Here is a 70,927-nt window from a genome sequence, read left to right as displayed (position 1 = left end):
CTCTTTGTAGTGCAGAGGACGCGCAGATAAGGCTCTGGGGGCTGGGCAGGGCTGCTCTGTTAACCCTTCCCGTTCCGGGGCACAGCCGGGCTCCGATGCCAGGCCTGTGTGGGGTCCGCAGGCAGGCGCCAGCCCAGGACCAGGGCAGAAGCAAGCCCCGGCCTGCCAGGGTAGAGCCTGTGGAGGCTCCGTCCGCTGCAGACGGGAGCAGTGAGTGCAGCTGTAGCTGCTGTTCGCTTAGGGCAAAGAAAGCTGGGGCTGGAGGGAGCAGGAGGTGAGCGCAGTGGTGGTTGACAGGTGATCGACAGGTCGGGGGGCGGGCGAGTGCCCCTGTGTTCCTAAATTACCACTGTGCTTTCTCCAAATGCGATTCTAGGTGATTTTTATTTCCATCTTTGGGGCTTGGCTCAGGCTTCCAGGGTCTCTGAAATTAACCTGCATTAAATTTCTAAGAACAAATGACTGGAGCAGTCCTGGGGCCAACATGGTTCCCTGCAGACTGAATCACCTCCCCCAGCTCCGCAGGGGAAGAAGCTCCTGTGCTATGGCCCCACAGGGCGACTGGAGATACTGGTAATGCACTGGCCATCTCAAAAAGCCAGGAAATACTCCAGGTGTGCTGGCACCCACCTATAATCTTAGCACTCAGGAAGCTGAGGCAGGAGGATCGCGACATAGTGAGTTCAAGGCCAGCCTGAACTGCACAGCGAGATCCTATGCAGAAAAAGCAGAAAAGCAAAGATGAGGCTGGGGATTTAGCTCAATGGCACTGTGCCTGCCTTGAAAACACAAGGTCCTGAGTTCACTCCCCGGTACCAAAAAAAAAAAAGAAAGAAAGAAAAGAAAAAATGAATGTTTGAGGAGATAGATAGGCTTACCCTGACTTAAACATTGCACGTTCACATATGAATGGAGATATCACATGGAACTCAGTATACAAAACTGTGTTTTCATGGGTCAGTAAAAATATAAATTTAATTGATTTTAAAAGATTCCACGTGCAGAATATGAAGAAGCCTGGGAGAGGCATGTGGAGGAGAAGCGTACATGGATCCTAGGAACCACGGCTGACCACAGGAAGGCAGGCCCGAGTGCTCCTCTTCCTCCCCCTCTGGTCTCCAGGGCAATGAGCAGGAGCTGGGGGACCCTGACTCCTGGGTGGTGGTGGCTGCCATGCTGACATAGGACCTGCTGAACTGAGAGGGAGGGATGGAAAGACACATGCTCCCCAGGGAGGCAGCAAGAGCACAGACTTGGTCATCAGACCTGCTGGGAAGGGTTGCAGCTTACAGGCCACATGGGTTCCTGGAGGCTGAACTCAGGCCCATCCTGTGGCACTAACGTATTCGGGTGTGGACGTGGAAGCCACAGGCAGGCCATGGCTGAGTGTAAAATACCTGATCCAGAAATAGCATGGGTCAGCACAGGACTCTCCTCTCCCAGCAAGAGCCCTCAGGGCACCAGGAATTTGAGATTTGGGGCAAGTACCAGGGCCCTGGGTCCTAGAAGCCAGAACACCCGACAAGGAGGTGTGCAGGGTGCCCCCTGGTGGTGCCTGGGATGCTCCTGCACCCACACCTGCGGCTTCAGAAAGGCAGGCCAAGTGGCAGGCACCCAGACGGGAAGACCAAACGCATCTGGGTTTGAGAGCCTGAGAATGCAGCTCTGCCCAGAAGTGTCTGCGAGTAGCTACACCGTCCTAGCCCAGAAATGACCCGTGTGACCATGGAGACCCACCTCAGGGACCAGTGGGGGGACCTCCGTAGGAAGCAGGTGGCCAAAGGAGTCCCCTCCCGACCCCACTTCCGTCCTAGCCAATAGACGCCTGGAATGCATTTGAAAATGAAAACTGTTTATTGCTCTCGTGGTTTCTCTCTCAGGTCGTCGTCTTACTGACGACACCAAGGAGCACACCTATGACTGTCGGGATGGGTGTGAGACACCAGAGAGCTTCAAGGGGTCGCTGTCCGCCAACTCACTGCACTTACAAGACAAATTTCTTCCTCCAGAAGCTGACAAAGAATTTTTTTAAGGGCTTCAACAAACAATAGCATTGCAGGCCTTCTTTTATGTTTACAATTCCTTTGGTCCAAAGTGTGTGTAACAGGAGAGGCCCTCTCAGGCCATTTCTAATTCACGTGTCTGGCTGATTCATTTGGCCTTGCTTAGTGAGCCCAGGGCTGCAGAATAAGGCCAGGTTTATGGCATTCTTCTCGCACAAGGTGAGCGAAGCAGGAGCTCACTTGGGTGTGTGATGACTGTGACGTTCATGTACAGAGGCAGCCCTGACCTCAGTTTCCCTATGAAAACCCCGGTGCAAACAATGAATCGAGAAGCAGTTATTCACCACGCTTGCTGGAATTACAAAGAACGTGTCCAAGGGGGCGCAGAGCCAGGCCTCCGGGGGCTGGGCCTGGGAGAGACCTGAGGGCAGCTGGGTGCCAGTGTGTGTGAACTCCAAGCCGATCTGCAGGTGGGGGCAGCCAGTCTCAAAACACTCACACATAACTGCAAAATCTAAGGAGAAAAGACTCATTTCTGGGGTGCGAGAGTAGCTGAGTTTAAAGTCATGGTGACAAACCCACCGCGAGGCTAATTCCACCACTGCTATCACCTTCTATCGTCTACTCTGCCAGACGCTGTGACGAGTGTCTTACGACCATTGCCTGCTGCTGCTAGGGCATCAAGCATCCGCCGAAGGCCGTGTGCAGGGGGCTCAGCACCATCTGGACGCTAGGGGAGGTGGCAGAAGCTTGCAGAGGTGCAGCCTGGCAGGAGGCCTCGTGTCACAGAGGGGATCACTGATCCTAGGCAAAGCCTCCAACCCGAGCACCGAGGTAAACGCCTGTGTCTGTAAGTTAGCTTCCTGAGTGTCTGTGACAGTGACAGACAGAAGATAACACGTCGCCCCATTGGACAGTCCCAAGCCCATAAATCCCATCCGATCCACATTTAAGGAAGCTGAGGCCAGAGAGCAGCTGTGCCGATCGCATGCACACAACCACTGAATGGCAGAACTGAGCAGAACGGGTCTGGAAGACACGGATGAAGCTCAAACCGGCTCCAAAAGGAGGCCCTTGGGAGATGCTTCATGGAAGCAAAGGAGCATGGCCTGCATGCAGAAGTGGGTCTGAGATCCATGGAAGCCACAGGTGGGCAAGGAGGTGCGATGTTAGGCAACATCGCTTCCCTTTCTCCTCCCAGAGAAGTCTACTGGAAAACAGTCTGCCTGCCGAAGCCATGGCCCAGGACGGTGGAAGTGGCACCCACAGCAGGGGCCACAGGGACCCCACCCAAGGGAAAGAGCTCCCACACAGGGGCCTTGGTATCCTGGGGAACTTGGCTGCATGTGTGACAAGTTGTGTACTGCCGATAGGGCAGACCTGTCATAAGCAAACTGCAGCTGTAAATCCTTCAGGCTCAAAGAGAGAATCCTAGACAGGAGTGCAAAGGTGACAGAGGAAACCAGGAACAGCAGTAGAGGGGAGAGAGAAATCGGGGTCGACTGTTTCCTAATGATTGCATCCCATGCAGTTCCAAACACATGTAAAACCAAAGCACGCTGGACAACAGCATGAAGGGAAGTGGTAAATGGAACTGAAGGGTCTGAGGTCCCTTCTTTCAGAAAGTGGTAACAAGGAGTTTGTGCTAAACCATAGCAAGGATATTGTAATTATAACTGTAACTGTAGGGAGGATATTGTAATTTCTATGATAACCATTAAAAGAACAGTAAAATACTGTATAACTTACAAATCAAGAGGGGAGAAGCATAATTTTTTTTAAAGATTAACCCAAAAAATCCACAAAGAAGAAAAAGAATAGAACATAGATAAGAGGTCAATTAGAAAAAAAATAGTAAAATGATAAACTTGAACCCAAATATATCAGTAATTACACTAAATGTGAATTCATATTTTAATTAAAAGAGAGATTGTAAGAGTGTAATGAAAAAAATCAAACTTAAGCGTAAACATAGAGTAAAGAAAGGTTGGAAAGGTGGAAAAGATATACCAGGAACTAAACAAGGCACAGATGGTGTAGCTCTATTAATGTTACACACTTCAAGATGAAAAACACTCCTACATATAAAAAAGGACATTTTCTAATGACTTGCGTCCTTGCCTGATGGCAAATAACAATTTCACCACTTCATTAGCAGCATTTCAGTGTGGAAGGAGTCCAGCCAGAGCAGAAGCTATCTGTCATTATCTCCCTGACAAAGGACTCACAAAACCAGAACATGGATAGAATTCCTACAGGGAAGTAAGGGAAAAGAGGATGGTATAATTTTTTTATATTGGCACTTCTCCAAAAAGGATATTTAAATGATCAGTAGACCTATAAAGAGCTGTTTAAGTTGAGTAGTTATAGGGGAAGCCTCAAATGAAACCACCCAGCATAATGGCTAAATTTAAGTACCAACAATACTGTTAGTCAGCTTCCTCTTACTGTAACAAAACATTGGAGCTACACAGCCGGAAGGAGGAAGATGTAGTTTTGGCTCATGGTTTCCAAAGCCTCAGTCCATAGTCCGCTGGCCACATTGCCTTGGGGCTTGTTGGTGCCTGTACAAGGCAGGTAGAGCATGGGGACCAAGACGCAGGAAAGAGAGGAAGCATTAGACCCCATTTCCCCTTCAAGGCTACACTCCCAGTGACCTACTTTCCACCCGTGAGGCCTGACCCCATTTTGAAGGTTCCATTATCTCCCAATAGGGACAGAGACTGGGGACTGAGCCTTTAGCACAGGGCTTCTGGGGACATTCCAGATGCAAACAATCACAAATACCAAGTGTCAGCAAGACCTGGAGCACATGGAGCTCCTCAGCTGCCAAGGGAGTGAGGTGCACATGGCTAGCAGTCTCCAATAGCGGGTTAACGATGGTACCAAGGATGGAGGCACACAGACACTCTGGCCAAGCCCCTCCCCACCTAGGTGGACTTGCGACAGGAACATGCACAGGTGTGCCTTAGTATAGCCCTGACACTACAGAAGAGAGGGCAGCCCACATCCCCGGTGATGATGGGAGGAACGAGAATGGGACTTACAGCACCTCACATGTGGAGCTGGGTTCATGAATGAAATGAACAGACAATGAACAAGCCTCCACCATGGGCAGCACCCATGAGCCTCAACCCCCCCCCCCAGACAGGGACCCACAACCATGACGCTAGCAGACAGGGAAACGCACGTCCTGCAGGGTTCTAGTTATATAAGGTCACAAAACAGATCAAACTCGTCTTTGATAGTAGAAAAGAAGTCACACTTATGGTGACCCTGGGAGCTGGAAGGGAACCTCATTCAGCTTCTAGAATATTCCATATCTTCCTCTGGGAGTTGGTCACATGGACTCTCCGAAAATCACCAGGGTGGACCCGCATCATCCTGCACTTTTCTGGATGGACATTTGTATTGGTTAGCTTTCTCATCAGTGGGACATAATATTCAACACCCATTACTTAAAAGGAGGAGAGGTTTGATTTGGCTCACGGTTTCAGGGGATTCAGTCCATGGTCAGCTGGTCTCAAGACAGAAACATCATGGTGGAATGGCATGGTGGAGCAAAGATGCTTAGTTCATGGCAGCCAGAAAACAGAGTAGAGAAACAGCACCAGAGAGGAAGGGATGAGGTACCAGATATAAACCCCATGGTCACCTCCACAACATATCCACACCCAGAAATGTTCTCTGTCAATCCTCAGCCAAACCCTAAGCTAACCAAATTAACCCTCCATCCTAACCACCACCAAGCACTTAGAAAAGGCAGAATCCCTGGAAGTCTGAGTCTCATAATCTGTGTGACCAACAGTGTGGGCGGGATTGAAATTTCTCCCCAGGGCAACAGATATCAAAACTCCAAGCAGCAGGGCTTTGGACACCACATTCCCTTTGCAGTTTGAGTTCACAACAGCCACTAGGCTGAGGCAGGGTCCTGGGGCAGCAAGCCAGCCGGGCTGAGGACAGAGCCACAGGCAGCAGCAAAGCCCCAGGGTGTTTCCGGGCAGCCCTACCCCACGAATGCTGCAACACTCATGGATCAGAAAATAATCAGAACAGTGGTGCCCGTGGGCACGGCAGACGTGGTGCCCGTGGGCACGGCAGACAGGGCACCCTTAGTCTGCTCTTGGTCTCATTGCCTGTGTGAACAGCAAGGGAGCTGCCTCAGTCCCTGCAGTGGGAGTCTCCTCATCACGGCCCCCACCCCTGAGCCTGGCTGTCCAGCCTGGTTAGGAGAAGCCGGGTTCCCTGAAACCCAGCTGGTCAGGACCAGGGCCCTGCTGCTTCCTCAGCTGCTCCAGGGTCTACTCTGGGGACCTGGTCTCAACAATGGAAGGGCGTTGCTCCAGGAAGCCATGGTGGAGGCCGGGGAAGCCAAGATGCCAGGGCACCAGAGGAGATGTGAGCCTTGCCATGTGGACCCAGGCCTGGTGCCTGGGAAGGGGCTGCTTACAGCAATGATGCTGCTCCATTGCCAGGGAGGAGGGGTGTCCATCACAGAGGCTAACGAAGGCAGCATGAGAGCGAGCTGAGGCCTGCACCGGAAGCCAGGCCTGGGGAGCAAGAGCACCAGGGAGCAGTCAGGAAGGCTGAGGGTCTGTGGGTGAGGTGGCGCGCATGTGTGATCCCAGCACTCTGGAGGCTAAAGCAGGAGGATGGCAAGTGTGAACCCAGCTTCGGCAGTTCAGAGATACTCTCTCAAAATAAAAAATAGAAAAAGAGCTAGTGATGTAGCTCAGTGTGAAGGCCCTGGGCTCAATCCCCAATTGCTAAAAAAAAAAAATCCAAGTGTTGTTAGGTAGAGCAAAGCTCTCTCAACTGGGTCAATATGGTTTTATACTTTTCAGGAATGTGGCTAGATACAAGTCCTGTTCCCTAGGTCAATTTTTTATTAGATTGAAGGTTACAGATGAAAGAGGTTGGCTAGTTTGTGTTGTAGCTTGCCAGGAAATCTGGGAAAACTATCTTCATTTCTGCTTGGAAGTGAAATATTTATGTCTTTAATAAGCAAGGTGCCTGAGACCTAGGTCTCATGAAGCTACAGCAGAAGTGTGCATGCTCTTGCAGCTCAGAGAGAAGGGATCTGAGGTCTCACGCAGCCTCTGCAGAGCCCTCCCATCCCGAGCCTGTGAGCGGCAGATCGCTGCAGCCAGAATCTCAGACCAATGCACCTCTCACAAAACCCGGCTGCTTCCAGAGCCCCTGTCCCTGCAAGATGGGGGGTGGCTGTTTCTGACAAGCTGGGCGGCATCGCACTTGAGCTGGGCCTGGCGGTCCTCTCCTGGGGTCGGGGGACCCTCAGCCTGAAGGTCACATGTGGAGCTGCCAGTGTGGCAGGACAGACCCTGGCTGCTATGCTGACCCCAAGTCAAGGACCCTGCAGGGCCCTCCTGAGCCCCACGCTGTGGGGAACACCATGCAAACACACATCCAGGACAGTGCCACCACAGGACACACAGCTGTCCTCTGGTCACTGGTCCCAGGGACCACGGAAACTGAGGAGCCTTCAGGACCCATCTACCTTTGTGACAGGACGGTTAACCCAACCAGGAAGCCAATGAGTGTTGGGCACAGCCAGGGTGACAGGAACGGCTTGGGGACAGGCAGTGCTGAGGCCACCAAGGGACTGCGAGAGGGACTGCCCCGCTGCAGTTGGCTGAAGAGTGCAGGGTGCCTGCAGGCCTCTGGGAGCCGACTGAGTTGCCAGCACGTGGCCAAGTGGTTCTGGCACTGGGCATCTACGTCATACGTCTGAGCATGTCGTCCCTCAGCGAGAGGTTGGCACAAATCTAACAAAGACCTGCTCCCCAGGTCGCAGAGCAGCAGCCTTTGAGTTGGCTTCCAGCCACAGCCAGAAATTGCCCCTGGGCTCCTCGCCCTGGGTGCAGCAAAAGGCCCATGGGAAACAAGCCCAAGCCAGACACACACGCACCAAGCTCCCGAGGGACACTTCCATGAGGGGACCTCTGCTGCCACAGACATGGCCCTCCAAAGTGCTGATGGGCGGCCCGAGCAAACTCTACATGGAAGCTTTAATTGAAAATGCCTAGTGAAAATGTCCAACATAGAAAACATTAGTGAAGTACCCTGGCATGTCCCATGTGTCCTGACCGGAACCTTGAGCGAGGGTTTAACTGTCTTGTGTTCTTTGCTCATTTTGTTTTTATCTTCTCTCATTTTTTCGTTTGTTTTTTTTTTATTAATCTTATTGGTACATTTTAGGTATACAATATAATGACATTCATCTTTGGAAATTTGTACCTTTACATAATCTCTCTTGGTTCTTTATCTTCTCTCTCTTTTTTTGTTGGTACCGGGGATCGAACTCGGGTCCTTACACTTGCGAGGCAGGTGGCGGAACCACTGAGCTAAATCCCCAGCCCTACCTTCTCTCATTTTTAACTGACACACAACTGTGTGTACGGACAGGGTATAACACAACTCCCCACAGGTGTCTACACTGGGGAATGACTAAGCAAAGACAACTAACATACCCACCAGCTCACATACTTCTTTGCAGTAACAGTTTAAGTTTGCTTTCAGCAGTGCTGACATGCATAAGGCACTGTTGTTAGCCGTGCAGTGGATCATTAGACCTCGTCTTGTCTAAGGGAAACTTTGTCTTCCTGTTCCCACCACCCCACCCCGCTCCCGGTGACCAGCTTTCTACTCTGCTTGCAGGAGTTCACTCTGTTTGCATTCCGCATTTAAGTGAGATGCTGCAGTATTTGTCTTTTTGTGCCTGGCTTATTTTACTCAGTAAGATGTCTTCCGGGTCCCACGGGACAGAATCTTCTCTTTAAAGGCTGAATGGGACTCCCTTGTGAGGGTCTTCATCTGTTCCTCCACCGGAAGGCACACGGGTGGTTCCCACATCTGGGCTGTTGTGAGCAGAGCCACAATGAAGGTGCCATGGCAGGTGTCTCTTCCACAGTAACTCATTCCTTCTGGCATGATACATACCCGCGGAGGGGGACAGCTGGGTCACTCTGGTTTTTTAGGAACCTCCATGCTGTTTTCCATAACAGCTGTCCAACTTACTTTCCCCTAAGTGCGCAGGGGATTCCTTTATTCTGCATCTCAATAGCGTGAGGTGATTCAGCTCTGAAATGCCAATTTGCATTTTCCTGAGGGTTTGTGACGTTCAGCATTTTGCTCAAGTTCCTGTTAGCCATTTTTACATCTTCTTTGAAAAATGTCTATTCAAGTTCTTTGCCTTTTTTTCCCCGATGTCACTAAGATTAGACCCAGGGTGTTTGCAGTGAGCTACACACCCAGCCCCTTTAAAATTTCTCATTTTGTGTGAGGGTCTGCTAAGTTTCCCAGCCTGGGCTCAAACTTGGGACCCTCCAGGCTCAGCCTCCCGGAGTGCTGGGATTCTAGGCGTGCGCCACCCAGCCTGGCTCTGCCCATTTTTAATCACATTATTTGTTTTCTTACCATGCAGTTGTTTGTACTCTTTATATATCTTGGATAGTAGCCACCTGTTTGCAATGTGTTGCTTCCTTTGCTGCACAAACCTTTTTGGTGTCATGTGGTCCCATTTGCCTAGTTTTGCTTTAGTTTCCTGTGCTTTGTGAGTCAAATCTAAGAAATTACTGCCCACACCAAGGTCTTGGCAGTTTTCCTGTATACTTTCTTCTAGTCAGATGCCAGTCTCCAGTCTTGTATTTAGGTCTTTTGTCCATTTTGAGTTTATTTTTGTATAGTGTGACAGAAAGGTGCAATTTTATTCTTCTGCAGTTTATAGACAACGGTGGCTACCCAGTTTCCCTAAGTATTTATTGAGACTACTGTCCTTCCCTTATGGTGTTTTCTTGACACCTTTATTGAAAGTCAATGGACTGTAAATGTGTGGGTTTATTTCTGGGTTCTCTGCCCTGTTCCATTTGTCAATGTACTTTTATGCCAGTATCGTGCAGTTTTGGTGACCATAGCTTTGTAATATATTTGAAATCATGTGGTGAGATGTCCCTACCTTTGTTCTTTTTGTTCAAGATTGCTTTGCCTTTTCAAGGGCTTTTGTGGTTTGTATGACTTTTAGGGCTTTTTTTCTATTTCTGCAAAAAATAGCATTGGAATTTTGATAGGGATTATGTTGTGTCTAGAGATCACTTTGAATAATGTGAACATTTTAACAATATTAGTTCTTGGGCCAGGGATTTAGCTCAGTGATTCCACCACCTGCCTCGCAAGCACAAAGGCCTGAGTTTGATCCCCGGTACCATAAAAATATATATATATATATATATATATGGCAAAGAAAAGCCCAACCTCATGCACTCCCTGTTTAATTCTACCAAATGTCTAAAACAGAACTGATACCAATCCTTCTAAATTAAAAAAATTAAAATTAAAAAATTAAATTAAAAAAATTTTTCAAAATTAAATTTCCATCATTAAAAAATTAATGATGGAAAACTTCCAAACTCATTTTATATGACCAATATTACCCTCATATCAAAGCCAAAGATAGTGCAAGAAAAAAATGATAGGTCAACATTCCTCATACACATAGACATAAAAATCATTGACAAAATACTGGCAAACCAGCCCCACGGTACATTAAAGGGATGGTTCCCCATATGTGGGGGGCGCGGATTATCCGTGGGATGCAAAGATTGCTCGACATAAGTAAATCAACAGATGTGACTCACCCTATTAACAGGATGAAGGCGAAGCATTATATGATCATCTCATAGATGCAGAAAAGGCATTTGACAAAATCCAACATCCTTCCTTCCAAACTCTCAACCAACTCAGTACGAACAAACGTTCCGCCTCTTGGACTTTAAACACTGTAAGAGATGATTTAATAATCCCTAAGGTACTTTTAGGGTCCTCCTGACACACCTGTGAAGCCACCGGGGAGGATTCTGGTGCTGCCCACGCACACAGTGGGACCGGCCAGGGCCCTGGTGACAGGAGGGCGGTCGAGTGGGGATGTGCTTTCCTCCAACACAGCAGACAGGAAGAAGGCACACACTCCGGCACTGCAGCACAACGCCTGATGCTCGGAAGGGGAGGCAGCCCTGTGCTGAGCCCACCCCAGCCAGAGAGCTCTGTCTGAGGAAGTGCTAACTCCTCCTCCTGTGGGGACTGAGACCTCCTGCCTGGCTCCTCTTGGTCCCCGGGGTGGCGGTGTCTCTCGGTAAAGGAAGAACCTAGAACTGAGCACAGCTGGATCCAGCCCAAACCCCGTCCCCTGACCCGGCCCCAGAAGGCACAAGGGGTTCAGGAGCCCCAGGGCTGTTGTTCGGGGCTCATCTGCCATTTGCTTAAATCCCTTTGAACAAATGAAGCCGACACCAATTCTTTCTTTGTGTGTGTGTGTATGTGTGTGCTATGTAGAATAATTTTTAATGTACATAAACTCTGCACTCTTTTTAAACATGCGCACCTACATATTTCCACTCAGAATAATTAAAATCTTTATTTCTAATGCAATCAGTAATCCCTTTCATTCCATCTTTATTGAAAACTACTTGCTGTTTTCTGTTGATATTAATAAATTAGATTCCTTTGAACAAAGTGGCTCTTGTGATTGAAAACATATTAAACTGCCCACTTGATTGGCTGCTGCACAGTCCTGTTACTCAAGCACATGATAAAGAATTCACCCTGACATGGCCACCTGGCCACGTGGGTATTCAAGCCGAGCGAGCCCCACGTGGCACAGCTCTCTCTGTGGCTGGCAGCGGGCGGGGTGGGATCCCGAGCGGATGTCAAGATCCCAGTTTCCCAAGCCCTAGCAAAGCCACGGAAATGAACACCGCCTGTAATGAAAGGGCTCGGCTGCCCCCCAGCACCTGCCAGCTCCAGCCCAGGCTGGCTGGGTGCCCGGAAGCCAACCTGTAATCAGGCTGCGGCAGGAGGCAAGGAGGGAAGCACACGAGGCACAGAAGCCCAGACAGCTGCTCTGCCAGATGTGGCTTACACTGGGCTGCTGCAGGGAGCCCGCCCCATCCTCTCTGCAGGGCCGAGCCGGCACAAATTCCCCTTGGCCAGGTTCATGGTCACCCCCCTCTTGGGCACTGTTGATTATGCACCTGGAGCACTGGGGCACTGCCACGCTTGGACAGAGTCACCAGGAGAAAAGAAAAATGCAGCCCCAAAATACACTGCTCTTCTGATCTCCAAACACTGACTTTTTCCTTGATTTTTACAGGGCTGGGGATGGAACCCAGGGCCTTTGTTTGCCAGCCAAGTGTCACCACTCAGCGACACCCCCAGTCCCCAAAACACTGATTTGTGTAGCACATTGATTAGAATAAAGAACACTTCGGCTTCCTGCTTGGAGTCGGAATTCTTCAGGGCTCCTCAGGATAAACGCATTGCTCGTGGCATGAGTTCCTGACAGCCTGGAAAAGCGCCTTTGATATTGCAGAGCCATCCTAATCATGGGGAAACAGACACTGACAGACCAGGCAGGGGGCCAAAGGTTGCCAGCAAGGTCAAGGATGAAATCGGATGGGCGCGTGAACGTTTCAACGTCATTAATCACCCTGTGCAGTTTGTTTCGTCTACACTGGAAGTGAACTTCCATCATTAGCAATTAGGAGAATCCAGTAAGCAGCATCACAGAACAAGCCATCCAGCGGGTTGTGGAGTGGAGACTGAGTGGCACTTTCTCTCCCCAGTGAAGTCGGGTGACTTCCTCCTGCCACTATGAGTGCCCAGCGCAGCCCTGATCCTGTAGCCCAGGGCGCGGCTGAGGCAGGAGCCTGACAGCCAGTGCCCACAAGCGCTGCACACCCGCCAGCGCGTTTCACTCAGGCCCCTTCAGTGAGTCCCCAGAGCCCTCCACACTCGCAGAACCCTTGGGAAAGCAGGAGGGCATCATGCAGGTGGGACTGCAGTGGGGTACCGCTTGGAGCAGCTTCAGCATCGCAGTTAGAGTGAGGCTTGGGTAGGCTGGGGACACGTGACCCTGGCTTCCACAGAGGAGACCAGCCACAGCCACCCACAGCCCAAGAACACCACAGACTCCTTGGGGCAGAGCTATCTTCCGGATGGGCCAGTCCAGAGCTACAGCAGTCCGAGGCTAGGCCATCTGTCTCCAACCCCAGCCCCCAGACACCAGGAGAGGCTTGCGGCAGGGCTCTGCTATCCAGGCCTTGGAGATCAAAGATCAGGATGGGGCAAAGGAAATTTTGAATCAGACCGGATTTTCTTGCACACATCGTAAACAGGAATTAGGTGTCAGCCAAGAGTACCAAGCTCTACTGCATGTAACTTCAAGGTCATGGGGCTGCTGCATGGTGCGGATGCCCAGGGTCCCAGGTGTGCCAGCCTAAAGAACACCCAGTCCTCAGAGCAGTCATGCAGTTTTTATCAAGAGTTAAAAGTAAAAAGAGGGAGGCTGCAGCCAGATTAGAATTAGCAGATGAACCTCCACGGTATCCTAAAGCATATGACGCTTTGATAGGAAGAATCTGCCTCAGTGCTTAAAGTGCCCACACACACACGGGGTCAAGCAGCAGAGGGTTCAAAGTGAGTAATTACCTGCGATTGATGCATTATATTCTGAAACCCTGGCTGAGGATTAAAGGCACTCTAGAGGCTGCTAAAAGCCCACAGTAAACAAGTCATATCAGAGGAGGGAGAGGAGGGAATTTCAGGGTTTCATCCGTCACTCTGGAATCCTGCACAGGTACAGCAGCCGTGTACGCGTCACCCAGAGGAACAGCCAGACGCCAGGAAAAACTGTTTAACACGAGGGGTTTTGTCTTGGCCCTGGGGTCTCCTCCCTGGGCTCGCTGTCTTTCAAAAGTTGTCTTTAATCACCATATTCCTGACAGCCAGGAGGTGCACAGCCAACTGGTGGGTTCACTAAGCCTAATTTCTTTCTTTTTTACAGTTCAATTAAAAAATAAAAGGGGTTGCCAGCAAAGTCACTGATGGCCCAGCAGGCCCAGCGCCTCTTCCCTGAGGCCAGACTCAGAGGGGCACCCTCTCTCCATCAGCAAGGCTCCAAAGCAATCAGGTGCCGCCCCATCTCCGGGGATGGGCCCGGTGATGCTCTCTGCTTCCCCTCCTGCGGTGTCGGCTTCTGTGATCTCTCAGCTGAGGACTATTATTCTAATGAAAAACACTGCCAGGAAGTCAGTCTAAGACAGACTTAATTTGATGTGGAAAAGAATTTCAAACGCACATGATGTCCATCGGAAATTATGATCAGCTTTAGCTTTCAAAACCCAGATCTGAAGATGCTACAGTGCTTTGAAGGAAATGGGGAGGGGTGTTTGCTTGTCTTTTTTTTTATGTCTTTTAAGGAAAAATGAAGAAGAAAAGGAAGCCTGTCCCTCCCCTGGCAGAAGGAGGTTCTCATAAATGTCACCACCGAAGGACCCAGCCTGACCTGAGCCCTTCTCCTGCCCCCACTAACGGCATCCAGCTTGCGGTGCCCCAGAAAGCGACAGACCCAGGATTTCTACAGCACAGGGTCCCAACCAGCTCTGCACTAGACCCCACACTCCGAAATCCCCACAGTGCCAGGCCTCTCTTGGTGGCTCCCCGAGACCCAGCCCCAACCTCCCTCGCCTGGCCTTTGGAGCTGGACCTCGGGGGTTCCTTCAAGTCAGGAGGCTTCCACGGCCATGGGGGTTCTGGCATCAAGAGCATCTTCATTATGCTGAAATCTACGCCCCCCAGCCAACCACTGTGACTGCGTCACAGGTACGTGCTGTGGCATTCATTATGACCCAGACCTGGGGAACCATTGCTGCTCTTTCCAAAACTCTTTGTCCCCTCCTTCAAATATGCACTCTGTAACCATGAAGCAGTGCCTTCTGCCTCCTCCCCAGCCCCTGTCACCACTCGTCTACTCTCCAGCTCTGCTCTGTGGGTTGACCTCTTCAGATGGTCACACAAGTGGACCACACAATTTCTGTCCTTCCTCTCAGTGAGCTGCCTTCAGGACTCACCCACATGGAGGCATGCATTGGATTTCCATGCCTGCTGACGGCCCAGTAAGGCCCAAGCCGAGTGCCTGCATGTTGAGGTTTCCATTCATCCTGGATGGACCTATGGGGTGCTCCTTCCTTTAGCTGTTGTGAACAATGCTGCGGGGAACCTTGCTGCATGTATCTGTTCCAGTCCCTGCTATGGATTGGGTCTATGCTGGGATTGGGTTTGCTGCATCTTCCCTCTGTATATGATGGATAAATGAATGAAGAAGCACTTAAAATGACACAGCGGATCTGCAAAGGCACCGAGGCAAAGAGCGGGCAGTGTAGCTCGGAGTCACCCACAGCCATTTGGAGTGGTGGCACCAGGTGACCCAGAGACCAGGCTGGGGGCTGGAACACAAGCACGTAGATGTCACCCACCTTCACCTCCTCCCAACACACCCTGTCCCGGAGACGCAGATGAAGAGGGGGCTGGGGGAATGGACAGAATGCTGTGTTTTTGTTCATTCTCAGGCTGCATGTGCATGGCACCCATCCTGCCTCCTCCAAACACACCCCTGCTCTATCAAATATTCGGTGCATTTGGAAAACGTCAATGAATCTGTGCAAACCCCTCCACTCACGGAAGGAATGAAGGAAGAGAGGAGTGTGCAGAGCAACCCAAAGAATTCCTCTCACATAGGGAGTCTGCCAAGAGGAGCAGGGTTCGGAGGCCCAGGTCAGGGATGCATAGCCAGCATCCTGAAGAAAGTCCCCAGCAAGGACAGAGCCCAGGGCTGAGCGGGGTGCTCTCTGCTGACCACACTGCTTTGTGCAGGGAGGGGCTGTTATAACGGCAGACGCTAGCAGCCTCATCAGGGACTTCTGCATAGCACCTTCTCATTTCCTGTAAGCGGCAGGACCGCCCCCTCTGTCAGGATGTCACTCTCAAGATACTAACTTGTGCTGCTAAGGCCATCCTGCCTTCAAAGAGGCAGGCTGCTGGCAAAGCAGAGGAACCCGGGCTCTTGTGCAGAGCAACTCCTTTCCAATCCAGAGCCAGGGAGAAGGACGTGGGTGGCTGTCTCTGACCAACACCCCCACCCGCTGTCTCTACAGCATTTGGCCCCAGCCAGGTGCCCTCTGGTATCCTTGAGGGAGGGACGGAAAAGTGTATTTGCTTTATGCCCTGGAGATGTCTCTGCCCTGGACTCTGTGATCTCAGATCCCGATCCTCTCATTTCAGAAGCTGCACCCACAGTTGCAAGAAATCCCAATTCTGGAGCGTCTTGCTGCTTGTGGCATTTTCCATTGACATCCGCCATAAAACTCAGATTCAGAGCTCAGTTTCCATCTTCGGGACCACTGTGCATTTTCATCAGCCTTTCTGTTTGGTTTCTTACACAGTGCTTTGTTTAAACAACAAATCTTTTTAACACACGCCATGTGCAAGGGTGAGGGATTGGAATGATGCTCCTAGTGCTCAGCCCCCTTCATCAACAACACCAAATGTCGCCCCGGAGCTTCTTAGGCATTGTTGAGCCATGTGTTTGCAATTGGCAGTTGCTCTTTGAGCCCGGCCAGCATATGTTTTTGGCTTTGGAATTCCATTTCAGCAAGCTTAAGGCTCAGCATAGGCTGGGAAGGAATTTGAACGGGATTAGCTAATTTGGGATCTGTAGAAGCCAGATGGCCGTCCACCCATCTTTCTGCTCCAGGATGTCCATTGCCCACATGCACAATCACTCGCTTTGTTCTGGGCCTCCGAGCCAAGTGTGTGAATTGGGAGGAGCCGAGTCCACTGTCCGTGTAACTGGAGGGTGTCGTGCAGGGTGCGTCCACAGGGCAAGACCTGGGCATGTCCAGATGCCAGACAGGATGAGTCCAGTGGGCTCTACTGAGTCTGCTTTTTAATTGACCCAAGAAGATTGATAAATTGTTCCCCACTTGAGCCATATTTTAGCATCCTCCAACATCTGAGCTGACACTGGAAGGACAACATCCTGCTCATCCCCTAGAAACAGACATGTGCCATCACACAGATGGAACGTCCAGATGCTGGGTGTCTCCACTGCACCCTCCAAGTGAGTTTTTCTTGAAGTAATTTCAAAAGTCAGACAAAGAACTGATGGAGGGTTACTAGGTGTAGTGAGAGCACAGCGCTGCTCGAAGTCCTGCAGAAGGGGTCAAGGTGTAAGTCAACAGCTGAGCTCCTTTCCCTGTGAGGCTCAGGAGTATCTTCCTGGTCATAATCTAGAGCAGTAGGCTTCGTGGAGATGCATATGTGTCTGCCTGATGGTGTGAATGTGTGTGAGAGCAGGGACTTCAAAATATGGCTACAAGCATTCTTATCTAATGAGCTGCCTAGAAACACAGGTCCCTGTTTGCAAACTGGGCCTCCTGAGCCAAAATCTCCACTTTGGGAGCCTAGGAACCAGCATTTCTAAAATGTGCCTGGGTAGTTCTGCCATTGGTGCAGAGTGGCATCGGGAAACATGGGCAGGGAGCGAGTCATACTGACAGGAAGGGTGGGCCCTCACTGAATCCCTGCCATGGGCCGGGCGTGGCTCTCGGCCCTGGACAGACATTTGAACTGGCCCCTGAGTGCCACAGCATTTCCACTTCACCGGGGAGGAACCGGCCCATCACAAAGCTGGGAAGTGGTAGAGAACACTCCAGATCCTGGCTCCTGAGAATCTGGATTCTCATCCAGTGACAAGCTCCTGCCACCATGCCGCCCTCAATGCCCAGCATCTCCCTGAGCCCCCGGTGATGAGGAGGCTGAATCAGGGCATTCACCACCTCCAATCTAGCCCAGCCTATATTTTTTACAAACGAGGAAATTTGGGCCCAAAGATACTAAGTGACCCTTCTAGGAGCACCCAGTCCAAATACAGAGACATGGATTTCATCACTGCTCCAAAAGCACCATGGTCCATAGATAGCAAATCTCTCACCAGAATTTAAACATTTAAAAGTCCCCTTACCACACAAAAATAAACACATTTAGTGGTGATTAATGAATTTTCTAAAAGTTCCAAGTTTAAGAATCTCTGGAAATAAGACCTTTTGGGCGCCCATAAGGTCTTGAGATTTCTGTTTTTGTTCTTCTGGCTGCTGTTTCTTAGTCCAGACAATAAATATTCCCAATTTACCAAAGATGTCTGCTTGTGTTATCCCAGCTCCATGAACATACGGTTTGGGGGTCAAAAGTCAAAACTAGGTGCCGCGTGGCCTTTGAAGACACAGACAGTTCCAACAGTCTCCAAGGTGCTTTCTGCTAACTACAGCACTGTGGCCTGAGCAGGCCCTGTAGTACATGTTAGAAGCTTCATGTCAGCAGGCCACACCCAAGAGTCATTGCTGGTGCCACTAGGTAACTTACACCTCCCACGATGGTCCATGGGGCTTGTGATGTCAGAAGGATCTATTTGGGCTAATACTTTGTCCTGTGCCTAACAGGGAACACCAAAGGCTCAGGTCACTGGTTGTAACGCTCATGGTCTGGCACCTCCCAGGAAGGCCGCAGCGCCGGCCTGCCAGCTGAGTAGTGAGAGAAGGAGGCCACACTGCTGCAATGCTGCCCATAGAGTGGCTTGATTTGTAGCACCTGCCTCAGGGACTGAGTCCGTGTCTCCTGCCCTGCCAGGCTCTGGGCATCATCCGCTGCTACTTGTCATAGAAATAAACTATGCAATGGGGCAGGAGTGGGTAAAGAAATAAGGGTCCTGAAGAGGGATCAGTAACTCAACTTCCTGCCACCTGCACAGTTGAGTGAGTCAGAGCCAGAGCTAGGGTTGCTAGGGAAGCAGACCTCCTGCCCACCGGGGCATCTTTCCCTGGATCCATGTAGCCCTCATTTCCTGCTGCACTTTTGATCTGAAATGTCCCACAAAGACCTGTGTGCTAAAGGCTTGCTCCCCAGAGTGGCACCATTGGTAGGTGGGGCCTCATGGGAGGTCTTTAGGTCTTTGGGTTCGTGCCCTCTAAGGATCCCAGCTCCTTCTTATTCTCTTCTGTGTCCTGGCCAAGGAGTGGGCAGTTTTTCTCCTGCCATGATGTGCCTCTACCAGCCCAAAGGAGCATGACCAACTGACGATGGACTGGACCCTTCAAGACTGTGAGCCAAAATAAACCTTTCTTCTTCTAAAGTAATTAGCTCAAATATTTGTATAGTGAGGGAAACTCCACTAGCACAACCATGACATGTGTCATATTTGGGGAATCTAAGTCTACACCTATCCAGCAAAAGAAGAGTGCCTAGACTCTGCCCCTCCAGTGGGAATGGCGACCCCTGATGAGGGCTGTTGACGAGAAATCTATTCGCATCTTAGAAAAGAGCCCCATAAGTCAGGTATTGTAAGTCACTTCTGTGTGGCACTCCCAGGTCTGCTGTCACAAATTCAACAAACTGGGTGACTTGAGACAGCAGAAATTTATGCTCACAATTCTGGAGGCAACAGTTTGGAATGAAGGTGTCAGCAGCCTCGCTCCTGCTGAGGACTCCGGGGAAGAACCCTTCCTGAGCTCTTTCAGCCCACTGTGCTGGACCTCAAGTCCTCCTTGGCTTATGGCTGCAAAGCTCCAGATTCTCCTTCCATTGTCACCTGGTCTTCTCCTTCCTGCATGTCTCTGGCCCCTGCTCTTCTTATGATGACACCAGCCACTGGACTCGTGGCTCACCCTACCTCCAGAGTAGACACACCTTCATCACATGTTCAAGAGTGCTGTCTCCAGATGAGGCAACATCCTCAGGTCCTAGGTGCAGGAGGACTTGGAGCGAGTGGGACCACCCATTCCCCTGAGCCTTCTCACAGCCTGCTTGTCATAGAAACAAACCCCTGTGCAATGAGGGAGGGAGCTCACCGCCTGCACAGGTGGGCAAGTCAGAACCAGAGCCAGGGTTGCTAGGGAAGCCGCCCCCGCCCACCTGCTGCTTTTAACCACTCAGGAGCTCCCTTTAGACTCACAGTGCTTGGGTGCTTCCATTTCTACCACATGAGGTTCTGAACTTTCTTCTTGCTGGGATGGAATCCAAGCATCAGTGGTTTTTCAAGCTCCTCAGATGATTGTTACAGCAGTGAACCAGTGGTTCGCAGGGTTGAGTGATGTTTCCTATGCAGCCATACCCACCTGCCTCGGGCCGCTGCTCAATGAGGACCCTCACCTGTCCAGTCCACGGGGATTTTGCAAAATAAACTATCACCATCCAAACTGGTTTGCTTTTAAAAATACAAGATTCTGCGGGAAGAGGTTGAGAAAACATTGGCCAAAGGAAACAAAATTTTGGTTAGACAGGAGGAATAAGTTCGAGAGATCTGTTCTACAACACGGTGACTATAGGTCATCAGGAGGTGTTGTAGTCTTGAAAATTGCGAAGAAACTAGATGCTAAGTGCTTCCCTGCAACAGAAAGATAAGTATGTGAGGAAAAGCATATGTTAATTGGCTCGATGTTGCTATTCCATAATATGTACATATTTCCAAAGAATATGTTATGCACAATAAATACATGCAATCATTATTTGTCGATAAGTAACATTATTTTGAAGGACACGGCACCCTCACCGTCACAGTTAAGCACTGCCAGGCTCTTGCTCAGCCTGGATCTGCCCCATCCAGCATTATTTTCCTTTGGGGATCTACTCTACAGCAGCCCCAAAATGCTCCCTGGGTTGTGTTAGGGAGCAGTGTCTGCGCTTCTTGGTTGGCTGACATCTTTCACCCTGTGTGACCCCATCTCCCAGACCCCAGGTAACCACAAAGCATACAGCCCCTCTTACACTTCCTGCTCCCCCAGAGGCCCGGGTGCACCCAGGAAGTGGGATAGACCCCACATAAATCCAGCCTAGAGCCCTTGCCCTCTTTCTTATGACATCTGCAGTGTGGTGTTGACCTCTCCTTTGGTGTCATCTGGCCCAGGAGTCCCACCTTCTGCCTACCTTAGTCACTTCCTCATGTCTGAGACAAAATATCCAACACCCACAACTTAAAGGAGAGGTTTATTGTAGTGAACAGTTTCAAAAGTTTCAGGCCATGGTCTGGAGGCTCAAACACAGAAACGACTGACTGGAAGGGCCTGGCAGGGGAAAGCTGCTCGCCTCATGGCAGCCAGGAAGCCAAGAGAGGAGCAGATAAACTCTTCTGGGTCACGGCCACTGTGATCTGCTTCTTCCTACAGCGCCTGACTGCCCAGCAACAAGTCAGCTCTATCACCTCGTGATTCACTCACTGTCCACAAGCCCTGCCTCTGAGTGCGTGAGAGTTTTGGGGTTCACTCTTGTTCTAAACCATAACACTGCCTCTCCCAGTGTTTGCCCAGCACCCCTACCAACCTCGTGGATCTAAACACACACAAATGCAGAAACGGGCCATGTGTCTGCCACTGGGGTTTACCACATTTCATTTAGGACATAATCCTGGACTGCTTCCAAAATCAGGAACACAATACTTTTATTTTGTAATTAAGCTTTCCAGATGGAACCAGTGGGTGTGTATTTCAACCCTGGACGCTCCCATTACCAAGGATTTCCCTCATAAGTTTGCCCCAGACTCCTTCCTGAAACAGCACTTCACTACACAGGACCATGAGGCGAACGGCGAGTGCAGGAGTGGGAAGGGGCTCCTGCCTTCACTGTGTGTCGAACTGGCAGCAGGGAGGGGCCAGGGTGTCCCCAGTGGCTGGCACACGGTGGCTGAGGATTCCCGGCTCTCTTCCGGGAATTATCAGCGAATGCCTTGTGGCCAGCAGGGAAAATTTGGTCCACAGGAGCTGATGCCAGCAAGGTGATCCCAGACCGCTCTCCTGGTGCTTCCTGCTTCCTGCCCCATGCGCTTTCTCTCTCTTCCCTCTCTCACCTAAATCCCTGGTCTATTCCCCTTCCAAGTGCATGGCTTGGGGCATTACTAGCTGTGGTGTTCCCAGAAGACTCTGTATAAAGCACAGGAAGCCATAGGTGCCAGGAAAGTCTGAAGCAGCCTTGCCTGGCATTGCCCAAGGCTGCTACTGAAAGCTTCCGGCTGCTTCCGCCTGTGCCCGAGGCAGGAAGGCAGGCAGGGATGGGATGGAGGACAGAGTTTTTGGCAGCCCTGGGGCAGGGTCAGCACCTCTGCTGATGGAGTGGTGCATCCCACACCATCACTTCCCTCTCCTCCAGCCATCAGAAGAGAGCCTGGTGTGGTCCAGCAAGAACCCTCCCGCATCCGTGGCAGCCCAAGGCCCCGGGTAAGATACAAGGGACAGAGGGAGGTTGCTGCTTGTTGCCTTCCACCTGCCTGCTCTGCGATGCCCCTCTGCCGAGCCACCCTGCCGTGGAGCCAGCCAACTATGAGCCGACATCTCTACGAACTGCGAGCCAAATAAACCTCTTTTCCTGTAACTCTGGGTGTCTGGTATTTTGTCTCAGCATCGAGAAAAGTGACTAAGACAGTTGCCTTGCAGGAGGTAAACCGGGAAGCAAACATCTAACGAACTTTGCTGGAGGCAGGAAGAGTCATCTGCTGTGGGGAAACTCCCAGGGCGGTGCTGCTTCCCCCACATCCCCCCTCCTCTCCCTGGAGCCCGGGCGCATGCCTGTGCATGGAGTACTGGTCCTCTCGGGCACCCTGGGTGTGGGCTCTCCTGCCCCGGCCCCTGTGCTGGCGTCTACATTGGGAGCCCCAGGGTCTGGCAGTCATCATGGGGAGGAGCCTCTCGGAGCAACACCTGACTGCCCTCGGTTGTACGAGAATAAGAAATGACCCGTCGACCACTGAGATGGCAGCCTTATCACTGCAGCAGCGCCTGCTCCATCCTGACTTCGTCCTCAGAGCACAGAGAAAGCACCCCGAGGACAACAGCTCCTGCTGCAGGCTCCACCGAGAGATTGCTCAGGCAGGCCAGAGGCTTCCGGGAGGCAGAAGGAGGAGGGCAGCCATGGGCAACTTTAATTTCCTGGAATCCCTGAGCCTTTAGTCCCCAGTGGCCCTGTTCCCCTTCTTGCAAAGCTGGTGCCTAGAGTAGCCTAGGGAATGGGAGATCAGAATTCTATCAGATCAGAAGACTTAAGTTAAAACATTCCTACGACTGTGTTTGTTTAGACATGGTAATGACACAGAAGCCACTTCTAGGGGAGATTTTCCTGCTCGTAGGCCAAGCTCATGGGCCAACTTGTTTAACCAACAACTAGCAGATGATTCATTCACTCACTTCTTCACTTATTCATTCAACAAACATTTGTTGAACACCTACTAGGGGTCCATTACATGATCAGAAGATGTAGCAGTGAAAACAGCAAAACACATAATATGCATGGTATTATTTTCTGGAGAATAGAAAACAGCTGATGAATAAAAAATAGATAAATTAATAACATATGAGCTGAGGATAAGTACTTGGTTGAAAAACAAAGTAAAGGAAAGGAGGAGACTGAGGCTTGTGCATGGGGACAGGGCTGTTGCCACTTCCTCTGAGCTATGGGAAGGGTTCTTGGTGAGATGACCATTGAGCAGGTTTCTAAGCAATGAAGGAGGTGACTGTGAGGATTTCCATGGAATGAGGATAGAGTGTGGCCCAGCAAAGGCACGGTGGCTGCAGGGACTTGGGGTAGAGCGAGCTCACCCAGCTACCACTGCTGCCTTAGTCTGCACCCTGAATGACCCAGAGCCCATGGTCACTGCCCCAGGTGCTCCTGGGAAATAATGGGACTTTCAGTAGGCGGGGCCTAGTGATCTTGAGTGGGCGGGGCCTAGTGACCTTTAGGAGGCAGGGCCTAGAGGAAGTTGGGTCACTGGGGTATGATCTACCATGTTTCCATGAAAATAAGACCTGGCCAAGAAATAGCTTTGAAAACCAAGGATCAAACATGCCAGGCCCATCAGCCTGTCCTTGCCTGTCCTGCCTTCCACAGTAGCCACTGACAGAACAGTGATGGCAGGTAGGTGAGAATAGGCTGATGGGGCTGGCATTTGTCCTCTCTAGTTTTCAAGGCTGATTATTTACCAGTTAGGTCTTATTTTCAGGGAAAGAGGGTAGGAGGACCCAGGGCTCTTCCCCGATATTTCTTTGCTTCTTGGCTGCCAGGATGGACTGTGCTGCCCCAGGCCAAAGCCCAAGGGCTAAGGGACCAGGGCCTGAAACCTCTGAAGCCATGAAACAGAAACGAACCTTTCCTCCTTCTCAGATGTTAGCTCAGGTGTTTGTCAGAAGAAAGCTGATGGACACAGCTACAGTAACAGGAAAGCAGAGGAGACAGGACACGGGATCAATGAGGAGCAGGTACTAGAGCCCATGGGGTCTTACTGATCAGGCAGGGAGTTTGGACAGAAAGAGAAGCTGTTAAGAGGTTTTGAGCATGGAGGTAGCACCATCCAACAGGTTTTTAAAGAAGAGATCTGGCTGCTGTATTGAGAAGAAACGGTGGAGGAGTAGAAGTAAGGACACCTGTCCGGAAGTTATTGCAGTAATCCAGGGGAGAGATGATGTGGTTTCTGTGATCTATGGCACAGTTCAGCAAATTCTCTTTGATGAGATCAGCTGTATCAGTCAGCTAGTGCTGCATAACAAACCCTCCCAGTGGCAATCAATAGGATACATTTGTTTGCACACTCAGAGACCTGCAGGTCCATAGAGAAGTGCTGCTCCAGGCTGCAGGGCTGCAGGAGGCTGGGAGGCTGTGCTCCACCAGGGTTCAGTCTGAAGCCCAGGAGGAGGAGAAGCAGTTAGCTGGCAGCACTTTTGTTTATTGTCCAGAAGTTGGAAGCTCCCAAAGAGGCAAACAGAAACATGCAATGCCTCTTAAGGCCTGGGCTCCAAACTCTGTTCCTCACACTTTCCACTGGCCAGGAGCTGGGCGAGCCCAGCGTCAGCCTGTGTGACAGCAATGCTTAGCTGTCAACCTGATTGGCTTGGGAGCCCCCAAGGGGATCGGTCAAGCACACCTCTGGGTGTGTCCAGATGTGTCCTGGAGGTGTGACCTTGGGGCTTCTGTCTGGTCCCTGGCCCCTTCCTCTCTGAGGCTCTTTCCAACCTGTTCTACTTCCCAGCCACCATGAAGTGAGCAGCTTTGCTCCACCATGCCCTTCCACCATGATGCTTGTACCTTGGACTCAGCCTACCTGAAACCATGGACTGAACCACCTGAAACCATGATCCAGATAATCCTCTCTTCCTTTACGGTGTAGGTGTCAGGAATTTGTTCCTAGGCATGGGAAAGCTGACTAATACATTCAGGATGAAAAATGTACTTCTCCTCCACTGGGAGAAGCTTCATAGGCCTGAGGCAAAGGATGTGAATTTGGGAAGTGAGGGAGGGGAATAGGGGTCCAACCTATCACTCAACCATCAGGAACTGACCCAGTGACCTTCAGCAGGCTGCTCAGACATTAGCAGGCACAAGAATTGCCTCAAGAGGCCGGAGACCTCTGCAGTAGGTTCCAGTCTCTTGCCCACTGTACGGACCACAGGGTTGAAGAAAAACCCAAAGACAGAATTAAAGAAAAAAGTGGGGATCCAGGATGGCCAGTGCTGAGCAACCAGCAAGGGCCCTGGTCAGTCCAAGCTACTGGTTTTTATTGGCAATCAGATTGGGGTAAAGGGAACTAGGTGCAAGAACACGCAGTTCTGCAGTTGCTATGAATACTAACACAGGCAAGGCTTGTAAAGGATAAGACCAAACATTCTCGAATCAAGAACAGAATAAACAAAATACATGGTTGTAATTAAATCCTTGTCTTTCTAGTCAAGAAGCTTTTAGTGGTGGGAATGGACTTTGGGTGCCAGTTGCTCTGCCTCGGCTGCTCTGTTATCATCTCATGTTGAGCCCACACTCCACAGGCCATTTCTCTCCCCTGTGGCTGTTAGCCAAAGGTCGTGCTAACCTGCATGCTACCCAGGTGCTCTTGAGGAGCTTCTATGAGTCGTGCAGCTTCAAGCAGACTCACTTCTTAAAATGAGCCAATTGCGGGGTTAACTCTTTACAGCCTACACTGCCCACAGCCTGCTCTGGGCATAACCAATAAGGCGGCTCCCCACACAAGAGTACATTGAGGACAGATTCCGGGCTCAGCAGACCTGATGAGATGTTTTCTGTGTCCCCAGATAACTGGCACTTCTGGCCCAGCAGCCACACCTGAGTGAGGTGGCTCGTCCCTTGCCCTGGAATTGAGCATCAGAGAGTGAGGGCCCCAGCTGGGACCACCCCAACTCTCTAGATGATGGTCAAACCTCTCAACGTTTTCCTAAACAGCATTCTATAGCTCGACCTGCAACACGCACCTGTGGAGCTAGCCCCCTCTGCCTGTGTTAAAAGGTGGAGTGTTAGAATAATCTGTTCAGCCAGACATGCCTGCCATCACTGCTCTCTGGGGGCCAAGCCAGGGAGATCACAACTTAGCAACAGTGAGAACCTGTCTCAAAATTAAAAATAAAAGTGGCAGAGGATGAGACTCATTATGAAGGCCCTGGGTTCAATCCCCAGGAATAGCAAAAAAAGATCTGCTTACAAATCTGCTTTTCCTCACTAGTCTGCAAGCTCTGTGTGGGCACCCGGTGTCTGCTCTGTGTCCCCAGTGCCTGACACTTACTGGGACCTCAATCTATGATTACTGAGTGAATAGGCAAGCAAGGCCACGGGATTTAAGCCAGTGGGGCAGCAAGGCTTGTGGGACCCCATTCAAGCATGCTCTGGGTGGGTGAGGAGTGTCCCAGGGCCGGGCCCTGTGGTGCTACTGGATGGGTGGGGCTGGACTAGAGGTTCGGGGCTGTGGGGCTGCACCCCAAAGTGACCGCGGGACACTCCAGCAGCCATGAGGTGAGCAGCTCCCAAACTATGAACCGAAATAACCCCTCCTCTCTCCACACTGATCCATTTCAGCTGTTACAGTAACGGAAAACTGACAAACCAGGGCCCTCAACCCGAGCTCCTGAGCTTCTTCTTGAGTGATGAAGTGAAATGTGTCTGGATGACTGAAAGAAACCAGGAAACCCAGTGAGCATCTGCACCTTAGCTCCAGAAATGAGCTGCGATCCACAGAGATGTCAGGGCGTGAAACTGCCCGTCGGCATGTCAGAGTAACAGCTCCCGTAGGCAAATACCTGCTAGGATGCAGTTCTGAGGGCAGCACCATTAGAGCCTGGCCAGATTTCAGGGTCTCTAGGGGGCTCCTTGGGGCTCAGACCACAGAGCATGGTGCTTCTGCTGGGACCAGGTCCCTGAAGCCATCAGCCCGCCTGGGTCCCCCTCTGGGCCCCTCACTGCTCTGCTCGGATGGAAGGGCAGCTGCTGTGCTCCGTGTGCCCCAAGGGTTGCTGGCCTCCACCCTGCCCTTCTGGAGCACCCACAGGACCTGGCCTGACTCCCTGCTGTCCAGAGCACGGGTGCCACCACCACACCCCGTGGCCCTCTCCCACTCCCAGCATCCTACAGACCAGCTCCCCGATGACAGTGGGATGGCACGTGGGGACACCGTCCTGCTCACAGTCAGAGACACAGCAATGCTCCTGCCCCAGACAGAAGCCTCTAAGAGCGATCGCAGTCCCCAAAACCACTCTACACTCCAGGGTGCCGAACTGGGGTCTCTGGGTTGCAGCTCTACCTGCTAATGTCAAACTTCCCAGAACACCTCTGAAATGAGGCACGCTTAGCCCCATCCAATGTGTTTAGGGATTAAATTCCCTCCAAACGGAAAGGCAATGAGATTGGGTCTTGGAGAAATACGCCCTGTGAGAAATATCCGCACAGCCCAGTGGAGCTGCACTTTAGATCTTTTAGCGATTTTAGATTAACAAACCCCCTTCCTCCTACGATGGCGCTGGGGACAGGCCACGAGAAGCCACCTCTGGATCTGGGATGAAGAGGTCTGTCCTCACACTAGGGCTTGTTTCTCCCAGAGGTTGGTGCCTCCGGACCCGCTATGCGCACCTAGCCAGCGTGACAGGTACTGCTTTCTTGAGGCTTTAGGAGCAGCTGGACTTGGAGTGCATTGATTTCTTTCCCTCTGCTTTTTGCTAGAAACAGGTTTGTGCAAATCTAGTGTTAGCCATTTAAAGGGACAAAGGAAGAAAGGCACACGAACACTTCCTGGATTGCATGGCATCGAAACAAAACTCATGTTGCTTAAGCGTCCAAACAGGGTGCATGGGAATTGCTATTTCCCCAGTGTTCTGAGCCCTCGCTGCCCAGGCCAGAGACAAAGTAGGTTGTCCAGGCCACAGTGCCAGGCTCCCCTGGGGATTCTGCTGGGTCGCCCGCTGCGCCTCAGGCACGGCCGATCCCACTAGGAGCCACTGAGAAGTGTTCTCACCCCTCTGCTTTGTGCAAAGAGGGGGGCCAGAGTCTCTGGAACTCCAAAGGAGACAGATGCACACAGACTTCCATGACCACAGTCTAGGGCCACGCCTGTCCCAGCACCCTGGAGGCTCCCCTGTGCCCTGCTGTTCAGGGTCCCTGGGAGCACGAGGGGCTTCTCCTTCCTCAGAGCCCTTCCTTCTCAAAGAACCACTCACAGCTGGGGCTCAGCAGGCAGGGGACCGGGCCGTGTTGTGTGGGACACGGGCCCATGACAGGAGCGGCCCTGCCCCAGGAGGGACTCGTGGTGTCCCCGGGAATCCCCTCCACACTCACAGGGTCCACATCCACCTGCCAGTCCAACCAACTGCAGATCAGAAGTTCTCAGAAAATCAAACTTCCATCTGTGCTGAGCATGGTGGGGTTCTCTTCCCACCATGTTCCCTAAATGGTGTCATTGTACACCAGCTATCTGCAGAGCACTTCCCTTGCATCAGGGTTTTGTTTTGTTCTATTTTGCAGTACTGAGGATCAAACACGGGCCCTTTGCACTGAGCTACATCCCAGTCCTTTTCTGAGAGAGGGTATTGGCAAGTTACTAAGTTGCCTGGATGGGGCTCGAACTTGAGATCCTCCTCCTCAGCCCCCAGAGTTCTGGAATTACAGGAGTGCACCACCACACCCAGCCTGTACCAGGTAATGTAAGTCACGTGGAGCTGATTTAAAGTGTATCGGAGGACGTGGGTGCAGGCAAACATGGTGCGTTTTCTATATGTGCATCTGCGGAGTTGGTGTCCAAGGGCCCTGGACCCAGCCCCTGGAGGGAGGGGACCACTGCTGCAGGGCTAACTGGAGCGGATCGGGTGCCCAGGGCTAAGCTGCTGCAGCCCTGACAGCCACCACCCAGCCCTGCCCACCTCTGCCCACCCCCACCCCCCAGTCCTCCCGTGGGACCAAACCTGAGGCCGTGGGTGCGCCACTGAGCCAAGCCACCTGGGCCACCCACCCAGCCACAGCGCCTCCAGCAGGCCATGCTGATCACAGCTGTCCCTGAGACCCACATTCCAAGGAGATGCACGAGCAAGGCCTGTCTAATGTGAACACCGAACCCAGGTTTGCAAGGTCTCTTATCATTGTGTGCCAAACCCTGCTTCACACCAGCTCTCAGGGAACGTGTTAGAGAGTGTGTATCTGAACAAAGTAGCACTTACCTCACCGATCAGCACTCCTAGTATCCACAAACTGAGACTCCTCCTTTGTCGCCCACTGTGGACATTTCATATTTGAAAGTGTGGCTTTAAATTATTAAATCAAAGACACCGCTGAGTGCTCCAGGGCCTGGGGGTGTTGCTTGCAGGGTTTGCTTGCCCGCCTCTACCCCCTCACTAACGCAGGCGCCATTCAAGCCCAGATCAAAGGCAGCAAACACCAGGCATCGCTCCTAAAAGAAAACAGGACCCTGCCTTTAACAATGCCAGGTGACGAAAACTGGCGGGTTTCTTCTGTGCACGTGTTCGACATACACTCACTCCGAAATGAATAAAATCTGTGCAGAGGGGCAAAAGCCTTGTGATCTCTGCTAGGAACAACAAAGGGGCCAGAAATCGAGAGTCAGCTGGCGGGGTGGCTGTGACTTCCACCAGGTGACTGTGGTGATCGAAGGAGCTGAGGCTCTGCCCTGAGAGAAGGGGGCACAAGGCTGAAGCAAACCTTTGGTGTGGGCTTAAGAGCTTCAAATGGATGACCCTAAAAGATGTCACCGTGGATCCCCTCAAAATCCCCTCTCACTTCAAACATGTTTATCCCAGCATGCTTGCCACTTCCTGAAGCAGGTCCAGAAGTCCTCTTTCACGTTTTTATGAAGCATGGTCAAAAACACGGTGAATGCTGCTGCTGAGAGCCGGCCACGAGAAAGGCAGACTGGTACAGCCATAGTGTGTCCTCGTCCACCTTACTCACAGGATCTAGAGTAGTGAGGCTGCTGGCTCCTCCCCAACGTCAACACGACCATGCACGGGAAATGTTTTGACTCTATTCAGGACATGGAGGCAGCCGTGACAGCACAACTAAAGACACTCAGGAAAGAGCTGCTGCAGAATGTGGCAAGAGTGATGCAACAAGCGTGTTTGAGGTGAAGGGAGCAATCTGAGGGGGTGGTAATGTGTCTTATTATAATCAATCAAACTGTCACTGTATTTTTCATCACACCACCTATGCCAGTGGAGTTCTATGGCTGCCTCACGGGATTTCTTACCAGCTGGAGTCATTCGAACAATCCTGCTGTCACTGATGAGAATCTCAGAAAAGCACATTGGTCCAGTTTCCCGCTTTGCTCTACAGCAAGGGTCCCCAGCCCCGAGGCCAGGGATTGGCACCAGTCTGTGGGCTGAGACTGGGCTGCACAGCAGGAGGGGAGTGCTGGGCAGGCTGTCTCCATTGCTCAGTCACCACCCAAGTTCCCTCCTGTCAGATCTGTCCCACATCTGATTCTTATCAGAGCATGGACCCTGCTGTGACCTGCATGGGTGGGATGGGGGTCCATACTCCTCTCCAGAATCTAGTGCCCCAGATCGGAGGTGGAGCTGAGGCAGTGATGCCAGCACTGGAGAATGTAGTCATTATGTGTCACAAACATAGAGCAATAAAAAGGGAAACTAAAGAATAATACTCCCTTTCCCTGGTCTGTGGAAAAATTGTCTTCTGCAAAATTGGTCCCTGAGGCCAAAAACGATGCAGACAGCTGCTCTACCACACAGCCCAGCAAAGGCCAAGCAGTGAGCAGTAACAATGAGTAACTCAAGTTTTTGTTGTTGATCCATCTTGAAAGGTTTCAGATTCACTTTGGATATAATCATTCCTCTCCAATACCATAAAAACAGAAGACAGGTATAAAATCATTGGCTGGAACCCTTAAAATATTGCTTCACAATGTTGCAGTAAATAAATCCCTACCATGAGTTTATCCTCTTTCAAATCTTGTTTGACAAAGGATTTCCTGGTAATATTTTGGTACACTGAGGAAATCCACTGACAGATTAATTTGATAAAGTTTTAATGCATGCTTTATTGTAGACTCTATGCTGGGCCCTGGGAAGACAGATACAAAATCCAGCCTCTGCCCTAAAAATAACTGTGACCTGAGAGACGGTGTTGAGGAGGTAACCAGGAGGAGCCCAGGTGTGGAGAGGATGTGTGGACACATCCACCCGCCGGGCAGGGATGCTGTACCTCGTCCTCGTGTGGACAGGTGACACAGGGAGCCGGCCAACAGGTTTGGGCATTGTTCTGAACTCACCCCCACACAGTGCACCAGTGGCCGACCTCACAGTTCCCAGGGCAGCCCTGTGCCAAGGTGAGGCAAGGCCCCGCCTCGGTGGGGGCTGTGGACACAGGTGAGACCGTGCTGTGATGATGGGGAACTCTGTGACACAGGGAACCTGGACGAGCAGGGGTCAGGCTGATGAGGCAGAAGGGGGCCAGAGGCCTTGGTGCTGCTGAGGGACTCGGGTGAAAACCTGACTGCATCTTGGGGTCTCTGTCCTCCTGTACCAAACCCTTCCCATTCTGACCACGTTCCAACACCTAGGGGCTCAGCGTGCTCAGCCATCTTTCTAACCTGGGCACCATGGATTTGGTTAAGCAGAGCCCTGCTGCCAGACTGTGGTTGAAATCCCTCTCTTGGGCTAAGATTGGAGGCATGTGGGCAGTGGAGAGAGAGGGACATGAACAGGAGGACAGGAGGGACATGAACAGCAGGACAGGAGGGACATGGGGACCGGGGCTCACGGACAAAGGAACCTTGGAGAGGAGACAGTGACTCGTCTTGGTCTGGTAATGGGGAGCAGAGACAGGAAGCCATGAGATTCCGAATCCAAGGGGATGCTGGGAGGGCAGGGAGCACTCGGCCGCCCCCCAGTGGCTGGCAGAAGAGAGGAACCCGGAAGGGGAAGATGCAGAAGCAGGGACCGAAGGACCCAGCGGCTTGCTCACCCCGTGTCAGAAGACCCCTGTCCCACAGAGAGGCTGAGCAAGGTCAGAAGCTGCAACCAGGCAGAGCCAAGGGGCCCTTCATCAAGGACGAAAGGACTGAGGACGGACAGGGGCTCCCGCACCCAGCCACTGCACAGCGAGGACAGGGAGACAGAAGTCCGGGGCCTGCAGCCCACCCCAGTGACGAAGATTCCGGATAAACAAGACCACACATGGTCTGGCAGCCACTGAAAAGAAAATCAAAACATGTGAAATCCATTTTAATAATACATCTTACTAGGTGGTGCGGAGGCCCAGAGAACAAAGGATCCCGGGAGGACTTCGTGTGAGTTGCGAGGGTATGGATATCGCAGGGTCCAGGACAGACAAGGCCCTGAGAGAGCCTGGGATACGGCGGACACTCACGCAAGTGCCCGGGCCTCTGCTTCTTGGCAATCCGTGCCACAACAGCAGGCAGCACAAAGCCTGCTGAGCGAGTGCGCGTGTAGGTGGTGTTCGCTGCAGTATTTCAGTGAATCATCACGGCATCGTGGAAGCACAGATTTTCCTTTTGGAAGAGGAGCAGAGGCTAGAAGGATGCTGGAGTCCCCACCAGGGTCACGCAGTGTCTGGGGCTCGGGCTGGTGGGACACAGATCCTGGCGGGGTCTGTGGCTCCCTGTGCGTGGCTTTGCTGGGGCCCGATGGCAGTGTGAGGGCGGGGCGGGGTGGGAGCAGATGGAAGAAGGACACAGTCCCGGGCAACGGCAGCCTGAGGCTCCAGCCTCACTGCAGCAGCATGTGAGGCCCACTGCTCGGGGTGAGAAGCCACCTCCAGAGTCCTTTGATTGTCCGGGGGGACCCCTGTGACAGACCCTGGTCAGCACCTGGAAGCAGTAAGGAAGAATCGTTTATCCCAACCAGCCCTGCGGAGGAGGAGAGAGCTGCGCACACACACAGAAAACGCTTCTCACCCACTTCAAATCCGCTGTGCATGTCTCAACCGCGAGAGGAAAGAATCCCGAGCCCAAAGCGGGAAGCACGGCTCAGGGAGGATGCGTCCCCCATTCTGACTGCCCTGGTGAAGGGCGGAGCTCTGTGCCCACTTCTTACCTCGCTTCCTTTTGCTGATCTGGAGCCAATAAAGCTGTGGACAGAACTGAGTACTAGAAATACGGTTTTAAAGTCTGTCCGTCTGGAGTAGCAACCCCGGTGCACGAGGGAGAGACAGCAGCTGTAACTACTTGGGAGAATTCCACTGCCGGCCACTTCCTCAAGGGAGAGAGCCTGGAAAAGCAGCTGGGCCACGGTGCCAGGCGCCCAAGGGGCCTCAAGGGGGCGGGCCCCGGTCACAACTCCCAGAGTCGTGTTGTGCTGGCTGTGCCTCAGACCCTTGGCTCAGGGACCCACAGCGCCTGCTCCAGGGCACAGGGCAAGGGCTCCCGGCAGTGTCGGATGCTTCTGCAATATGCTTGCCTTATACCACACAAAGCCCCCAGTGCTTTATACATTTCCCTGTTATGTTCCTTTAAACTTCATAGCAGCCCTGACAGATGAGGAAACTGAGGCACAGAAAGGTTAAGGAACGGGCCCAGGGTCACACAGCTAGTAAGGTGCAGAGCCAGAGCTTAAACCGGGGTCATTTGGCTCCCAACCTGCCCCGGAGTGTGAGGATGAAATGCAGCTTCCTTCTTTGCTGGACTAACTTCCTTCCCGAGGAAGGTTCTCATGCTTCCAGAAGAGCCAGGAACCCAGGTGTCTCTCGAGACATTGCAAGGCCAGTGGGCTCAGCAGATCCAGGCTGGTGGCAACAGGCCCTGTGGAGACTTCATGTGCTCTCCACCGCCAGAGTCAGACCTTGAAGGCTGACTCCTGCTGGGGGCCCGGGGTCGTCAAGAAATACAGGAGAACACAGACCCCCATGGAGCAGGAGGAGCCGAGGCCAAGCACCTCTCCCTGGCGCCGTCAGCCTGCCAAGCTCCCTATGGCAAGTCCCAGGGATCCCATCCGAGGCCAGAGTGACGCCCAGCTCCACCTCGATGCCAACCACAGCCGTGGTGCCAGAAGCCCAATACTCAGAAAGGAGAGCTGGCTCTGGTCCCCACCCTGGGGCTGGTGGCAAAGTGTCCCTCCCTGCCCACAGGTAGATGGAGGCCAGCAATGACAGTGCCCAAGATCTACGCATGGGCAGGGCACAGGGACTGTGTTCCCAGGAGGGGCAGCCGGAGCAGCTCTGCAGAGCTGACTCACTGGGACACCGTGCACCCTGAGGGCAGGGACTCCGGCAAGGAGGCCCTGAGAAGGCGAGCTGTGTGAACGCAAGGCCCGGCCAACATGCCCAGCCTAAGGGAGGAGGTGTGCGAGGGCTGAGGGCCAGGGAGAGCAGAGGAGGGGATGAGATAGCGGGATTCTGTGACTGTAGATTCTGCGACCTCACGGGCTCACTCTCCAGCCCCACTTACCTGGCAAATATTGCCGTGTGCATTGACTCCAAAGACAGAAAGATGGAGCCAGACCCCAAAAGTTCTCATCGCCAGAGGCCAGATTATGGTTTCCACTTATAGGTTTGCTCTGTTTATAAAACTGGGGACAAGAAAGAGGCAGATAGGGCTTTGCATTTGAATTCTTTTCCCAGCCCTACTGTAGCTTCTGGCACCCATGGGAGACCCAAATTTCACCAGCCCAGCTGGTTACACTGACTGCTCCCAGCAAAAACTTAGGCACACAGGGAGGAACTCACCATAAGAAAAGAAAAGCAGCAAGAGTCTCCCAAGTCAGGAACCAAAATACTTAGAAAGGCAGCCCGTCAAAGAGTGATCTAAGTGTATGCAACAAATGGAAAGTCCCCGTCCAAAGAACAAAGGCAGCAGGCAGGTGAGTCAGAGCCCGGGCCACAGGGAACAGGAGGGCCCTGCGCCCCTGAGCCGTGGGTGGCTGGGGGTGTGCCCTAACAACCAGAATCCAGGCCCCCGTGTGTTCTTGCAAGCACAGGCCGGCCCATGGTGCACACCTGGACAGGCACCCAGGGCGGAGGCGCCCCCGGGTCCCACAGACTTGCAGGTTACCTGCCCTGGCCCGTCACTTGATGAGGAGGACCTGAACCAGGGCAAAGGGAGTCAACAGCCCCAGGTCACAGCAGGAGGAGTGACACCACTGGGCCAGGACTCGGAACGCGGGGTCCTGGTCCAGTGAGGCGTGTGGCGCCCTAAGCCATCGGCGGAGAAGCCAGGGTTTCGCTTGAGCCTGCTCGGCCTCAAACCCGCCCCACCCTCTGCGTGGCCTCCTGGCTTCTGCTCTCTGCCTCCACGGCGGTGCAGATGCTGTGGCACCTGGAAGCCATGCTGGGCGCAGGAGCGGACCCGGGGGCAGGCGGGCACCCACAGAGGTGCAAAGTGTGATGGAAACATGATGACTGCGTCAGTCTTTAAAGACGTATTACAGTTGAAGACACATTGCCATGAATCCCCTCAGAATCCTCCCCCTCACTTTGAACACACTGATCCCGACATACTTGTCACCTTCTGATGCAGCTCTAGAAATCCTCTTTCCTGAGTGTCTTTATGAAGTGTGATCAAAAATATGGAGAATGCTGCTGTCGAGCACCAGCCAACGAAAGGCGGCTCAGAAAACACCACACTGCGTCCTCATCCACCTCATTCACCGGCTCTGGCACCCTGTGACTTTCGGCCCTTCCCCAAACTCAACATGACCATGGAAGGGAAATGTTTTGAATCGATTCAGGACATCAGAGCAACCATGACAGCTCAACTGAAGCCCTTCAGGAAAGAGGGCTCCAGAGCTGCTGTAGGAAGTGTGATAGGCTAAGTAAGAGGGAGTTTTTTGAGGCCGTCAATGTACTGTGTCTCTTACTGTGATACATTTTTTATTAAACATTCGCTGTATTTTTCAATCACCATCTTAAGTAGGAAGCTTTGAGGGAGAAGGGGCTAGGGCCCTTGGAGTCTGGTGGGTTCCAGGCATCTGATCAGCTACAGTCGGACAGGAGCTTCCATTCTTGGTCCCTCACCGCCCTGCCCACAGTGGGCTCCGTCCCTGCAAGGCCATGGCGCCCTGAACCTCTCCTGACACCCAGGCTGGGAAAGGGGCCACAGACCTGTGCACAGGGGGTCTGTGTCCCTGACCTGGGGACCTCAGGTGAGGGCTCTGCCTGGTCTGGAGCACAGCACTCAGGGTGCATGCTGGGGTACAGAGGAGGCAGAGAGCAGAGGCCAGGAGGCCACGCAGAGGATGGCTTTCCCCAAAATGAGCAGGGCCAACAGCCCACGGTCCTGGCCTCTCTGAGAGGCCGCTCCAGCATCTAGGGAAAGTGTGGCTACAGAAAATCCCGTAAGTGCCCCGCCACAGAGGGAGCCGGCACCTTCCTCCTGTCCCGACAGAACTCGGGGCTCAGAGGTGAGGAAGATTCACAGACAGCTAACGTGTTCACAGCCACTTTCAGGCAAGGCCTGCTTTTGTATTGTGTGCGTGCGTGTGTGCGTGTGTGTGTGATGTGTGTGTGTGATGTGTGTGCGTGTGTGTGTGCGCGTGTGTGTGTGTGTGCGTGTGTATGTGTGTATGTGTGTGCATGTGTGTATGTGTGTGCGTGTGTATGTGTGTGTGTGTATGTGTGTGTGCGTGTGTGTGCGTGCGTGTGTGCGTGTGTATGTGTGTGTGCGTGTGTATGTGTGTGTGTGCGTGTGTGTGTATGTGTGTGCGTGTGTTATACACACAAACTGGATCGAGACAACCCAAGCACCTGAGTGCCGAGGTCGGCCAGCCAGCCCCCTGGCAGGCGGTCAAGCGCCCGGCCCACGGGGAACCCCGCAGCTGCCCTGCACAGTGCCCAGCCCCTCATGCTGACCCACAGTGCCACCTGTGCAGTGCCCACACTAAAGAGGATGCCTTGCGGGTCCGGCTGTGTCGGGCAGGAGTGGAGTCTGAGTGCCTGCACTGGCACACCCGTCTGAGGCCACGAGCCCTGGGCTGGGCACTCTCGGTGCGATTTTCCCATTGGCCTCTCTGATTTTGTTCTCTTTTATGCTTGCAAAGCTGGAAGCGCTGGGAGGATGGGTTTGTCCCCACTGCTCTCTCTCCGTCTACCGTAGGCCTGGCCGAGCCCAGCCGCGCCCTGTGCTCTGCAAAAAGCAGCTTGGGTGTGGAGAGCTGCTTAGCGAGGGCCAGGACTGCAACATTATTTCACACTTGGAAGACAGTCCCGGAGTGTCAGAGCCTGAACCGAAATGAACTCACAACAGGCAAGTACTGCTGGTTGACGGGGTGAGTAGTCCTGCTGAGGTGGGTGCAGCTGCCCGCAGGGGAGCCCATGTCTCCCAGCCGACCTCCTCCAGCAAAGTGGACAGTCCCGCTGCGTGGGTTGTTTTAGTTAGACAGTGGCACCGGTCTCCATGACTACGTGCTTCCACACAGGCCAGGGCGTGCCTGCTGCTGCAGGGCGGCCACCTCGGGAAGGGTTGGTTTTTCCACTGACTCCGGGGATAAAAACAAAGGGACGGACAGGAGGAGTTTTGCGGATTCTTTGTCCTTCCCTCCATGTCACTGAATTTTTCCAGAGGTTTGGGGACAAAAACAGCCCTCAGCCCCTTTTCTCCCCAGTGCTAGACAGGAACCAGGGGCCTCACCCACTGGGCAGGCACTCAGCCCTCGCTGGGCCCAGCCCCGAGCAAGGTCACAGGTGGAGGCCCTCCCTGGTGGTGACTGCAGGGTGGACACAGGTCTTCAGCCTCCTGCAGGGCAGGAGGAGGAAAGAGCAGAGCCATGATGCTTTGGATCTGAGGAAGGCGTCATTCACGGACAAGCAGCACACATCTAACAAGTTTCTCCTTCCTCTTCAGAATCAACAAAATACTCTTTCAGAGGAAGAGGGGACACACAGAACCCCACATCCACACGATGGTCGGAAAGGTGTGTTGTCTCTTCTCCGGCAAAGCCTCTTTGCCTAGAAGTGGCCTTGCTTGGAGTCTGGCGCTGCTTAGGATGCGCACCCAGGGCTGGCTCCCTTGCTCCTCGGAGAAGGTGCCCACCCACCCAGTACACTTCCTGCTTACTCTCGACCCCAGATCAGCCTGGCTTTCTCTGCCCAAGGGACCGGAGCCCTGACACTCCTGTGCTTCTCCCGCTGTCGTCACTGAACAAAGCCACCCCTCCCGGTCTTTTCCCCTGAGAAGCCCCCAGCAAGCTAACAGCTGCCCCAAGGGACAGACCACCCTGGTGCAAGGACAGACAAAGCAGAACAGCAGAGACCAGTGACCCAGAAACCTGGGTCTGCCTCTTCCTGTGCAGAACACAGGCTACGGGCATCGTCACAGCAGCCTTGCCAAGACCAGGGGGACCCACCTGGCAGGAGGGTGACACGCTTTGTACAACACCGGAAGCCGAGCACTGTGTCTGCAGCGGGCAGCAGTACTGAGTGGTCCTGGCTTCCGTGTTCACTGTCTTCTCTCAACTAAGAGAATCTATGCAATCTCTCCCACCTCATCTCCCTGCCAAAAGAATTACAGCAAATTAGAACCCACGGAGAAGCAAAACCCAGACCTTGTTTCTCAGTGACATGCTCTCCAGGGCTTGCTTTGGCGGTGGGCATTTAATGTGTTAACATCAACACCACGTTTAAAAATCCACAGCCATCTCCCTTTATCTATGGATTTGTTTTTCAAGGTCTCAGTTGCCCATGGTCAAATGTGGTCCAAAAATATTAAATGGAAAAATTCCAGAAGCAATTCACAAATTCATACTTTTGGGGAATTTGGGTTTGTTTCTGTTTGTGTCTGTGCTTTTTGGTTCCAGGGATGACACCCAGGACCTCATGCATGCTAGGCAGGTGCCCACACTGAACAGCACCCCAGCCCAAAAAGTCCCTTAAGGTGTAAATTGTGCACTGTTCTTAGTAAAAGGGTAAAATCTTGGGCTGTCCTGCTCTGTCCAGCTGGGCTGGGAATCGTCCCTCTGCCCAGCAAATCCGTGCTACATACGCTGCCTTCTCAGGTAGCAGGTTTAGACTGGGAAACATAAAATTCCTGGAGAAGTTGTATTTGCTGATGAAGAAGCTGCTGTTAGATCTTGCTGATTCAGGAGACAGGAACCTTTCAGAACTAAGTCTTTGACCTAGGTGTGGTGACTCATGCCTGTCATGCCAGCACTTGGGAGGCTGAGGCAGGAGGATTGCAGAAAGTTTGAGGCTAGTCTGGGCTACACAGAGAGTTCAAGGCCAGCTTGAAGTGCATAGAGAAACCCTGTCTCAAAAAACAAAAGAATTGGGGCCAGGGATTTAGCTCAGTGGTTCCACCGCCTGCCTTGCAAGCGCAAGGTCCCAAGTTCAATCCCCAGTACCAAAAAAACCCAACAAAAAACAAAAGAATAATGTCAGGAGTAGTGCTACATAATTTTAGGAAAAAATCATTTGGTTAGCCTAGTTCTCCTGCCTACAGCCCAGCTATGGAATTCCGAGACATAACTCCATTTTGGCCTCCGGTCACAGCTGGGACCTCAGTGATCCGGTGATGCTGTGATTCTCCAGGACAAGAAACATCCTGGGAGCTGAGAACATCCTGGGAGGAGCAAACATCTACTCTGTTCCTCCTTGTTCTTGGACTGTTACATCTTATTTACGCGGATGCACTGAACTCTCTGCGAGTCATTTGTTACATCTGTTTCTCCCGATGTACTGAATAAAAGGTGCAGTAAGCTGGGGGCTTTCGTCTTTGCGGCCCAGAGCAGCACTGATCAGACCCAAAGCTCAGCTTCTTCTCAGTCTTTCCTGTAATTCTGTAATTTCCTGTAAACTTTCCTGTAATTCGCCGTGTACTGCTGTGGCTCACAGGAGTCTAGGACTTACTGCAGAGGTTCTGATAACGTCCCCTTTCCCTGTTCCCTACAGAATAAAATCTTCAGGTACAATGAAGACACCAAATAGAACCTACAGTCTTTGTGTGTAGGGTGATACTATCTGGGTTTCAGGTAACCTCTTAGGGTCTTGGAAAACACCCCTGATTGCTAAGAGAGGACTACTGTGCTCCTCAAAGTCATACTGGGTGGTATATGCAGCAGGGGAACAAACCACCCATTGGGGAAGGAGGAAGCTGGTACCATACGGCTGTCCTTGCAGGGACGGGGAGCCCAGGGATGCACATGGCAGCACTTTGCTTCCCACCAACCTTGACACCATCCTGGGGGCCTCAGCCATCTTCAGGGAAACATCTGGGGCTGGGGCGAGGGAGGCAAAGACAGCAACGAGAACCAGAGCTCTGAACTTCAAAGAAACCCTCCCGCTTGGGAATGAGGAAGTCTCCATCTTCCCCATGTGTCTCTGCCTTGCTAAATATAGATCCACCTCAGTTCTTATTATGCTGCCTCTAGCTGAGTCACAGTCTTCATTTGTTTAATTCAGAAACGATGAACATCCTGAGCCGTCCTAACCCTGGGAAGCTGGCGGCCACAGCTGGCCCATTTCCAGCTGTCCTCCTGTGGGGATGTGGCCTGGCACACCCCGAATCTCAGGCGCACTCTGCTCTTCACGCGGATGGTGTGATTTCAGGAATGCACTAGCAGAATTCACTAGGCGAAGACGTCAAAGAGAAACTGCCTGCTGAACACTCAATGGACGTGGAAGAGCATTGACCCTCCATCTCCACTTGACTGAGGAAATCCCCAGCAAAATAGCAGCACAGAGTCCTTGGCTGGCAGGATAAGATGCCTCCCTCAGATCAGGACATTAATTCTCCCTCAAAGGCAGAATTCTAGGAACTGCGCTAGAAGATCAGGAATAAGATAAAGACACCGCTGCCACTATCATGGAAGAAAATCATGCTGGAACATATAAACAGAGGAAGAAGGGAGAGGCAAAGCAAAATCACCACTCTTTGTAGGCGATAAGATTACGGACCAGAAAACCCAGCAGAAGCCATGGAAAGCTAACAGAACTCAGGCTCCTGAGCCAGTATCTGAGGACAGCACTAACGCAGTCTGTGTCTCTGGCGTGGCACCACTGTTCCCGCATTTGCGCGCAGGGAGGCCCTCTGTGTACAGGCTGCTGTTGGAGCTGAGGCCCAGCAGAGAGCAGGTCCCCGTGGCCCAAGGTGGGTGAGGGCAGCTGGCTCTGCAGGGAGCTCAGAAGTGCCCTCTCTGCAGAAGACCCAGGGGTCCCCTGAGGAAGTAGGGACCCCAGGGGATCCAGAAACGGAGGTGGGCGAGTGCAGAGGGCTGCCCTGCAGAGCCAGGGCTGAGGAAGAGCTGGGCTCCCCCACACAGCAGGCCGATAGCTGGCTCCCTCCAGCCCGAGACCACAGGGCTCCGCCGGGCCACCTCGCCGCCGCAAGGCTGCCATCACAGAGCTCAGCCAACGGCGGCCAGCAGCAAGGGAGCGGGGACACAGGAGCCCTGTCAGCAGGCGTGGCTCTCTGGGCCAAGAGGGCCACGGCAGCCGCTGTGGAAAGCAGCAAGGCGGTTCCTCGAAAGCTGACACAGCGCCATCGGAGGGTCAGCCAGGCCACCTGGAGACACTGCAGAACCGGAAGCAGGGACATGGGTGGACAGTCTCACCTCCGTCCCAGCAGCAGGATCTCAGGCAGTCAGGTGGAAGCTCCCCAAATGTCCCTCGGGGCATGAAGACATGGACACGAGGTGCTGTCCACTTCCCAGGCAGTGGCCAGCACTCAGCAGGGCCAGGAAGGGCTCTGACCTACATTACCACAGGGACGGGGTGCAGAGGTGACACGCCATCGAGAAAATACACACTTCTCGAGGGACCCAGAGCAGTCAAACTCTGTGACAGAAAGTGAGTGGAGTGGGGGGGCTTCTGGGGACAGGGAGAAGGCGTCTGTGTGCAGCGGGTGCAAGTGTCCGCTGGAGAAGAGGGAACCGCTCTGGAGACGGACTCCAGTGAGGACTGTGCAGCAGTGTGACGTGCTCAGTGGCACGGTAAAAGAGGTTAAGACAGCAGACTCGGTGGCATGTGCTTCACACAATCAGCCAGGCTGGAGGGGTCATCATGCAAACATTGGTCTAGGTATCGGGTGGCCCATGTGGCTTCAGCTGACAGTGGCGCCCAGCAAGGGCCACTTAAATCATTCCAGCAATCTTTGGGCACGTGAGAAAGGGGTCTCATGTGAGATCTCAGCTAAAGCACTTCCAGACCCTGGCCTTCCTCTCTCTCAGCACCGCCTCCCAGCATGGCCGCCCCAGCCCCCACCAGGCATCAGAGCACCCCCACGGCCCAGCCATCTCACCCGTGTCCGCTCTTCTCCTGGTTCAAGCGTCTGGACAATACACCCCCTACCCGGGCACAGAGCCACCGCAGGCGGAGAGCCAAGAACTGAGCAGGGACTGGTGAACGCCTTCCCTCTGGGCGGAGCAGGTAGGCTCCCAACAGGAAGCACTGTTGGTTACACTGTTTGCTTCTCCTCAAGGTGGCCAGAGTTTGGGAGGCTGCAAGCAAAATGTCGCAGCAATCTGACGGACCAGGTGGTGAAAAGGGACCGCGCGCAGGTCAGCACTAGTGAGCCCGGAGGGCTGCCTTACACCTCCACCACAGGAGCACACAGCTAGCTACAGAGGGTGATCAGAAACTCAGGGAATGCTGAAATCAAAGAAAATCGACTGCAGGGAAAGACATTAGCATGGACCCCCTCCCTTCACACACACTCCTCCCGGCATCCGGGCCCCTTCCTACAGCAGCTCTGGAGTCCTCTTTCCTGAGGGTCTTCAGCTGTGCTGTCCTGGCTGCCTCGATGTCCTGAATGGATTCAAAATGTTTCCCTTTCGTGATCATTTGACTTTGGGGAAGAGCGGGAAGTCTCGCTACACTAGACGTGGTGAATAAGGAGGATGAGGACGCAGCAGCATCTTTTTACAAGCCTGCCTTTCCACTGGATGGCACTCAGCATCAGCATTCACCGTACTTTTTTAATCATACTTTGTAAAGACATTCGTGAAAGAGGACTCCAGAGCTCCTTCAGAAAGTGGGAAGCACAAAGGGATAGATGTGTTCAAAGGGAGGGGGAGGACTTCAAGGGGAACTCACAGCAGTGTCTTTTACTGTAAATAAGTTTGTTTTAAATCTCCACATTCACTGTATATTTTGATCATGCTGCCTATGAACCAGAAGCCAAACCTGCCAGTGCTTTGGTCTTGGGTTTCTCAGCCTCCAGAGCTGTGGAAAAAGTGTTTCTATTGTTTGAAAGCCACCCCCATCCCATGGTGCCTTTGTTATAGCGGCTGGAGCTAAGAGCAACCCTACCAGGTTGGTGGGTAACAGCCCCAGGGCCCCTGCCTCTATCAGGCACAGCGAGACCTGACGCCACCCCAGGGCTCTGTGCTGAGCATGCTGCCAGCAGGAGCTCCCAGATGGCCTGTCTGCAGGCCTCGCACCCTGACCATTCACACCCGAGAGCCCCTGGAGCCCAGCAGGGAGCTGAGCCCTGGGGAACTGGATGGGATGCCAGTTGCCCAGAATGTGTGTCCCGATAAACACTGAACGAAGTCAGGTAACAGAAAACTGAGGATCCCACGGGAGATAGGAAAGGCCTCGAGGAAGGCAGTCCCTGAGGTACCCCTCACTCAGCGTGAGGGCCTGCCTGTGCCAGGCCAGCTGAGACCTCTCTCCGGCATCTGCACCCCCGGCTCCTGGAGGATGCTCAGGTGAGACTCAGCCCTGCCCGAGCCACCTGACCAGGTCAGGTCACCACAGTGTGTCCAGCTCTGGCCTGGCCCAGTTTCTGTGGCTCTGGGTTTTCCATGTGATGTGGTTTTTGGAAACAACTAATCCTGAAAGAGCATCTCAGATTTCAAACCACAGCTCCAGGCTATTTTCCAGGAAGGACAGCAGCTAGCAGGCCCAGAGCCTCCTCCTCCTTCTCTCCTAATGATCATTATCTAACTGCCGCCTGCCCTCCAGGAGCCTGGTGGCTGAGCAGAGGCGAGAGGACACACCGGGAAGACCCTCGCTGTGCGGTGGTGGCCGTGTCCCCCTGGTGTGAGCTCGGGTGCATCCAAGGCGATTCCAGGCCTCGCAGCACCTGCAGCTAAGTTTCTGCCCCTTCTTCTCTGGGCTTTTAAATTCCACTAGAGGGGGAGGGAGCTGTGTTTCCAACAAGGAGGGGATAGAAAGCAACACTGGCCAAGGCTGAGGAACCGTGGAAAGTGATTCCTCCTCCTTCAGATCTGTGTTATAAAGCACACATTTGCGCTGTAAGGGGCTCTGTGCCACCCCTCACAGTGGACACGGTGGTAACAGACATCCACCTTGTCTCGGTCACGGGTGGGGACTCACACCACTCAGCCTGGTCCCAAGTTCCCGCGGCCTTACTGAAGCCACACCCGGTTCCAGACCCCAGGAAGCTGCCAGGGCTCTGTGGTCCCGATTGGGTGAACCCTGAAAGGCGACAGGAGATGTGGTCGTGGGTGCTGCTCAAACCGGAGCCTGCACCCGTCACCCCCCGATGCTATGCCAGTAGCCGGGCCTGAAGCTGTGTGCCTGCCGTGTATTCAGCAGGCACCCGTGCGCTGCACTGTGCTCGGCCCTCAGCCTTGGCTGGCTCTCACCTCACGGCCACTGTCAGTCACATAATCCCCGATTCTGCACGGAGGTTGCTGATTCCAACACTGGGCCAGTGAGCTCTGCCTCAGTGCCCAGCATGTGTTATCCTGAGACCTGAGACCGGGGACAGGCTCCCGGGGCGGAGCCATCGGGGTCTGAGATGTGCAGGACATCGCAGGGACAGGCCAACACAGCGCCCAGCACTGCCACACGTGTCTGTGGGGTTGGCCATGGGGGCCCACACCGTGCCCTGCCAGCGGCCACACGTACTGGCACACCCAGGCCACCAGGCCCTGTCGGTGCAGATGCTGGTCCCAGACATCCACACCAGCCCAGGGAGCTCCCGGCAAGGAGAGACCCCGAGACCAGCAAGGGCTTGGGGCATGGGGATGTGCCATCTCCCTCCACTGCCCAAACGCTTTTCCCGCACTTTCTGGACCTCACCTCAGAGTTCCCCAAGGGCAGGAAGGCCGGCACTGAACCGCAAATGCCCAAGGGCATGCACAGGGTATGCTCCAGATGCTTCTGGACGGCTCCTCCATGGCCTGCTTCTGTTCACACTTTTCTTGCTCTCCCAAGAAACCTACCAGTCGCCCGAGCTTGCCTGTGAGGGACGAGGGACGCCGAACTTCCCCCAAGCTGATGGTGGTGTCCTTGCTGAGCCCGGTGGTCTGTGTGTGCTTTCAGTGTGATGAACCCATGCACACACCTCCGAGTGACACCTTCCAAGTTTCTCTCCAAAACGGCTTTGCTTACATCCAGCTGTAAAGAGAATGCCCGTGTCTGAAGAGTACCTTAGGGAAGGAAAGCACAGAAAGATCCCAAAGTCCTTCTGTGTGGCGCAGCACGTTCTGCAGCACAGAGCCAGTGATTCTGGTTTTGGCCACATCCATGAAACAGAGGCAGCAGAATCCGATTTGCCTGGCGCCAGCTTGCTGGCTCTTCTCCGCCGAGAAGGGCGCAGGGCTGAGCACCTGGCAGCCCCCAGATGGAGAGTCTGGGCCACTGGCTGGGCTGTGGGCACCACTAGGAGTGAGTTGAGACTGGGCCTTCTCCCTGCACGCGTGCTTCGCACACACTCTCCCCATCGACCTGACCCCTTCCTGCGGCAGCTCTGGAGTCCTCTCTCCTGGGGGTCTTCAGTTGCGCTGTCCTGGCTTCCTCAGTGTCCTGAATGGATTCAAAACGTTTCCCTTTTTGTGGTCATTTTGACTTTGGGGAAGAGTCAGAAGTCTCACGGTGCCAGATGCAGTGACTAAGGTGGAAGAGAACACAGAGTCAGTGTTCTGAACCCGCCTTTCCGTTGGATGGCGCTCAGCAGCAGCATTCTCTGTATTCTTTATCACACCTCATACAGATACTAACAAAAGAGGACTCCAGAGCTGCTTCAGAAAGTGGCAGGGACGGTGGGATGAGTGTGTTCAAAGAGCAGGGTATCATGAGGGGGATCGTTGGCAATGTGTCTTTCACTGTGATGTTTTCTTTGATTTAAGTGTCCGCCACGTGTTTTGATCACTCACGTGGGTGTGTGCATGAGCGTGTGTGTGCATGTGGGTGTACGATATATATGATCCCACTGACCCTGTAAAGCACCAGTGTCTCCCTCTTGGGCTGACACGCACCTTCAGCCTTGCACCGTGCCCTCACCAGTCTGCCCCTCCGCCTTGCTGCGCCTCTCCCTGGGGTGCACCCAGGGCTCCTGCCCAGGGCAGTGTCGCCTCCTACCCAGGCAGGTGTGGGCATCTCAGCTCCAGCCTCTCACCAGCTGCTCTCTCCCTTCTCTGAGACCATCCTCGGCCCGTTCCCCTCACTCCTCTCCATGCAGCAGGAAGACCATGGCTCAGGCTTTCCCTTGAGGAGCCACAGGCAGGGCCCTGGGTGTCAAGGGAGACTGAGCCAGCCAGCTGCGGCTGACACTGTGTTCACACACCACGCCCAGGCCCCACCTGGCTGCCATGGTTACACCAGGCTCCCAGGGGGAGAGGAACACCTGGGCCAGGTGCATCTAACAAGGAGCCAGGTGTGAAAGGCACTGGCCAATCTGTGCTCCCAGGTGTCTGTCCTGCCACCGAGGGTGCTCAGCCGAAAGTGACAGTGAGGGCTCTCTGCTCACACCGTCTCCACTCGTCACCCTCATCCCATCACAGCCATCGTGGCTGCCTGCAACACCCGCACTTCCCTCTCGACTCCATGGCAGAATTTGCAGACGGTGGCCATCTTTGCTGCCTTCCAGCCGGTGCTGCCAGGCAGAGGGACACCTGTTTGCTTTTGGCCCCAGGTGCAACATCTCCAACCCCTTCTGCTGTTTCAGCTCAGGAAACCGAGTCAGCAGATGAGGCTGAACTTTGGAGTGGAGTCTGTAGGAGGCTGAGACTCCAGCTGCGGACGCCAAAGCCAGCTCAGAGGGGGCCCCAGCCACGGCCAGGCCAGAGAACGCACCCGGCATTGTGGATTCCAAAGAGCTTTGGAGGGTCCCTAGGACTGCTCAACAATGCCCGTGGGTCTGTCCTCCCCAGTGGCGGGTGACACTAGTGCCATTGTCTGCAGAGCTGAGCTAATAACATCATCGCGAATCACTCAGGGCCAGTTAATCAGAAGGAAGAGGCGGTAACGGCATCTTTATGATACACAGTTATGTGATAAGATGCAGACGTAATGAGAACTCTTTTTCTTCTGGAAAAGATTAAAGACATAAAATCCTGGATTAGGAAAAAAAGGCTCTTTGTCCTGCTGAAACAGAGTGACCAGATGTCTTGATTTAGGCAGAACGCGGCCGGTGTTTTAGGATGGGCCCCCATCTGTGGGCTCGTGTTTGGCCTTTTTGTTTTCTTTGGGTTCGTTGCTATTTGCTTGTTTCCTGGACTTCTGAGGCACCACCTCAAAGAACCTACACTGCTCCTTCATCCCCCCACAAAGTAGTGGGGGGACGGGACCTGATCCATCCAAGTATGAAGGGGAGGTTCTGGGATGTGACCCCCACTTCTCACAAGGGGGCAGCAGGGTGGCCCGGCCCAGCTCCTGCCAGGCGCAGCATGGACACTGTGGACTCTTCCCACAAAGAACCACCCAGGGGTCGCCACCCACCACGTCACAGGGACAGGGGTGGGGCAGAGCTGTGGCACAGCCCTCTGGGAAGGAGGGCATTTGTCTTCCTGCACAGGGGCAGAGCCGCGTTAGCTGTCCCCTCCCTTCTAGACTGAGTGGCCATGTGCAGGCGGGAAGAGTGTGAATCTGCTACAAGTTGAGCGTCCCTAGTCCAAAACCTGAAATCTGAAAGCTTTCTATGACATGATGTCATAGGAAGAAAGTGCCACAGATTTTTCACGTACAAAATTATTTCAGATAGTCTGTAAAGTTAGCTTTAGGCCATGTGTCTAAGATGAAACGTAAATGAATTGTGGCTAGACAGGGGCCCAACCCCCAAGACAATCGCATTTGTGTATGCAAATACTCAAAAGTTCAAAAAAGTCTGAAATCCAAAACACTTCTAGTCCAAGCATTTCAGATAAGAGATATTCAGCCTGTACTAACTAACCAGCACTTTGGCCTAAAGCAAAGTAATGTCTGGTATTGCCAACTTCCCATCACTGGGGCACAATCCCCAATGCCCACAATTTAAAGAAGGAGAAGTTAATCTGGCTCACAATTTCAGGAGATTCAGTCTATGGTCAGCCACTCCAAGGCAGGAACTTCATGGTGGAAGGAGGTGGAGGAGCAAAGCAACTTAGTCCACGGTGGTCAGGAGCAGAGCGGGCTGGAAAGAGCACCAGAGAGGAAGGGCCAGGGACCAGACACAGTCCCCAAGTCACACCCAGAAGTGCCCTTCGCTAATCTACTCACCATCTCTTAATCAAGTCAAGTAGACCACACGATTCGAAGTCCCGTGTCCGTATCCCTTCTTCTTCCCCTGTGAATGGAGGACTGATAGAAGTCTGGCCCAGACCCTGCAGGAGGGACTGTGGGTCTCTAGCACCCTGCAAAGAGCCTGGCCTGCTACAGAGCCACAAGCAAAACTGCTGAAGGAAATGTCCTGTGCCTGCAGAAGTCAGCACTACCTAAGGCTGCTTTGAGTCTGGGCTCAACTGGCAAAACTGCCACGCAGCCCAGTCCCCAGTGACTTTGCTCACTGAGCCATGGGTCCACAAGATGTCTAAGACTTCTGTGGATTCCCACAGAAAACCAAGCAGAAAGAAAGTGAAGAAGGCAACACGGGTTCCCTGACACAACCTCTGATTTCTATACCCCACGTGACCATGGCACACTCTAGAGTCAGAGGTTATGGCCAGAAACTAAGTCATTGGTCTCTTACCTTTGCTTGATTCCTCTGAGACTCAGTTTACCCATATGTAAAGTTGGAGAATGATGTAGATGTAATAATTGCAAGCTCACACACACACACACACACACACACACACGGGGTTGCTTGATGATTAAATGAGAAAATATTTGTGTAGACATTTTATAGCAACACTGCCACAGTTCAGGCTGGTCTCTGCTGTCTTGCCGGCTGGCACTATCTCCAAGACCAGCGTGGGTGGAGGAAATGAGAAAAGACCTGGCACGGTGGATGCCTTGAGCAGCAGATGCTCTGAGGTGCCACCGCTGCAAAAAAGTGGACATCAGGCAAATCCTCAGGAGCGACATCGCGATGTTTGCCTTGCACACAGAGGGGAACGTGTGGATCCAACTTCATTGCACAACCAGGATGCTGGGAAACATTCTGGGGCAGGATATGAGATTTGGTGGAAACCTAAGACTTAACAAAAACACCATCATCCAAGGGGCCAGAGTACTAATCTGTAACGAGGGCCTGACACATTACCACACCTCAGACTCACGCAGCCACAGGGCACAGCTGAACTTCGTTTCTAGACCAGGGCGCCCAAGTCCAGAGAGGTTGGCTTAGCTGCACAAAATCACAGAGCTTGCCAGCAGCTCCCTCCAGCCTTCGGCGGCCTGCGGTCTCTACACATAGGCCGTGCCCTCCCCTAGGCCATGGGCTCGGACACCCGGGCTCCAGTGGACTCCAAGGGTCTGGATGGTGACCTGCTGTCCTAATCCCTGCTGGGGACCATGCAGAGAACGGCCTAGCTCCGAGTATCCGTCCGAGTGCGTTCCCGCACTTAGTAAATATTCCCATGCGTCCCAGCATCCGCGCAGTGCCATACTTGGAGGCTTGGAAGCAGGAAGCGTTGGTAAACAGTGTGGAAGCAACCGAGACGCTGACCAGGCCCCTGGCCTCCCGGCCACCTCCAGTTGATTCCCCTCCCCCGCCCGTCCCAGGCAGTGCCCACTGGGGGTGCCCGGCCCCGACTCTCCAGCAGTGTGCTGGCGCTCCCGCCAGGGGCTGGCCTGCCCGGCAGAGCGCTGGTGCCAGCACCAAAGGAAAGGAGAGGCCACGCTTGGTGTCCCGGCCTCCAGGTCCTCCATCCACACCAGGACTGGGCACACGGCCCGTACACGGGGCCAGGGAGGAGGAGGGTGAGTGGGCAGTGGGCAGTGGCCGTGTCCACACCTTGAGCCTGGCCCATGGGGGCCGTGGACACAGCTCCGGTGGACGGCGTGTGCCAGGCATGTGTCACGGGGCTGGCCGTCCCAGGCCCAGCGTGTCCGCTCTGTGGCAAACGCCCCGCACACCACTGGCAGCATGACAGGAAGTAATCAGCATCTGCAAACCAGTTTCCAGCCAACAGTCCATCGCCGAGTCGCAGCCATTTCATTAGTGTCACTGTCATTTGAAAGACACAAGAGCAAGTGCTCAGAGGGTGAAGCCCCCGGCAGTGCACCCACAGGGTGCTGAGGACTGACGGTACCCACAGACCTGGGACACAGCTGCCTGGAGTTTCCTGCTCCACGGCCAGGTGTCTTTGTCATCTCCGGCTTCCTACAGGTAGGAATTTCATCTCCTGTCTTATTGTTACAGATATGAATACAAAATGCAAAATATGTGATCATTTTAAACCTGAGCTACTAGAGAAGATCTTTATAAAATAAGTGAGCTAATGAAGCTAAACAATATAAAAGACAGATCTGTTTCTACCATTAGTTTCCCATGAGCTGCCCACATTACTATACCTATCATGAATCTGCATTTCCCATGTTTCCATGTCATGTGTGTACGTGCGTCACTTTTCTTGGCCATGCAATATTCTACCATATTTATGTACCGTAATGTCAAACCACTGTCCACCTGGGGCTCTCAGGTTATTTGTCCATGTTCCTCAATGCAGTGTCTGGGCACTGGTTTGGGAGACTCTCCCCACTGTGGCCTCTGTGGACAGGACCAGCAAGCCAGAGGGTGGAGCATGCTCGTACCTGAGCTGCTTACTAAAAATGAGAATGTCTAGAGCTCAGGTCGATGGATCAGAGCCCCCTGGGACCCCGAGTGAGAGATCGCTGTGTCCTCGAGCTCACCACCCCAGGGCACACCCCACAGTTTGAACCCCACTGGTCCTGTGTGTGAGCTGACTCTGTGACCCGCACCAAAGTGGGTCTTGAGATTCCTCACACTAGCAGCTCCTCTCGTGCTCCTGACCCAGGGGACAAGGATGGGGCCAGATGGCCCTGAGTGTGGCCTCGAAGGCCACCCACATTCCTGAGCGCTCCGGAGCGAGCGGCTGTCCAGAGCAAGGGGCTGTCTGTGCATGAGCGCCCTCCACAACCCCCAGCAGCAGCTGCCCACTGCTGCACAGGCACTGTGGTGGGCACCGAGGCTGCAGCCCAAGGCAGTGCCCAGCCCTCTTCTGGCAACAGCTTTGCCGTCCCGTGCGTGTGGTGTGGGTGTGGGTGTGACTGGGTGTGGGTGTGGTGTGTACTAAACAGGGCGCCGAAGCTGACGGCCCAGATTCGCCCCAACAGAACCTAAAGAACGTCAGGGCTCCCCTCTTCCACTGCCTGTCCGGTGTGGGCTTGGGGACCCCAGCCCCCCAGTTTCCGAGCATTCTGCATCCTCGCCTCGACCACAGGTTTGAAAGCCGCACTCTTCCTGCCTGACAGGGCGCTGCCTCATTCATCGGTGCCCTCCACTCGCAGTTAGCCGCCGTCTGCCTGTGGACACCGCAATGGGCATCATCCTGGAGGGGCTCTGCTCGGCGGCCGGGCACAGCTCGGAGCACAGTCCTGCCCGGCAGGTGCGGGCCCTCAAGTGTGGGCTCCAGCACCACAAAAAGGGAGGTGGACACGGATGGGGCGCAAATCCTGCTGCTTCACGTGGGACACGTGCACCCGAGGGTTTCAGGCCCCCCGTGTTGCGGAACCGTCCCTTCAGGTGCAAGGGACGTCAGCGCTCCTGTCCCAAGTAAACACCACGGTGCATTTGGCATTCGAAGCCCAGCTGGGAAGGTCCCACACTTACAGGACACCAATCGGAAACTTTGGGGCACGCGAGTGCGGACGCCACAGTTCATGCAGCTCATGTGGCTGTGGCCCTCACACTGCGCCCAGAATCTGAGGCAGAGCAGCAACTCGAGTTCTTAAAGTCCTTGAAGTTCTCACCTCTCTGGCGGAGGTGAGCCAGGGCTCTGGGCTCTGGCACAGCGGCTCCACTGCTGGCTGGACGGCCACATGGCGTGGTATCAGAGGGCTATTTTAAAAGGATCTGGGGCCAGGGATGTAGCTCAGTGGTGTCGCTGCCTGCCTCAAAAGCACAGGGTCCTGAGTCCAATCCCCGGCACCAAAAAAAAAAAAAAATCCAACAACAATAAAAGCATCTGGACCTCCGAGTCAGACTAGGGTTGGAATCCCTGGAGGATACTTCCCAGCAAACCCTGGGCCTCAGCGTTCACAGGCAGAGGGGATGACCACAGGGCAGCAGGAAACTTGGAAATGGTGACAGCAAATGCTGGGAGCTGCCCCAGAACCTTTTAGGGAGGACTAATGTAGTCCATCCCCCAAAGTCTTATGTCCGTGGCACTGAGAGCTGAATCCCGCTGTGGGGTTAGAGGTGGGACTCGGGAGTATTTAGCTTAGGTTGGCCCATGAGGGCAGACTCCCCATGGCTGAATCCTCGGAGCTCTCTTTATAGCACAGGGGGAGACCACACATCAGTAGAAACACACCAAGACGCACACGAATTCCCACCCTGATAGGACGCAGCAGGGGCTAATCACCAGGGTCTGGGCCCCAAAAGTGTGAGCTCATTCAGCCTCTTTTCTTCGTGAAGTGAGTCATCTTGTGCGTTTTATTATAGTAACAACAGGTTGGCTGATACCTAGAACACGTGTTCACACCTAAACCATCACGGGACAATTTGGTCAACTCAGTTCTGACAATACTTGTGGAGGACTTGCCACCCTCAGGCATTGTGCTCAGCAGTCGGGACCCCGGCCCTCAGCATCTGGTGGAAGGCAGCCCATTGAAGGCTTTCGAGTGGCTCTGGGATCTCTGGTGAGCGAAGAGTCTGCTCGGGCTCCACCGAGATAAAAAGCTCAGAGGCTGTCTTACACATGGAGGCAAGGGCGTCCGGGCTGCGTCACCATCACATGACACGCGAGGAGCCCTCTAGCTGTCCACATGCTGAGACACATGCTGGCGTCGGGAGCCAGAGGCTTGGGCTCCAGCCTCAGTGTCCCCGACATGCTGTGATGTCTGGGACCTTCTGCTTTCCTTTTCCCTGACCCTAAGCTAGGCCTGTGTGATCCCTGAGAGAGATCTGACAAAAACACCTCTCTCCCCACTGAACCAATGTGAATTACACCAAGGAGTGGTGAGTGAGAAGCCAGGAGCCCTGTCATTGCTGACAAACCATATGGGTGGGGCCGAAACTGAGCTTGACAGCCACGTAGGCCCCCTGGACCCCAGGGTCAGATAGGGGGCCCCAGGGAGGACCTAGGGGGAAGGAGAGAAATTCTTGCAGCCAAGTGTGCAGATTGGAGCAGGCATGCTTGGTCCTCTTCCCACAGGGACCCTTCCGGCTTGGCTTCCGGGAGGTGGAGAGGGAAGGCAAGGCTGTGCATCTCCTCAGGGAAATCTCAGAAGGCAGGAAGCACTGACACACTTCCCTCCCCGAAACCTACCCCATTGAACCAGCAGCCTTCTCCCCAGAGCCCAGAGAGCTAAGTCATCAGGAGGCAGGGTTAGGCAGCTGGGCAGCACAGTGGACAGAAACAGCCACTTCGTGGTGGCTGCCAAGGACCCAGGGCACAGCTAGAAAAAGCCCAGGACCCTCAGCCGCTCCTGTAGGAATTCTGGAGACCCAGAAAGAGAACCTGGCTGGTGTGCTGCTCCCAAGGGTCAACTCTGCCCAGGCCCTGGAGAATCCTCTTTCTGCTCACTGCTCAGCTGAAGGTTGTGAAATCATGATGAACTTTTGAAAGCCTGAATGCGGTTGCCATGTTGGAGGACCCTGCATGCTGGGTAGCACTGTCTCCAAACCTGGGGCCAGTGGGGTCTGAGGTGCACGTGGACGGGGCCATGACCCTGAATGACCTTGCTTCTTCCTGGGATCACAAGTTGTGAAAATAGCTTGAGGGCACTGCCCAGGAAGCCCCAGCCTGGGCAACAGTTTTGAGCTGATGCAGGCATAGAGAAGAAAAGTTCCCCTCCGCTGCTGCCCAGCCTCCCCCATACAGGCTGCATTTCCCAGACACCTCTGCGCAGGCCCTGGGGCGCTGGGCTCTGTAGAAACCCTGGCTGCTCTGAAGGCAGAGACAGCCTGGTGCCTGCTGGGCATGACCATGTCAGGGACCCGTACACCCCGGGAAGCAGGACAGTCCATTCCCACTTCACAGATGAAAAAAAAGAACAAATCCAACAGAGGTCGAAAATCTTCCCCAAGACCAAACAATGGAACTAGAATTCCATAAAATCTGCCTCTTCCTTAACAACACTAAGTAGGGGAAAGATGACCTGCTCATTCGAATGCTGTGCAAAAGGCCCACAGGTGGTGCTCACCGAACCAGAAACACCTGTGGCCAGAGGTACTGGAAAGATGCTCAGCCTCATTCAGAAGTGAACACTGTGACCCACCAGAACCAGACTCCAAGTCCTTCATTCACTCAACCACCAGGCAAAACATTGGAAAAGATGTGCACCTGCACTGAATGGGAACAGACTTCTTTCTTGTTGTTAGTCCCTACATAAGACGGGATAGTTTCTATTTCACTAGCATCCAGCCAGGTACAGGGCTGTGAGAAGCAGGCTGGGCAGCAGCAGCTGTGCATGAGAGGCCTGCACGCTGTTCCATGAGGGCCTGGACAGGGAGGAGGGAAGGCAGGCCCAGTCACGCACCTGCATTCCCCTGGACTGGAAATGATTCTCATACTGAACAATTCTCTACGACAGTTAACTGCAACTTTCCTGATTTGGGCACTGAAAGCCTCATGTCCCTTGGCCAGGCATGGTGGCACACACTTGTAATCCCAGTACTCTGGGAAACAGAGGCTGGATGATACAAGTTCAAGCCCAGCCAGGGCAAATTAGCAACTCAGCAAGACCCTGCCTCAAAGTAATCTTTTGAAAAGGGCTGGGCAAAGATCCTGGGTTCAACCCCCAGTACTGCAAAAAAGAAAAAACGAAAGAAAGACAGACAGAAAGACAGACAGACAGACAGACAGAAAGAAAGAAAGAAAGGAAGAGACAGAGAGGAGAAAGAAAGAAAGGAAAGAAAGGAAGGAAGGAAGGAAGGAAGGAGGGGAGGGAGGAGAAGAATGAAAGAGAGGAAGGAAGGAAGGAGGGGAGGGAGGAGAAGAAAGAAAGGAAGGAAGGAAGGAAGGAAGGAAGCCTCACATCGCAAAAACCCCGTAGGTCCCTGGCAAACTGCGACAGGTGATCTCCCTGATCAGCAGGTGAGGTGAGGAGAGAGGGGACAGCACCTGACCTCAGCTGCACGGAAAGAAAGATCAAAAGTCTCCGCGAGTTTTCAGCTGCAGCTCGTCATGCCTGACTTCCTCTTCCACTGAAGACAAAGTCTCTATTGTCAAGGAAAGCATAGCTGGAGCTGAGCGGGGTTGGGCCAGGAACGAGGCACCCTCCCAGTGTCTGCACAAGGACCTCGCCACCCGGAAAGGTGGACAGCGACACATGAGCCTGCAGGGTGGTCTGCACGGACGCCCGTAGGGACCGATCCGCGGCAGGTGCACACAGAAGCCTGAGTCCCTCGGCAGCGCCTCCACTCCGGGCAGCCGTCTGGCCAGCCAGGACCTGCCCTAGATGCTCTGTCCATGTGGACAGCTGGCGGCGCCTGGTCGTGTGAGCAGAGTGCTAAGGTTCGGGATGTGTTCTTCGGTCAGACACAAAGCTAGAGCATCGGAGAGCTAAGCGTCTGGTGTCTCCTGACAACACCCAGGACGCCTTGCTGACCTGAGTGTGGTCCCCCCCCTCCCTCCATGGCTTCCGAGGACAGGGCTGGGAGCTGCCTTGCTCACATCTGCCCCAGCTCCTCACCAGGCCGGCTCCTCGGGGTCACACTCACTGTGGCCCTGCCTGAGCAGCTCACAGGGACCGGGGCCGAGCCCACTTGGACCCCTCTCCCAGAGGCTTCGCCCCAGGGCAGAACGAGCCGCCAGGGCAGCGCTGTCTCCCACACCTCCTCCCATGGGGCCTATGCCCTGCCTCCCGCCCAGAGGGTGGCACACCTTACCGCCCCGCACACACAGGGTTTGTCTTTGTCACCCTCTACTCTAGTGCCCACAGCCAGCCGCAGGCCTTCGACGCTGCTCCTGCCCCACGGCCGTGCTTGCCTGCCTCCTCAGGCCACATTCTTAGGGCTTTTCAGAGGATGTGGCTTTTCAGGGCCACCGACAGCCAATCTGGAAGCAAACCCTGTCACTGACTTGCTGGGGGTGTCTTGTCACTTGCTTTGGTTTTCTGAAGTCTCTTCCTCCTCTTTCACAGTCCCATTGTTTCCTGGTGCCACCCAGAGCACAGCCAGGTGCGGCCCACAGTCGCGTTGGGTAGAGCAGGACTGTCGCTGCCAACTTCTGAGCCCCAGCATGGGGACAGACGCAGACCACAGGGCCTCCAAAGTGACAGTCAAGTGGGGCTTTCCGGTGCCTCCTGCTGCGGCAGAGGAAAGGCAGGCAGCCAGGAGCAGGCGCCCCACGCGCAGGCGGAGCGGGTGGCCGGGAAAGGCTGTTCCCATGTCCCTGCTCCCAAGGCCCTGAGGTGAGACCGAGGGAGACAGAGCTCACAGTGCAGGGAGCCTTGCTTCTACACCCTCTGTGTCTGTCATGTCTTCACATGGTTAACAAACATTCTCTGTGCCCAGCACTGGGGTAAAAAGACACACTAAAAGGCAGAACCTCGTGAGGTGCCTGTAGGCCCAGCTTGCTCAGGGGAAATTGTTAAAACCACAGGATTGAAAGTACTGAGAGGAGGAGGAAGAAGAGGAGGAGGAGGAGATGGAAGCGGGAGGTGGAGGAAGCCAGAGTAGGTCCGTGGAGGAGGAGGAGGAGGAAGAGGCAGGGAAGAGGAGGAGGCTGAGCAGGAGCCGCCCAGGAACGGGGACAGGAGGAGGAGAACATAGACGCAGTCCACCTCCCAGGCTCCATCGGTTCACCCAGCAACCTGAAGCCAGACACAGGAGATGCTGAGGCGTCCACAGCGGTGCCCACAGCACTCAAGTGCTCGAAGCCACCGCCCTCTGGCTGCCCTGCAAGTCCCTGGCACACGCCTTACCTGGGGCTGCTTGGAACCACCGGACCGGGTTAGCTGCTCGGCCAAGCGGCCCGAGCCCAGGCAGGTGTGATGCAGTCCAGTGTCCCCGAGACCCAGGGCTCAGGCTCACCACACCAGCGACTGCCAGGTGACAGTGCCCATCCTGACTTCCTACCGGTCCCGGGCATCTGCTGTCTCGGTGATACTGCTGCACCCTCGGAGCAAGTGAGGGCCCCCTGGGAGCGGGACCCCAGATGCCCGCTGGTCCACAGCCTTCATTTCACCCAGTGTGTCACCCAGACACAAGCTGAGCATCGTAAGCGCGCCTGTCCTGTTCACCTGCTTCAGTGGACACAGGCAACCTCGCCTTATCCTAGGCGCTTGGAGTGCAAGTGCTTCCAGGGTGGGGCTTTCTCTCTTACCTGGGTGGGGACTTCTGCCTGCACATGGGATGCCCTGGGGAGGAGACCTAAGTCCAAACACAGAATTCATCCATGCTTTACACACAGCCTGGGGTGATTTTATACAACATTCTTCAATAATTTTGTGCCTGCAGCAAACTTCCAGGGGGTAGAGCTTTCCGATTGTGGTATCGGAAGTGTCAGGTTTTGGAGCATTTCCGATTCTGGATCTTCAGGTTAGGGATGATCAACCTGTCACTGCCTTGTTCTTCCTCCTGTTCCAATCTGTAAAACGTGCCATGTGCTTTCATGTTAGTAGAGTTTTCCCCAGCTACGTAATTTTTAAAAATTAAAAGAAAAACTCAGAAGACTCAATGAAGGTGCAAAAAACTCAGGAGGAGCCCGGTGTGGGGAGGAAGAGGAAATGGTCACCCGACCCAGCCTGCAAGCCCGCCTGCACCTCGGGTCCATAGGAGGGGGAGGAGGGGAGGCCCCAAGTCTCGGAGGAGGGACAAGGACAAGTGTCTGCCAGGAGGACGCGTTTCCAGATCTCTCACGCTCAGGCTAGCAATGCCCAGCCTCGTCTCTTGCTGACAGCCCTGAGGGGGCTGAGAGGGCAGCGAAGGCTTCAGGCTGCGGGTGGGCACTGACCCGCGGGCTAATCCTGCCCGGCTTTGTTCAGCCCGCAACGCCTGCTCCACAACTCCTCTTCTGAAACAGCCCTTTGATGCGGCCCCATTCGGGTCCAGTGACATGAAAGAGATACTGATGCGGACTATCAAAGGCCAGCGGGAGGTAACATCATCCCTTCCGCCCACTTCCCATCCTCCCGCAAGGAAGGGCTCCCTGGCTAAGGAGTGCATCTTTTCCTACTAATTTCACATCAGATATTAATCTGAGAGGGGGAACATAAATTAATACCTTAAGCTTGTAGGTCACATGCAGGTCACCATCGTCGCCATGGAGATGGGGAAGAAGCTGACCTCCCTGGCCCAGGGCAGCTGAGTCCTAACAACTGCTAGGGATTCCACAATCCCCAAATTGTTGGGAATTCTGTATGAGAAGAAAACACAACACCTATCCTATAGGGCACCGGTTACCGATCCCTCTTTTGCAGATTGCTATGCAGGCTAGTTATTTTCCACCCTGGACAGTCTCAATGTGCAATGTGCAACAGGGCTCCAGGTGGAGCTCAGTGATTAAAGCGCTTGCCTAGCAGGCATGAGGCCCTGGGTTCCATCCCAGCACCACAAATAATAAAGAATAATAATAATAGAAAGATCAAATAAGAAAATAAAATGTCCAACACTAAGGGCATCAAACAAACCTGTGTGTTCACAGTGGAATAGCATACGAACGTTCCAAACTGTGCCTAACGAATATTCCACACTGGCCAAAGGATTTGCCATGTGCCACTCAAGAAAAAGGTTTGACAGCAAAACAGTAGCGCAGGATGACTTCCGTTTTGCAAAAACAGAGCTGGGCATGCACATTGGTGCAGACACGGATGAGGGTGCGGACAGAGGCTTTGAGCTGCTACTGCCAGTCCTCGAAGGGCAGTGGGGCCATGCACAGCTGTCTTTTATTCTTTCTACGCCTTTATATATTTTATCATTTTCCACAAAGTGCATTACAGTATTTCCTTAAGTGATAGAATGTTGGGCTCTGGCCAGTACATAGTAAGGAAACTCTGCGCATGTCTGTAGATAGAGCACAGCCAACCCAAAGGCATCATTTGGCATTGCTTTTCTAAGCACTGAGCCAGTTGTACACCGAATCTCCCTGCCCTGCCCACTAGGCCTGCTGCTTCCCTCTCCTCTGGCACCAGCACCCAGGCACGCGATCTCACAGTCGTGGGAAGGCGGTGACCACCGTTGCCCTGCCCGACCTCTATGTACTGTTGCCCTTGGCATTTGGGCAGCGAGAGTTTCCGGCCTGCAGGGAAGGAAGGGAGGGAGGGTGAGAGGCCCCCTGAGCCCAGGGCCTCTGTGTAGCTGCAAGGGGCCCAGGAGAGAGAAGCTGAGGACTCAGAGTGATCTGCGTTCATGAAAAGAGGAGCCCGAGGATGGGGCCTGCTCTGGGGAAGATGAGACTCATCATTTAAAGGCACAGGACAGAAAAGAAAACATTCACTGAAGACCCTGAAAGTTAAAATGCTACTGGAATTTCTCACCCTTTACAGACACGTCCTTAAACTGCACACGCACACACACTGTGCAGTGCACACACACTATGCTGCTATGCATGCACACGTGTGCTTGTGTGTGTGCGTGTCTTCTCACAGATGCCCTCGCGCTTCCATGGTAGTGGAACAGCTGCCGGCCGGCGGACAGGTTTCCTGGGGTCTGCCAGTACCTGTGTGCCTGCCTGCAGAGGGAAGGCAAGCTGCAAGGAGCACTCTTCTCACCAAGTTAGACCAAAATTGTCCTCAGGCCCTTGGGACGAAGCAGCCTGGGCCCGGTGTGGTGCCACGCCTGGGGCAGGAGAGAACAGCAGGCTGAGCACAGAGGGCTAAGCAACAAGGACCCCAAGCTGGCTGGCTGCTCTTTGCCTTGAGCCTCAGAGGAGCACTGCTTTCCCAAGCCTGACCGACCTGCCCCAGCCCGGACCCTGCCTCCGTTCACACCCAGGCCCTGGCCCCAGTCACCCAAGCTCTGCTCCTCCGCCTGCAGCCCAGCACTTCCACCCCCTTCTGCTGCCCCCTGGTGGGTGGGAGCCCAGGCCAGGCCTGGCCTGGGCTCCCACCCCCGAGTGTGGAGTGGCTGTCCCCTACCTGTCACCAGCACTTGGTAAATAGAACTGACCCCACCCCTACCCCAACGCTAACCCTAGTATCATGGTCAGCTGAGTTCGGTAGAAAAACTATGGGCAGCCAGACGGGACTAGGCCCTCGAGGGTCAGTGCAGAAGACGAGAACACATTGTAACTGTGGCGGGAGGTGCATCTGGGGAAGGCCAGGCCGCAAGACAGAGACAGAATGACCTGAGCAGGCCAAGTGCCTCCCCAAGACTGTGCATAGCTGGTATCACCTGGCCTGTAAAGCCCAGGTCCACGTCAGGCTCCGAGGTGGGCCACAGGCCTCCCGACCCAACCCCTCCTCAAAAGGCCCCCGTTCTTTCCATGGACCCTTGCTGCGTGACCTGCTTCCCCTGTGGGTCAATGTTCCCTAAGCGGCTACACTGGTGACCTTGCCGGGCGATCGTAGCTCTGACCCACACTGTACTGCTCTGGTGAGTTTGCTCTATGAAACTTCCTTTGAGAAGTGGGCTCCTTGGCAACCCGCTTTGGGGTCCCCTCCTGTCCGTCGGGAGCTCTCCCTCCATCAACTTTTCCCAGCTTTCACCTGCGCGGTTCCTCAGAGCTCATTGTTGGATTCTGGGCGCACCCCGGGCACATGTGACCTCTGGCGACCGGGAGTCCTGTTACCCCGCATCACTAACCAAGCAGGCAGCACACTCAGCAGACAAGCAGCACCCAGGCTGCGTTCTCCCTCGCTGTGTCCACTGGGCTGAAGAGAAGAAAACAGAGTCTCAGGGCAGTAGAAGCAGGCTCTGGTCCTTGCCACTTCTCTCACCAACAGCTGAGCTGCAAACTGGGCTCTGTGAAACACTCCTGCAAGAGGCAAAGAGAGGACAAGGAGAGAGACACGTCCTTCCTGGGACACCTTTAAAGAAAATCCCCACGACAAAATGCAGGACCCATGTAACTCAGAATGCAGCTAAACAGCAAGTGATTTCTGCTACAAGTTCCTCCCCAGTGGTGCGCGGGATGAACTTATACTAAGATCGCTTGTTGTTAATCTGGAAATTCAGCTGGGCCTGGGCGTCTGGTTTGGGGAGGTCGTATGTCGTTGTTGTGCTGTGTTTTGAAGTTTGTTCCTGATTCTGGGCCCTCTCTCCACGTGCCGGGGAAGAGCGGGTCCCCCTACTGGCAGACATGCCACACGTGACCCCTCAGTCCCCCAGGCCTCCTGCTCGTGCTCCTGCACAGTGGGCTGTCACAGGGAGACTGCTAAGTGGCTCGGGGGTGGCCAGTGGGCAGTGGTGGGGCCAGGATGGAAAGGCCCCGGGTCGACTCCAGAGCTGGACACTGACAGAACTGCATGTGTCATGGGCACGGACGGACGCGCTCCTCACTGCGGGGACAGGACTGGCTTGGCCAGCTCAGCCCTTGCCACAGCCCCCAAATGCCAGCTGCAGAGGCCGAAGCTACAGAGCCTCCTCTTCACTGTGACAAAGCAGAGCAGGGCATCTCTCCTCCCACTTTGTGCAGGAGGAGGCTCCAGCCACATGGGAGCCTGTGCTGGGAACAGTTGTGGCCTCGGCCGTCTCCAACAGGCCCCTCCCTGAGGCGACAAGTGACAAGGTCTGCTTCGTCCCACCTGTCCAGAATCTGCACCCCCACCACCTTCCTGTCCTCTCCTTTCCAACAGCCCTGCTCCCCCGCTTCCTGCCTTCTGGCCCCACCTCGCTGCCCTTGCAGCATGGGCTCCCCTCAAAGCCTGGCTGTGGCTGACCTGCAAGGCAGAGCTTCCGCCACCAGAGCAGGGCTGGGGACAGAAAACCCCGATGGAGAGAGGCCCAGCTCCACTCCGGCTGCACAGCTGGCTTCCCTCTCTCCCCTGCCACTCCCACCCCTCCCCTGGAGGGCACTGGTCCACAGCCAGGCGGCTCCAGGGAGCTGAGAGGTCAATGTGGAGACCTCGAAGGTGAGAAGCAACGTCCCAGGTCAGAGCGCCCCGAGGTGTGCAGGGATGTGAGGCTCAGCATTTGGATCCGCTGTGACCCGGAGACGCTGAGCAGCCTCTCATGCCCCATCCCTGAACCACGTTTACTCTGGCTGAGTTCCACCCGAGCTGTTTGAAGTTTGGAAAACTGCGTTTGAAGGAGCTTATAAAAGAGACGTTTCGTTTGGAGGCAGGAGAGATTAGACAATGGATAAGAACTTCAAGGAAAAGAGAGAGACGAAGATAAATTTCAGCCAAGTGACTGCTCTGGTCACGACCTGCCTGAGACAGGAGATCTGGAGAAGAAAAAGCCCGGGGACAGAGAGGCCGGCGCTGGGGAGACGGGGTCCCGCGCGGCTGCTGGCGCTCATCGGGACCAAAGGCTCGGTGGGACGGACGGAGTGTCCCGTTCAGATGGCCGCGTTCGGGGGGAGTGGGCACCAAGGGAAGAGGATGCTGCGGGCCACTGATTTAAATCCGGGAAAAACAGGAATCGGGGTGGGTTTCAACTTCATACTTTTACATACGAAAGCATGCACTTCGGAGACAGAGTGGATCGGGCAACAGAACCTAGAGAATGTGGGTAGAGAAGAAGAGGGAGGAGTGAGCTAGAAAACGAAGCCGTCGCTGCAGGAGACACCCTTGAAGGGGTCAGGGAGACCCGGCCCTGGGACTGCGTGGTCCTGGGAGTGGACCCCAGCACCCAAGCGAAGTGCAAGGAGCAGGTCTGGGCCTGGAACCAAGGTGTGGCGGAGCCCTGATGTCCTGCAAGGTCCCTGCCTGAGTGGTACCTCGGGCAATTCCCCAGCCCCAAGGTGACGCAGCAGGGCTGAGTTTGGTGAGTCTCCACACAGCGTTGAAGGGTGGCCCAAAGGTGTCTCCGCTCGCCGTGAACTGCAACCTAACTTGCTGTGTAAACAGACTGTAACCTACCCCGGTAGCCAGTACCTGGGTCTCAGCCAATCACAAGCCACCAACTGTTCAAACCACATTCAAACGTGACACAGGGAGCTGTGACCAATTGGCCATCTGCTGCTTACTTCCTTTTGTGCAGTCAGCTCTGTTTCATTGCCCAGGGGTGAGGTGCAGAAGTCTGAACACTTTGGGCCTGGACTGCAGCCTGCTATGAGAAGTGCAATTAAAGCCAATTAAGAGCTGCAAATCGAGACTGGTTATGATTTCCCCTAAGCAGGCGCTCCCTAGGCCCCCCAAGCAGGCAGACAGCCTCTGCTGTTCCCGCTGAGGAGTAAGGGAAACCTTGGGCCCACGGGACAGATGAGGCATGGGCAGCTGGTCGGTGCTGCAGATGGCAGTGGGGTCCCCAGTCCCCTCCCTCCACCACTGCCCCCCAGGGAGTGACCCCACCCCCATGTCCCGGGCTCGGGACCCCTGTCCTGGGCCCTGAGGCGACAGGGCTCCTGTTGAGTGACACTGAACAACAGGGGAGCTCCCGTCCCCTGGGCAATCCAGCGCACTAGGGGGCGCCAGGCTCCAGGGCCCAGCTCCCAGCCCAAGCCCGCGTCTTCTTTTCCCGGCTGTGATCACAGCACACTGCACAACAAGCTCCTCTCATCTGTAAGAGGGTGCGGAGGGGCAGTGGCGGTGGTGTAGGACTTTCCTCTCAGGACAGTGCGGATGGTGCTCTCTCGGCAAGAGGAAGAGCAGAGCGCATCACCGGGGAGCTTCCAAACACTCGGGAGATGGGAGGCTGAGAGGCCCGAAGGACAGGGCGAGGGTCAGAGATGCATTTGGTCAAACCAACCACGTGCAGAGCCAGTGCTCCTGCAGCCCAGAGGCTTCTGCGAGGGTTAGGCACTGCTTCAGACACCGGAGCAGTGACCTTGGCCTGGGAACAGCTGACCTCCGGCCACACGGGGATGCAGTGAGGACGTGAAAGGCTGCTGGTGCCCTCAGCTTGTGCTTTCTTCACACAAGGACACCTCCCGACCCACCCCTGGATTAGTGGGTCCGCCATTGCTTGCTCTTTAAGTTGGATTCACTCGCTCCTTCCTTCCTTTCTTCAGCTAGACCTACAGGTGAGGTGACCAGGAAAACAGGGATCTTCTCAAAAATCAACCAGATTATCACACCACGGTGCTCTGCACACAGTTTAAGCATCCCCTGCCCTTCCGGGGAACTTTCACATACAAAACAGCCCATGAACCTGCAGCGGTGGGAGCAATTAAGTGTTCCTGAACGGCTTTCTCGTTGCATGGTCACCTGTCACCACGGCGCAGGTGACATTTATTGAGGTTGGAGGAGGCCAGGGTCCACTTCTCATCCCTGCACTGGCGAGGCTTGAAGGGCAGGAGCTGAAGGGCATGGGAGTTACTAGAGCAGCCGTTTCTCTTCAGATTCAGTGACTTCCACCAATAAGCCACTCGGGGAAGGCCTCGTGCAGAGGCGTGGGTGGCTGAGTCACAGGCTAACTTTCATCACGAGAAGACAAAATGTCCTTGATGCTGGAATTTCTTCAGGACAAATGCTCCCCGATGTGGGAAGGCTGTGAAACAGGGCAGGACCAGGTCCTGCACATGAAAACTCCCGCCCAGCTCCTCAGGCCAGAGGACCCTTGTGTCAGAAAGCACACAGGCCCCGCCAGACTCCTGCTCAAAGTGCTCTTCGGTGGGGTGGATGCGGGGCGTCCACCAGTCCCATGAACCCAACTAACTGCACGGTGGCTCTCCCCCAGCATGAGGAGCTGCTTCCTCTGCTAGTATATTCCGTAACGTATTATTAAGTTGTATTCTTTTCAAGTTTTTTCAGGTTTTTGTTTTCTTCGGCCCACGTTTGCAGGACGTAAGGATCGCGCTCAGTGTGGAGAGCTGGTGCAGGTGCATGACGGGCCTGCGTTCGTCTCTCACCCCCTCCCATCTGCTCTCTCCCAGCTCTTGGTCCATTCCCTTTTGCAAAAGATCTGTCTCTCTGCTTCCTATTTTCTCTCTTTAATTTTGCTCTCTAATTTTTATGCTTTGGGTTTCTCATATAAACCATGTGATATTTCCGCTTGTGTGTTTGATTTATTGCACTTAACTCTAGGGTCTCGGTCTGGGGATTTAGCTCAGTGGCACAGCGCTTGCCTTACAAGCACAAGGTCCTGAGTTTGATCCCCGGCCCAAAAAAACACTCTAGAGTCCCAAAGTGCATCCATTTTTCTACAAATGACTCAAGTTTGTCCTTCTTTATAGCAGAGTAGTGCTCCATTGTGTGAAAATACCACATTTTCTTTCATCTGCTGATGGACATATAAGATTCCTAAGAGGGGAATAGCTGTGTCAAATGGGATTTCTAGCTTTTGTTCTTCGAGGAATCTCCACGCTGATTCCCACAGTGGCTGTACTGGTTTGCATTCCCACCGCCAAGGTAGGAGGCTCCTTTCTCCCCGCAGCCTCTCTGGCATTTGCCATTACTTGATTTCCTGGTGCTGGCCATTCTTTCTGGAGTGAGTTGTCACTCCTAATTGAGGTAAAATACACATAGAGACTTCAAGTTCGCAGTGCTGAGCCGAGAAGCATGTCCACCTTGTTGAGCAGCCGTTACCCCAAAACCTTCCCACCTTGCAAGATGAGGTCTGTGCCCGAGACACAGCAGCCCTGTCTTGCCCTGCTCTACCCCCGCTCCTCTTCCTGCCGTCTGCTCCTGTGAATCTGAGCACCCAGGGCCCCCTCGGGGTGGAATCGCAAGGTGAGCCCTGCGTGTGGCCCCCTCCACTCCAGGGCATCTGTGCAGCTGCACTACGGGCCAAGTGCCCTCCTCCCCTGCTGATGCTGCCCCGCGTGTGGAGAGACAGCGAGCTCATAAATTCACAGTCTGTTTATGCCACACTCTCTGTGTCCATCCATGTGCCAGCGGACTCCGGGGTTGCTTCTACGTTTTGACTATTGCAAACGATTCTGCTGTGAACGGGGGTGAAACCATTTCTTCAGGACCTGCTTTTGATATAGACTCAGAAGTGCCTTTCTTCCCTAGTGATCTTTTATAATGGCTAGAAAATTAATAACCAGGGACATGATTTCTTCTTCTTCAAAAAAGCACGCAATGACCATTAGTGGTGGGTGTGGTGTGTGCACGTGCAGAAGTGGGTGCCAGTGTTATATGTGGACCTCTATGGGTTGAACTAATGTTCACCTATTCTCCACCCTTCGTCTGCAGCACTGGCTACAATTCAGTGAAAGAGAAATCCTTTCCTTTCTAAATTTCGCCTCCTGTAGCAAGAACATTTTAATTTAAATCAATCAATGAAGTTAGAATTATACATTCAATACTGTGTTCACCTTTTTTATCATTTTTTTAATTTTTTTATTTTTTGTATATCCTTTTATTGATACATTTTAGGTGTACAATATAATGACATTCATCATTGGAAATTTGGTTTGAAATCCACTTGGTCTGCAAAGAGGATGGCTACTCCTGCTTTTTGGGGGGTTCCCCTTGCATGGAGTATTGTTTTCCACCCTTTAACTTTCAGTCTATGAGTTTCTTTTTGAATTAAGTGTGTTTCTTGTATGCAGCATGTTGTTGGATCTTGCTTCTTGACCCATTCTGCCAGTCTATTTCTTTTGATTGGTGAGTTGAGACCATTAACATTGATGGTTATAACTGCTACATATTGACTTATCCTTGTCATGACTTTTTCTTTTTGTTGGATTCTCCCCCTTTGAATTTAATTTCTTGTTGTGCCCAGTGGATTCATTCTGCTGGGCTTCCTGGGGTTGTGATCCTCATTGCCTTTTCCTAGGATTTTGTCTAAAAATTTTTGGAGTGCTGGTTTGGTATTCAGTTCCTAAGGTCCTCTTTGTCATGAAAGTATCTTATTTCACCATTAATTTTGAAAGATAGTTTTGCAGGGTACATCAATCTGGGTTGGAGGCTGTTTCCCTTTAGGGCTTGAAACACATCACTCCAAGATCTTCTTGCCTTGAGGGTTTGCATTGAGAAGTCTGCTGTGATTCTGATGGGCTTTCCTTTGTATGTGATTTGTTTCTTTTCTCTAACTGCTTGTAGAATCTTGTTCTTCTGTTGGGTTTCTGGAATCTTAACTATTATATGCCTATGTGTAGATTTTTTTTTTGATCAAGGCTAGTTGGAGTCCTATATGCCCCGTTTATCTGTATGTCAAATTCTTTTCCCCTGCTTGGGAAGTTTTCTGCCATCACTTCTGTGAAGAGTTTTTTATGTCATCTGCACTCTCTCCTGTTTCTTCATTGACTACAGTCAGTCTTATGTTATTTTTCTTTGCATCATCTAGCAGCTGCTGGATTGATTTCTCGTGGTCCCTTAAAATTTTAAAGAATTTTTTCTTTTCCTGGTCACTAATTGCAATCTTATATCTGAAATTCTGTCTTCACATTGGCTCATTCTCCTGCATAGACTTTCAATGGAGTTTTTAATGTCCTGGAAATCTGAATCTGTTTTATGGATTCCATTTGTTTCCTATGTTGGCTTTCCATCATGTTCCTCAGCTCCTCTATTTTTTATCTGTGTCTTCTCTAGATTTATTAATCATGTCTTGCACTATGGGCACAATCTTTGCTGTTATGTGAGAAATTATTTCTGATTTCATTTTTTTCAGATCTTCTTTTGTTGCCAGTTCAGGGAGTCCAGGTGGTTGAGAGCATCTCATTTCCCTTTGGGGTTGCTGTAGGTGATCTGACAGTCTGGTTCTGAGGCTTGTTTACCTGTCTTCTCATTTTGATGGGGGGGGGGTGTTCCTGGCACCTGCGCGGCTCACCTCCTTTGTGCTAGGAGCCGCAGCATGCCTACCTGGAGGCCTCCTCCTGGCTGGGAGCTGTGGCATGCTGACCTGGAAGTCTCCTCTGGGCTGAGAGCCGTGGCTCGCTGACCCAGAGGCCTCCTTTCATTCACTTTCTGCATTTATGCTCTCTACAGTTTTTTTAAATTGTGATTAAAAACATTTGCCCTCTTAGCCATTTTAAGTGTGTGGCTCAGCGGGTTAAGTATACACACATTGTTGTGCAATAGATTCCACAACTTCACATCTCCAAGACTGAAACTCCATCCCCGTTAAACAGTGCCCCACTCCCCTCTCGGCGACCACCCTTCCACTCTCTCTACCTGTGAAGTTGACCTCTTAGGCGTCCTCACAGAAGGGGAGTGACTTCTTAAATTAAACATTTAACTTAATACCTAGTCCTGGAGAGAAGTATGCATTGACCGTCCTTCACTGTGTGCAAGTGCGCACACACACACACATGCACACACATGCACTCACACACTCACACACACACATTGCTTTGGCAAATTTGTTACGGATCTCTCCTTTGCTAGTGATTAAGAGTGCTTTCCCTGAAGGAAAACTACTTTCTTTTAGTCAAATATTTGACAAGCAATTAAAAGCCTTATGACAGGGCTGGGGATTTAGCTCAGTGGTTCCACTGCCTGCCTCACAAGTGCAAGGTCCCGAGTTCAATCCCGATACCAAAAAAAGCCTTATGACAGAGGGCTAACTACTTCAGACAATGAAGGGAAGCAATTTTAGGATACAGCTGCTAGTGTTTCCAACTTCTTTGGCAGAGGGTTCATCCTGGTCAGAGCTGGCCTAGGTGCCTGTGTGCCATGTGTGTGAGGAGACCTGCTGCTCCCTCCCTGCCTGGGACTTCCTCAGGGTTCTGCCAGGGGCTGCTCAGCAGGTGGACACAGCCCCAGAGTCCCCTGAGTGAAACCAGGAGCTGCCCTGGCACGTTCCCCTCCTCCACCCCAGCCCATGCGCCTCCTGTCCCCTCCTCTGGGTCCCCTCCCACTCCCTGCTCCCCTTCTTCATCTTACCCATTTCACAGGTGCCTCCACAGGCATCTGCCTTGTCATGGCAGGACGGGCACACACAGTGCTGAAGGGATGTGAACGTCTGCCTGCACCCTTCTCCCTTCTCTCTTTCTCGTCCCCTGCTCCTTCCCTACTGCTGTTGCTGGATGCCCTGTACTGGTCCAAGCTAGCATTTGGGGATCTCTGCTCACCAATGAGCCCCTCAGCCCTCGGTCACCCATGTCTACCGAAGGCCTGGTGACACCGGTCAGGCCTGGAAAGTTAAAAAGGAAGAACGTGAGCAGCTCCAGTTACACCCTGATGACTTTTGTGACTGTCATTTCTTCCTCTGGGATTGGGTTATCTGAGCATGCACTGTGGTGAGAGGATCTCTACCAAGACTCGGGAAACTGGCATCAGGTTGAAGGTTTTGGTTTACTTGACCGTCCAGTCCCAAGCTCACCTGTTTCCTGGAGGCTGGCGGAAGACCAAGGCTCCAACCAGAAGCAAAGGGCTGCAGGACTCACTACACAACAAGCAGGATTGCCACCGTGCCCCGTCACCCTTGGCCTCCACAGAAGCCACACAGCGGGCTCTGACTGTACCACACAGGAAGTGGGTTTGCTCTGCCACTGTGGAGCACTGAGTTGGGGAATTGCCTGCTTTTATACCAGATCCTAAGAAAGTCGGCTCCCTGGTCGGTGGGGAAGGTGACAGCAGCTCTTTTCTCAGTGGTGCCAGCCGCATGGCCTATCCTTAGAGTGGCTTGGAGCGGCCCTGGCCCACGCTTGAGGCTGAGTAGGCCTCTCTCCCAATACAGCTCCCAGCTGCATCCCCGCCGTGAACCCGTGGGAAACTGTCAACCGTCACATGACTTTCTGGCTGCTTGGTGTTCTTATCAGTGAAAAGATGATCTGGGTTGCCCAACCCCAACTGAAAATCTGAAATCCAAATGCCCCGAAGTCTAAAACTGTTAGTCCAACACTGACACCACACATGGAAAATCTCCCCTCTGCCCACATGTGATGAGTCACAGTCAGGACACAGATGCTCAAAGTGTCCATTGGGCTGTGCGTGCAGGGAGGGGATTCCATGTCTAGACTTGGGTCCTGCGCCCAGTGTTCCTCATCATGAACGTGTGAGTATTCCAAAATCGGTAAACTCTAAACTCTGAAACACTCCTGATCCCAGGCATTTCAGGCAAAGGGGGACACCCAACCTACAGAAATGAGTTCCCTTTGTCTCACAGGGACAGAGAACCCATGGCAGAGGCGGCGGGAGGAGGTGACAAAGGGCCTGGCCTGCTAGGGGCCGATGCAATCCACAGGAAATCCACAGGCAGCTCCGAGTTGCTCCAGAGCCACACAGCCAGGGAGTCTGTTAACAGGTTGCAGACACAGGCTCCATGAGGCCAGCCCAGCTGTGCGCACACTGAAGCTCGCAGTCCTGCTGGGTTCCTTATTCTTCCTACAGGGACTGCACTGGGTGCCTCCCGGGCTGACACTGGACACTGAGTCTTCCCTGGACCCCTGTGCCCTTCCTGCCCTGCTTCTCCTGCGTCCTTGCATCTCAGAGCTCAGCTCTCCACCTGCACAGCCATAGTCCCAGCATGTCTAAACGCCTGCGCACAGAAGCACCTGGATAAGCATCTGTTTACGTTCTGTGTGAGTTGATGCAAACATTTTCCCAGTGCCGATTACTTCGGCTTCTTAAAGCCTAACCTCGCTGAGTCCCTTCGGGAGCTTCCCAAACGTCCCCTGCACTTGCAACTC

General features: G+C 53.5%; 1 long non-coding RNA gene across 2 annotated transcripts; it reads right to left on the bottom strand.

Annotated features, from left to right (window-relative positions):
* Positions 1-32,388: 32,388 nt before the first annotated feature.
* On the bottom strand, positions 32,389-69,108 carry LOC110350879 (uncharacterized). 2 transcript variants are annotated; one of them, XR_002397808.2, is made up of 5 exons: positions 63,185-69,108; positions 61,011-61,279; positions 58,589-58,720; positions 33,236-57,952; positions 32,389-33,009 (listed from the first exon to the last, which is right to left on the bottom strand). It is a non-coding gene; the product is annotated as an uncharacterized LOC110350879 (long non-coding RNA). The 2 variants fall into 2 exon arrangements; XR_002397809.2 differs by having other exon boundaries at positions 61,011-61,175.
* Between the last annotated feature and the right edge of the window lie 1,819 nt (positions 69,109-70,927).

Source organism: Heterocephalus glaber, unplaced genomic scaffold (genome assembly GCF_053883595.1).
Source record: "Heterocephalus glaber isolate CG9 unplaced genomic scaffold, H.glaber_assembly_v1.0 deba00000331, whole genome shotgun sequence".
NCBI classification, from domain to species: domain Eukaryota; kingdom Metazoa; phylum Chordata; class Mammalia; order Rodentia; family Bathyergidae; genus Heterocephalus; species Heterocephalus glaber.
This window is presented reverse-complemented; position numbering and strand designations above follow the sequence as displayed.